The 68630-nt window shown below is 58.0% G+C and overlaps 3 protein-coding genes and 1 pseudogene across 3 annotated transcripts; 3 read left to right on the top strand and 1 right to left on the bottom strand.

Annotated features, from left to right (window-relative positions):
* Positions 1-1332: 1332 nt before the first annotated feature.
* On the top strand, positions 1333-3136 carry LOC141966675 (neuronal acetylcholine receptor subunit alpha-10-like). The gene is made up of 3 exons (XM_074919671.1): positions 1333-1429; positions 1856-2252; positions 2383-3136. Exons 2-3 carry the CDS (start codon positions 1976-1978, stop codon positions 2865-2867), a joined length of 762 nt encoding a protein of 253 aa, XP_074775772.1. The 5' UTR covers positions 1333-1429; positions 1856-1975; the 3' UTR covers positions 2868-3136.
* Positions 3137-38476: 35340 nt separating this feature from the next.
* LOC141974055 (protein canopy homolog 3 pseudogene) lies at positions 38477-40325 on the bottom strand (annotated as a pseudogene).
* Positions 40326-46989: 6664 nt separating this feature from the next.
* On the top strand, positions 46990-48332 carry LOC141974046 (uncharacterized). Its single transcript, XM_074933301.1, has 2 exons — positions 46990-47446; positions 47560-48332. Exons 1-2 carry the CDS (start codon positions 47247-47249, stop codon positions 48203-48205), a joined length of 846 nt encoding a protein of 281 aa, XP_074789402.1. The 5' UTR covers positions 46990-47246; the 3' UTR covers positions 48206-48332.
* Positions 48333-53526: 5194 nt separating this feature from the next.
* Positions 53527-55329, top strand: LOC141974036 (neuronal acetylcholine receptor subunit alpha-10-like). The gene is made up of 3 exons (XM_074933299.1): positions 53527-53623; positions 54049-54445; positions 54576-55329. The coding sequence occupies exons 2-3, from the start codon at positions 54169-54171 to the stop codon at positions 55058-55060; spliced, it is 762 nt and encodes a 253-aa protein (XP_074789400.1). The 5' UTR covers positions 53527-53623; positions 54049-54168; the 3' UTR covers positions 55061-55329.
* Positions 55330-68630: the final 13301 nt, after the last annotated feature.

Below are 68630 nucleotides of genomic sequence, written 5' to 3'. Positions count from 1 at the left end.
CCTGCGCGGGGCGGGAACGCGGCGGGATGGAGCCCGGAGCTGGCCCCCTGCTCACCCTCTGCCTCGCCGGCTGCCTCCTGGCCCCGGGTAAGCAGCGGAGGGGCAGTGAGGGGCGCTGACACCCCCCCACCCCCCCCGGCCCCGGGGAGAGGGTCCCCTGAGCCCTGCGAGCAGCGGCAGCCCCGCACGTCGGGCAGCCCTGGGTGGGGGACGGCGTCGGTGGAGTTGGGGGGCTCGGGCTGGTGGCGAGGAGGGACGGGGGTCCCCGTGTGCTCCCCCGGCCGCACTCAGCTGGTTCCTGGGGGTGCCTGGGGAGGGCTCTGGCTGCACCCCCGCCTGCAGCCCCTCCAGCCCCACTCTGGGTCCCCGCAGGCTGTTGGGGGGCTCAGGGCAGATTCGCCTACAAGTTGCTCCACGACCTCTTTGCCAACTACTCCAGCGCCCTGCGGCCCGTGGAGGACACAGAGCGGGCGCTCAGCGTCACCCTCCAGGTCACCCTCTCCCAGATCATCGACATGGTGAGTGGCACCAGCGCCGGCGGCCCGGCCCAGCCAAACCGGGACCGGCCCCGTCGCACTCCTGGCCACGGCTTAGCTGGGCTCTGCTCTTCCCCAGCGGGTCCTGCTCATCCCTCGAAACGAGCCAGGACCCCCCAAAGCCAGCCCAGCTGCCCCCGGGTCAGCTCAGACCACCTGAAGACAGCTCAGGCCCCCCAAAACCAGCACAGCCCCCGGCAGCGTGAGGTTGGATGAGGGATGGGGGGTTCAGTCTGGAGCAGAGGAGGCTGAGGGGAGACCTCCTGGCCCTCTGCAACTCCCTGCCAGGAGGGGGCAGAGAGGGGGGATGAGTCTCTGGAGCCAAGGCCCCAGCGCCAGGCCCCGAGGGAATGGCCTCAAGCTGCCCAGGGCAGGGTCAGGCTGGCTCTGAGGAAGGATTTCTGTGCAGAAGGGGCTGTTGGGCGTTGGAATGGGCTGCCCAGGGCAGGGGGGAGTCCCCGGGATCCCTGGGGGGGTTGAAGAGTCGGGCTGAGCCAGTGCTGAGGGATCTGGGGGAGTTGGGAACGGTCAGGGGGAGGGTCATGGTGGCACTGGAGATGCTGCAAGGGCTTTTCCAACCCGGATCACTCTGGGGTGCTGTGACTCAGATCGCTCCCACCCCCCCACAAGCAGCACCCTGGAAGGCAGCTCAGCTCCCCCAGAACCCTCGCAGTGTTGGGGGCTGAGGGGGGGGTGGCACCAGGGTCTGTCCCCGCACGCACCCACTGCCCTCGGCAGGACGAGAGGAACCAGGTCCTCACCACCTACCTGTGGGTGCGCCAGGCCTGGCTGGACGCCCACCTCGCCTGGGACGAGGACACCTACGGCGGCATCGACAGCATCCGCATCCCCAGCAGCTACGTCTGGCGGCCGGACGTCATCCTCTACAACAAGTGGGTTGTGCTGGACACCCCCCCCCCCCACAACGGCTCCCGGAGCTGGGGGGGCTCTGGCTGGGACTGGGGAGGGGCTGCGTGGGAGATATTTCCAACCTTGGGCCCCCGGGACGTTCCCGGTGTGGGTGACGAGGGCGGGGGGGGGCCGGCACCCCCGAGCCCACACTTTTGGGGGCAGGGTGATGCGGGGAGGGGACACGGCGTCGGGGGCAGGTGATCGGCCCTGCAAAGCCCCGGCCCACGTGGGGCTCGGGGCCACCTTGGCCCTATGGCCGTCCCGCCCCCAGCGCCGACGACCGCTTCGGCGGCTCAATGGAGACCAACGTGGTGCTGCGCTCCGACGGGCTCATCATGTGGGACTGGCCCGCCATCACCAAGAGCTCCTGCAAGGTGGACGTCTCCTACTTCCCCTTCGACCGGCAGCGCTGCCGCCTCACCTTCGGCTCCTGGACCTACAATGGGAACCAGATCGACCTCCACAACCGCCTGGACACTGCGGACCTGACGGATTTCGTGGAGAATGTGGAGTGGGAGGTGCTGGGCATGCCGGCCACGAGGAACGTCATCACCTATGGCTGCTGCTCCGAGCCCTACCCCGACGTCACCTACACCCTGCTCCTCCGCCGCCGTGCCTCCTTCTACATCTTCAACCTGCTCCTGCCCTGCATCATGGTCTCCTTCCTGGCGCCGCTCGGCTTCTACCTGCCGGCTGACTCGGGGGAGAAGGTCTCGCTGGGGGTGACGGTGCTGCTGGCCCTCACCGTCTTCCAGCTGCTGGTGGCAGAGAGCATGCCACCCTCGGAGAGCGTCCCGCTCATCGGTGAGCCTCGACGGCAGCCAGAACCCTCCCGCGGGACCCGCGGGGGGGTGGGTGGGCAGCACCCATGCCAGGGGAGGGGAGGGTGGGGCTCTCCACCCCTTCGCGGCATCACCGTCCGTTGCCCACGCAGGGAAGTATTACATCGCCACCATGACCATGATCACGGCCTCAACCGCGCTGACCATCTTCATCATGAACGTCCACCACTGTGGCCCGGGGGCCCGGCCCGTGCCCCCCTGGGCCAGGCGGCTCATCCTGCACCACATGGCCCGGCTCTGCTGCGTCTACGAGGTGGGCGAGAGCTGCAAGAGCCCCCGGCGGGCGCTGGGCGAGCGGGAGGATGGAGGGGACGCTGCAGGGCTGGGGGAGAGCCCCGGCCGGGGGGAAGTGGGTGCTGAGGCCAGAGCCTGTCCCCGAGACCGCTGCCTGTGCCACCACGATGGGCTGCTGACGAACGTTGGCTACATCGCCGGCTGCTTCCGACGCCACCGAGCTGCACAGCGCCGCACCGGCGAGTGGAAGAAGGTGGCCAAGGTGATGGACCGCTTCTTCATGTGGGTCTTCTTCCTCATGGTCTTCCTCATGAGCGTGCTGGTGCTGGGCCGAGCTGCCTGATGGCCCCCTGGACCCATCGCCCTGATGCACCCACTGCCCACAGCCCCCCGCCCGCTCCAGGGACAATGGTGGCCATGGGTGTGTCCTGAGAGCGGCTCATCCCGACACCTGGCCCCCCACAGCTGCAGGGTGGGAGCTCCAGCCGCACCAGGCAAGAGGAACCTGACAGCGGGAGCCCCACCCCAGCCAGGGCCACATCGTCCCATTCCACCCCCCGCCTGAGAAACCCAACAAAACCCAAACTAAATAAACCCTGGAGGGTGACCTGGCTCTCCTGCCTGGGGTGGGGAGGTTCTGGGGGGGTGACCCTCCTGTCCATGGGGCCGTGCCCGGCCCTTGCGGCCCCATCTGCAGCTCTGCAGCAGGGGGCGGGGGAGCAGAGCCTTTCACCTCAGATCTAATCCCCTGGGGCACACAGCTGCCTTCTCCGTCCTCCTGCACGACCCCCCCAGGGCACCCGGCCCCGCGACAAAAGCAATCCCAGCCGTGGCTTGACCTTTCCCGACGCGGGAACAGCCCAGACTCTCTGCCCCAGCACACTTTCCATGCCCACTACGGGGCCTTTATCCCCCTCTAGGGCACGTCGGGGGCTTGGTGGGGCCGGGCCAGCCTGCTTGGCAGATCCTCTGCGATCGACTCGCCAGGGGCTTTTGCTGAGCGCACCTCCCAGGGTTTGTTCCCAGTCCCTTCAAATACCCCCATGGGAGACTTGACCAAAACAGTTTTAGATGGGGATCAAACAACCTGACTTAAGTCTCATTAACAGACAAAGCCACAAGCCGTAGTCCAATGCACAAAGTCAGCAACCGTGAGCCAGTAAACAGAGCACGTAATCCAGAAACCGGAATCCAGCGCACACAGCACATCCTTCAAAATTACCAGGAGCAGCGGGTGCGACCCGCAGCCACAATTCTCCCAGAGGGGACTGAAAGCCCCGGCCCAGTTTCAGACCTCGTGGGATTCAAACCCACAGCAGCTCAGACCAGCCGACACTCGCACCCACAGCGTTTCAGACCAGGCATCCTCTGAGCTCTCCTCTGGGAGAACTTGTCCAGGAGGGACTCCAAGCCCTCGGTGCCCTTCGGGCCCAACCTGGCGAGGCTTTTGCCGCCTCTGGCAGGCAGGCAACCGGAAATCCTGACAGAATGCCTTTCACCTGACATGGGAATTTGCTCCCAGCTCTTCGGCCCAGGGATCAGAGGATCTCCCCGAGGATCCCTCGGTGTTGGCTGCAGGTCCTGTGATCCCACGGTTCCATCGAGATTCAGCAGCAGTGTCCCATCTGGGTCACCAAATCTTACCATAAATTGGACCTCAGAAGAACCCTCTGAGGCTCAGTTGGAAGTTTTGGAAGGCAGGCAGGCTGTGCTGCAGCGCTGGGTGCTCGGGGGATCATTCCACCCAACAGCCATGCCCAAAGCCAAGGGCACACTTGTTATGGACAAGAAAAGAAAGGAACTTTCCTGTCATATCCGAAAATACACACCTATTTCAAGAGGATCTACTGCCTGTGTGAATACACTGTCTGGGGGAGAGTCCCTGAGGGGCTTCCCCAGGTGTCTGCTGGTTCTCTGCCCTCCCCGGGATGGACCCACCCAAGCTGCAAACATGAGGTCCTTGGGCACAATCCTGCCCCAGGCCCCTCACAGCACTGAGCCCCAACTGCTGGCAGCCAGCAGCGAGCAGGCAGCAGCTCCCCCCTTTTCTGGAGACTTTGGGCTCACAAACGCAAGCTCTCAGTACCCAACACCCAAACCTGAGTTTCCGGCAGAGAAAGAGCCGCCGTCGCTGTGGCACAATGTAGTCCACGAACTTTCGACGAGCGGAGGAAGCAAGCAGTCGATTCAATGTGAATGACAGAGCAAGCTTCAGCTTTATTCTGTTGGCTTACATCCTTATATCCACTGAGAATTGCATATACATAGAACGCCTATACATATTTATGTTCTATCTCCGCCTATCTTCGCTTCTTATTGTAATTAGGTCTCCTCCCTTTTACGCCTGCGCAATGAGCTCTCAATGTCCTGGGCAGGGGGCGTGAAGGGAGGGTCGGTGGTCGTGGAGAGGAAGTTTCTCCCCTTCCTCACTGCTGACCTTTTCACCCTGAAGTCCTGCGCAGCCTCCGTCGCGCCCTGGGTCCGGGCCAAACCGCTGAGCCAGTCTGGGTGGGTTCTTGGAGTAATCTTTTGCTGACATACGCATTCTCGCAGGTAGGGGGGCAGCTTCAGTTCCAGGCAGGAGATAGTAGCTGAGCAACTCAAGCAATATCTATTTTGCGTAGACGTAACAAATCACCCTGTATTTAATCTCTAAACAGTTTTTCCATGCTGCCATCTCCTTGTTCTTGAAGCCATTCTCCAACAGCACAAGAGTCGGAGGCCCCTCAGCCAGAGCGGGTGCGGCCGTTCCTTCAGCCAGGGCTCGTCAGGAAAGGGCAAGTCTGGAGGCGCAGAGGGATCGGCGGGCAATGCCCTGCTAGTCGCTACCCCCCCACCGGGAAGGGGCACAAAGATGGTCCCGTGAAGGTCCCTACGTGGCTCCTGAGGCCTCGCAGGGGGAAGGGCGTGGCAGGGGGGCGCTGCCGGGTGTCGCAAAGGGGGCTCCACCTGCCTGCCCCAATATAAAAGGCCGCAGCCGCGCTGGGGCCACAGCCGTGGCGGGTGACAACAAGCCCACCCGGGAGCAGACACTTCCGATGCTGCTGCTCAGGCTGCTGCTCATCCTGAGCGAGGCCATGTCGGGGGCCAGGAGGTTCTGGGTAGGTGACGCCGCACCGCGCCGAGCTGGGGGGCGGGGTGGCATGGGGTGTTGTGGGGGGCTGTGGGGGTTGTGGTGCGGGGCTGGGAGATACTCCTGTCTCACCCAGCTCTTGGGGTCCTGCAGGGGATGAGGAGAAAGGCAAAACAACAGAAAGAGAAAACAAAGGCCCAGACGGAGAAGCCGAGCGCTGAGCGGTCCCAGCCCCGAGCACCCTGTAAACGGCTGACACCCCCCAGCAGCCCTGAGCTCACCCCGCCTCCTTCCCGGGCAACGAATCTACTGAAGCACAGAGGGATGAAGGAGCCTGTGCCGACCCTGGAGACAGGGCGAGTGCCGGGGGAGACCCCCAGATCCTGCCCCAGCCCCTCAGCCCCTGCCCTGCCCGTCCCGCCGGAGGGGCCGGGCTGCGGCAGGTTCACTTACCCCTGCTCCTCTGCAGGGCCAGGGCGAAGGCGCCGAGCACGGAGGGCCTGTGGCAGCTACCCGGGATATTATATTTCATGGGACCCCACCTTGACCTGCAGACGCGTTTCCTCCCACGACAGCTTCCTCTACATCGCAGAGCGTGAGCCTGCAGCCATGGCAAGTAAAAGCGCTTGGGACCCGCCCAGTCCCTCGAGGATGATCAGGGACTGGTCGCAACGTCGGGGTGCGGTGGGACCCTCCCCAAGGTGCTCTACCAGCCCCCCACCTGCACGGAGGTGGAGGCGAAGCTGCGGCAGCCAGGAGCCAAAGTGGGCTCAGTGGGCAGAGAGTGGAGCTGCCATGGCGGCTACTGGAGAGAGATGAGGCTGCAGATGAGGACGAGGAGAGAGCAAGAACATGACACAAGACACAAGCAGCTACAAAAAGTCAGTTGGCAGCAGACCCAGTGGGGCTGGAGAAGAGCAGCCCCATGGAGAAGGACACAAGCGGGGACCCAAGGCACCTGGGCGGCAGCAGCCCGGCACAGCCCAGTCCCCAGCAGCGGGTGCCCGCAGGCAGGACGGGTGGCCGGGCGTCCCCGGGGCCGTGCAGGCTGGGACGGTGCCTGCAGGAGGGCTGCGCCCGGCTCTGGCGGTATCTCAAGGCCTGGTGGCAACAGGGCTTGCGGTCCTGCTGCTGCTGCTTCCCCAAACCCCGAGTTGAAAACTGTGGTCCCAGGGGAGCAACGGGCACCCCAGAGACAGCAGAAGGGGGTGTAGGGCTGGGAACCTCCCTGGGGCGACCCCACTTGCTGGCTTCAAAAATTAAATTATCATCTCTCCGTCCCTGGTGCCGTGGTTCTTCCACCCAGCCCTTGATGCCCCGTCTGCACCCCTGCCTTGCACCCTGATGCACCCCAAACCCACCAGAGACCCTCGCAGGGGGAAGGGCGTGGCAGGGGACCCGTGCTGTGATGTCACAAAGGGGGCTCCGCCCACGTGCCCCAGTATAAAAGGCCGCAGCCGCGCTGGGGCCACAATCATGGCGGGTGGCAACAGGCCCAGCCTGGGCCAGAGGCTCCCGCTACTGATGCTCAACGTGCTGGTCTTCCTGACCAACGCCATGTCGAGGGTTAAGAGGTTCTGGGTAGGTGACGCTGCACCATGCCGGGGGGTGGGATGTCGAGGGGTGTTGTGGGGGACCGTGGTGTGGGCCTGAGAGCTGCTCCCATCTCACCCAGCTCTTGGGGTTTTGCAGGGGATGAGGACAGCAGTGAAACGTTCCCGAAGGAGAGCCAAGGCCCAGACGCAGAAGCCAAGTGGTGAGCGGGTCCGGCCCCAAGCACCCTGCAAACGGCGGACACCCCACGGCAGCCCTGAGAAAAGGCCTTCTCCTTACTCGGCGGCTTCTCCACCGACAGGGAGAGGGATGAAGGAGCCTGCGCCAACCCTGGAGACAGGGCAAGTGCCGGGGGAGACCCCCAGATCCTGCCCCAGCCCCTCAGCCCGTGCCCTGCCCGTCCCGCCGGAGGGGCCGGGCTGCGGCAGGTTCACTTACCTCTGCTCCTCTGCAGGGCCAGGGCGAAGGCGCCGAGCATGGAGGACCTGTGGCAGCTACCTGGGATGATGTATGCCTTGGACACCCCCTCGATAAGCAGCTCCGATTCCTTGGACAGCTTCTTCTGTGTCCCACCCATGGAGCGCCTGTACCCGCTACATCGGACACACTCTGTGGGCCCTGCCTCGACGAGGGCCTCCATTTCCTCCAGCGACAGCTTCTTCTACATCCCAGAGCGTGGGCCTGCTGCCATGAGGGAGCAGGTGGTGCAAAACCCCTCGGGACCTGCCCAGTCCTCCAAGGACGATCAGCGCCTTGTGACGACAGCAGGCAGCAATGGGACCCTCCCCAGGGTACCCTACAAGCCCCCCACCGTCACGGAGGTGGAGGCAAAGCTGCGGCAGCCGGGACACAAAATCTGGCTCTATGGGGAGAGAGTGGAGGTGCCGGGGGGGGTCCTGGAGAGAGACAAGGATATGGATGGGGACAAGACAAGCAAGAACGTGGCACAGGACACGAGCAGCTGCGCAAACAAGGGCAGCAGCAGCCCCGTGGGGCTGGAAAGTAGCAGCCCCAAGGAGATGGACATGAGGGGCCCCACAGAAACAAGAAGCAGCAGCCCCATGCACCTGGGCAGCACCAGCCCCGGGGCTCTGGGCAGCAGCAGCCCGGCACAGCCCAGTCCCCAGCAGCGGGTGCCCGCAGGCAGGACGGGTGGCCGGGCATCCCCGGGGCCGTGCAGGCTGGGACGGTGCCTGCAGGAGGGCTGCGCCCGGCTCTGGAGGTATCTCAAGGCCTGGTGGCAAGAGGGCTTGCAGTCCTGCTGCTGCTTCTGATGATCCCCCAAGACCCCGTGATAGAGAAACATTGAGAAATTAAGCACAGGATTAATAAAGTGATGATACTAGGTTTAAGAATTATCTGTTCAGTCAAAGGAATGTTGAGCTTTGGGAACACAGACCCAGGCCCACAAAAACAGAGACAGAGGCTCAAGGCCAGAGGAGGTGAAACCATGTCAACAGAAGATAATGGGCATTTTTTGACCCAACTGACTGAGCCGAGGCCAAAGGATGCACAACATTTTTTAGAAAAGGGGGTAACAAGCTGGACAGCCAAAACAAACTGTTTCTCAGGCTTGGCAATGTCGAAACTGGGGAGGAGGTGATGAGGAAGACTACTGGCCTTCCTCCTGACGACCCCCAAAGACGACCAGCAGGAGGCAATACGCAAAGATGACAGAAACATTCCAGTTCTGCTGGCACAGGCCCTTTGAACTAAACCCCACTCGGGTTATCTGTATGTATGTTTGTACTGTGCAGCCCTATGAATATGGAGAAGGTACCTGCATTTCAGATGTAAGCGAAGGGGCCTGGGTGTGCACGCTAGGCAGAGAGATCCCCCGTGCACCCAGCGCTGCAGTAAAGAATCCTGCCTTCTGATCCTCTGATTCTGGGTCCCAGAGAGTTCTTCCTCCACCGGCTTTTTCGGTATCCCCGGCGGTGGCAAGGCTGGTCCCAGGGGAGCAACGGGCACCCCAGAGACAGCAGACGGGGGGTGTAGGGCTGGGAACCTCCCTGGGGCGACCCCACTTGCTGGCTTCAAAAATTAAATTATCATCTCTCCATCCCTGGTGCCGTGGTTCTTCCACCCAGCCCTCGATGCCCCTTCTCCCCCGTCCCTTTGCCAAACCTCCCTTTGGGTCCCTTGCTGACCCCCCCTCCTCTGCCAGGTCTCCCCCAGGTGCTGGCTCCGAGCTCCCCCGGGATTTGTCCCCTCTGTGCGGCCCCGTGTCCGTAAGCACCACGACGGGGACGTTTGCTTGGCCCAGAGCCGCTCCTGCCAGAGCAGGCAGGGACTGTGCCTGCCTGCACCCTGCTCCTGCCTCCTGCCCCCTCCAGAGCCCGGGGGCTGCGGGGCACCCACTGCAGGAACAGGGGGATTGGACAGGTCAGGTCCTTGGCTCTTTCACCTCAGATCTAATCCCCTGGGGCACACAGCTGCCTTCTCCGTCCTCCTGCACGACCCCCCCAGGGCACCCGGCCCCGCGACAAAAGCAATCCCAGCCGTGGCTTGACCTTTCCCGACGCAGGAACAGCCCAGACTCTCTGCCCCAGCACACTTTTCATGCCCACTACGGGGCCTTTATCCCCCTCTAGGGCACGTCGGGGGCTTGGTGGGGCCGGGCCAGCCTGCTTGGCAGATCCTCTGCGATCGACTCGCCAGGGGCTTTTGCTGAGCGCACCTCCCAGGGTTTGTTCCCAGTCCCTTCAAATACCCCCATGGGAGACTTGACCAAAACAGTTTTAGATGGGGATCAAACAACCTGACTTAAGTCTCATTAACAGACAAAGCCACAAGCCGTAGTCCAATGCACAAAGTCAGCAACCGTGAGCCAGTAAACAGAGCACGTAATCCAGAAACCGGAATCCAGCGCACACAGCACATCCTTCAAAATTACCAGGAGCAGCGGGTGCGACCCGCAGCCACAATTCTCCCAGAGGGGACTGAAAGCCCCGGCCCAGTTTCAGACCTCGTGGGATTCAAACCCACAGCAGCTCAGACCAGCCGACACTCGCACCCACAGCGTTTCAGACCAGGCATCCTCTGAGCTCTCCTCTGGGAGAACTTGTCCAGGAGGGACTCCAAGCCCTCGGTGCCCTTCGGGCCCAACCTGGCGAGGCTTTTGCCGCCTCTGGCAGGCAGGCAACCGGAAATCCTGACAGAATGCCTTTCACCTCATGTCCTGGTTCAGCTAGGATAGGGTTAAGTTTCCCCCGCAGTGGGGAGGGGGCTCCAGCCGGGTTATTCAGTTCCACGCTGAGGTCAGGTCCAGGCGCTGAACCCGAAGCGCAGGAACAGTTTCTTTGTGGCTTTTGTCCCTGAGCGCACATGGACAGTGCTGCTGTGTCTCCTGCGGTATATCTCTGATATCTTTTGTCCTGTTGACTGTTACTGCTGTTACTGCTATTGATGATGTTTGGTTTATTATCTGTTACGCTGTTGTATTAAATTTTTCCACATCTGAACCCTGGGGTTTGGATCTCACTGCCTGCCCTGTCCAGTCCGAGGGTGGCAGAGGGACAATGGCGGCGTGGTCTCGGGTCTGGCAGGGCCTAAACCACCACTAGAGTTTTCTAAATTTATTTGAAATAGAGACAAGCAAAGCCGCTCGGGGTATGCGGGGAGTCAGCGCTCCACAGCCAATGCACACCCTTCAAACCAAACCCACTCTTTTTATAGTCTGGTTTTAATACACATTCATAAAAGGGGCGTCTCTCTTCCAAAAAGTCTCCACCTTCAGTCTGCACATGCGAGTGGAGCTTGTGGAACCTTCTCGGATTTTCTGGTGTTGTAAACAAGGGGCTGTCTGTCTGGTGCAAGGGGCTGTCTGGTGCTTTCCCATTCTCCCTCCACCCATGTGCAGTAACAACATAGTCAAAACATCCACTTTGACAAGAGCCTGGAACAGGTTTGAAGACAAAACCCTAATAACTTTTAGCATATATACACTGTAATAAAACATATATGGTGTTTGTTATTCAAACCTCAAGCTATGGTTAAATATATTATTCGGTAAATGAAATCTGAAAAGAGACTGTGTTAATGTCAGGCTGTGTTGTAACTGTCAGACAGTGTTACGATTCTCTTAGGTATAAAACCTCTGGGTGTTTTGCACGTTCCGTGTAACCTAAGGTTGAACAGCAATAAGAGATCAGGCATTATGTCTCCCGTTGCGATGTTAAAATCAGTTGTTAGAAGGGAGCTAACATGGCCGCCGTCCTCAAGGCAAGGCGTTACGGCCAGACCGCTCCGGGCCGTGGATACCAGCGCCCCCGTGCTGAGCCGTCCCCTCCTCCCCGCGGCGGAAAGCCCGCGGACATTCCCTGGCAACAGAAGCCCGGCAAGGAAAAGGTGTTTGCGACAGCGCCCACCTCATGCATCTTCATGAAGGCGGCACTACAAAAGGACTCTGTTCCCGCAGGGCGGGTGTGTCTCGGGGGAGCGGGGGCTCCCGGCGCAGCCGGCGCTGTTTTGCTCACCGGCTCATGAGTTTTGTTGGCCCCTGAAGCAAATCCAGAGGCGGTTATTTCCCCCTAAATTGCGCCTGAGCCGTGACGCCCCCAGGCAGCCATTTTGAGCTGGTCCCCTGGAGCAGCGCGGGGCGGTCAAGAACACTCCGCGGGGCTCCGGCCGCCGCCCGAGGAAACTCCTCGAGGTGCCCTGGGCCTGGGCGCTGCCCCGAGCGGGCCCTGGAGGCTGAGCGCCCTCCCTGGTGAGGTGAGTGAGAGCGTGTCGGGGGCCCTAAACCCTGGGCCGGGGCTTTGTTCTGCCTTCGGCTCGTCCTTGCGGCCCGGGGAGCTGTTGTGCTCTCCGCGGCGGCCGGCGGGAGCTGCGGTTTGCCAAGGGCTGGTTAGTTGTGTTGGTAACTTTCCGTTTCTGCGGGCGGGGTGTTTGTTTGGGGCTCCGTGACAAGCTGGCGCAGCCGGCGGGATGTGGGTAGAGGAGTTTTTAGAGCAGCCTGGTCGTGTCCCTGCTCCCCCAGACGTCCAGCGGGCGAAGGAGAAGAGGTTTGATGCGGCGCAAGTGGTGAGAAGGCGGAAGAAAGCCGGGGGGGGGTGGGAGGCAGGAGCGGAGGACAGGTGTGCGCCACCGGAGGTGCAGGATTGTTTTGTTGTGGAGCAGAAAGCGAGTTCGGTGAGCTCCGGGTGAAGTTTTGGCGTAAAGCGGGTGAAACTGAAAGCGAGTGTTTGTGGAGGATTTCTGTAACGGGGGGGGGTCGGATTCTGTGCGAGCGGTGCCGAGGCGGGAGAATCCCGCTGGCCGCTCGGTGGATCCCAGCCCCCCTAATCCTCAGGAGCCTCAGCCCCGGGGCCAGCCGGGACGTCCTGGGGGGCGCAGGGGGAGGGGGTCAGGTCGCGCCGTGTCCCCCGAGAGCGCCGGGCTCTGGGGCAGGGTCGGGGGGGGACGCAGTGAGGGGACAGTCCCGCCCCCCCCGGTCCCGGTGCGGGGGCTTGGGGAAGCGGCGACGGGGAGGGGGGGCTCGGCTGCGGGGGCTGCGTCACCCCGGGAGGGGTTTGGGGTCGGGGGGGACCCGGCGTGGCGGCCCCACGAGCCCCGCCGAGTCCTTTGGGGTTTGTTTTGGGCGAAGGCCGTCGCCGTGTTGTGCCCGGCAGAGGAGCGAGAGTCCCGGGGAGGGAGACGGCGCCCGGGGCTTTTCTCGACTCGCTCTTCTGCCGCGGGCTGAGGCCCCCCCGGCTCCTCTTTCGGCCTTCGTGCGCCGCTGGGAGGCCGGGGGGGGGCACAGAGAGCCCCTGCCCGCGTCTTTGACGTGGCGGCCCCCCCGAGCGGGGCCGGGCCGAGCTTTGGTGGGGAGCGGGACGCGGCGGAGGGGGCTGGCCAGCAGCCTCGGGCCCTCCTTGGCCGCCGGACCGCGGGGCCGGCGCTGTGGTGGCCTCGGCGTGGCGGGGGGGCCACGGCAGACGACACACAGACGGGTGGCGCTTGTTGAGGGCGAGGGGGGCGGGGGGGCTCCGCGGTAGCCCCTCTGCCAGCGCCGGCCCTCGTGGGAACTGCTGGTAGCAGGTGCCGGGACTTTTGCCGGGATTTTAGGGGCTTTTTTCCGGGCGACGTGTTGGGCCGGTGCCGGCCCCGCTGGAGCTGCCACAGGCCTGGGGGTGCGCTGCGGTGGCCCCCCCGTGCCAGGGCCGTGCCCGCGCTGGCTCCCGGCCCCGGGGCCCCGGGGGTTCCCTAGTTTGCAGCCCGATTCCGGTGGGTTCTTTCTGCCGCCTGGGTTGACTCCCTCCCCAGTCTGGCCCCGGGCTGGTTGGGGGGGCACTGCCACGGGGAGAGGGGAGAGGGCCCGAAGGGCACCGAGGGCTTGGAGTCCCTCCTGGACAAGTTCTCCCAGAGGAGAGCTCAGAGGATGCCTGGTCTGAAACGCTGTGGGTGCGAGTGTCGGCTGGTCTGAGCTGCTGTGGGTTTGAATCCCACGAGGTCTGAAACTGGGCCGGGGCTTTCAGTCCCCTCTGGGAGAATTGTGGCTGCGGGTCGCACCCGCTGCTCCTGGTAATTTTGAAGGATGTGCTGTGTGCGCTGGATTCCGGTTTCTGGATTACGTGCTCTGTTTACTGGCTCACGGTTGCTGACTTTGTGCATTGGACTACGGCTTGTGGCTTTGTCTGTTAATGAGACTTAAGTCAGGTTGTTTGATCCCCATCTAAAACTGTTTTGGTCAAGTCTCCCATGGGGGTATTTGAAGGGACTGGGAACAAACCCTGGGAGGTGCGCTCAGCAAAAGCCCCTGGCGAGTCGATCGCAGAGGATCTGCCAAGCAGGCTGGCCCGGCCCCACCAAGCCCCCGACGTGCCCTAGAGGGGGATAAAGGCCCCGTAGTGGGCATGAAAAGTGTGCTGGGGCAGAGAGTCTGGGCTGTTCCTGCGTCGGGAAAGGTCAAGCCCCGGCTGGGATTGCTTTTGTCGCGGGGCCGGGTGCCCTGGGGGGGTCGTGCAGGAGGACGGAGAAGGCAGCTGTGTGCCCCAGGGGATTAGATCTGAGGTGAAAGAGCCAAGGACCTGACCTGTCCAATCCCCCTGTTCCTGCAGTGGGTGCCCCGCAGCCCCCGGGCTCTGGAGGGGGCAGGAGGCAGGAGCAGGGTGCAGGCAGGCACAGTCCCTGCCTGCTCTGGCAGGAGCGGCTCTGGGCCAAGCAAACGTCCCCGTGGTGGTGCTTACGGACACGGGGCCGCACAGAGGGGACAAATCCCGGGGGAGCTCGGAGCCAGCACCTGGGGGAGACCTGGCAGAGGAGGGGGGGTCAGCAAGGGACCCAAAGGGGAGGTTTGGCAAAGGGACGGGGGAGAAGGGGCATCGAGGGCTGGGTGGAAGAACCACGGCACCAGGGATGGAGAAAAGATCATTTTTATTTTTAAGCTGTCAGCTGGGGTCACCCCAGGGAGGGTCCCAGCCCCACACGCCCTCTGCTGTCTCCTGGGTGCCCGTTGCTTCTCTGGAACCATCGTAGTCACCTCGGGGGCTTGGGGAAGCAGCAGCAGCAGCAGAACTTGCAGAGCCACTGCCATGAGGCCCTGAGACACCCCCAGAGCCCGGCTCTCCTGCCCCGTGCCTCGTTCTTCCGGATCTTGTCGCCGTCTGCAGCCCTGTCTGTGTCAATGAGGCCCCCCGGCACCTCCACTCTCTCCCCATAGAGCCAGATTTTGTGTCCCGGCTGCCGCAGCTTTGCCTCCACCTCCATGACGGTGGGGGGCTTGTAGGGTACCCTGGGGAGGGTCCCAGCCCGTCCCACCCTTGCAACCAGCCCCGGATCATCCGCGGTGGTCTGAGCGTATCCCAAGGGCTTTTGCTCCGGGAGGTTTTCTGTGGAACTGGGGCTGCTGGGCGAGAGAGGGCTCAGAGAGCGTAGCTTGGGCAGCTTCCACACGCCCCACGGGGTTTGGACATCACAAAAACTTTCTGGAGAAACGGAGCCTAATGACGAGGGGCGACTCACCGAGCGTAGCTCGGGCAGCTTCCACACGCCCCACGGGGTTTTGACATCGATAAATCTTTCTGGGGAAAGGGAGCCTCTTGACAAGGGCGGACCCAAGGACAATAGTTCTGGTAGCTCCCACAGGTGCTCTGCTCCCGGCGCCTTCGCCCTGGCCCTGCAGAGGAGCAGAGGTAAGTGAACCTGCCGCAGCCCGGCCCCTCCGGCGGGACGGGCAGGGCAGGGGCTGAGGGGCTGGGGCAGGATCTGGGGGTCTCTCCCGGCACTCACCGCGTCTTCCGGGTTGGGGCGGGCTTCGTCCTTCTTCCGTGCTTGGCTTGAGAAGTCGTCCGGGAACGGGACGGCGTTTTCTCAGGCCTGCGGTGGCGTGTCCGCCGTTTGCGGGATGCTCGGCGCTGGGACCGCTCAGCTCTCTGTTTCTCCACCCGGGCTTTCTCTCTCCTTCTGCATTTTTTCCCCTTTTTCCTCATCCCCTGCAGGACCGCAAGAGCTGGGTGAGATGGGAGTAGCTGTGAGGCCCAAGCCACAGCCCCCCACACCACCCCACAGCATCCCACCCCCTGGCACAGCACGGTGCGGCGTCACCTACCCAGAACCTCCCGGCCCTCGACATGGCCTCCCTCAGGCTGAGCAGCAGCCTGAGCATCAGCATCGGAAGGAGCTGGTCCAGGGTGGGCTCCTTGTCACCCGCCATGGCTGTGGCCCCAGTGCGGCTGCTGCCTTTTATATTGGGGCAGGTGGGCAGAGCCCCCTTTGTGACATCGCCGGGTTGCCAAAGCTCACTTTGTGACATCACAGGGTGGGCCAAGCCGCCTTTCTTACACCGGGCAGCCCCCCACTGCCACGCCCTTCCCCCTGCGAGGGGCTCAGGAGGAGCTGGGGTGTCCCCCTGGGAACCAGGGACCCCTGTGTCGGCCCGGCCCGGCCCGGCCCGCTTGGAGGCTCAGAGACAAACCCCACAGGGCCCCGGGGCCAACGTAGCCGAGAGACCCCGTAGCTGAGGCCAGGCCCGGCGCGGTGGGACGAGGCGCTTTCTGCCCGCCTGCGTGTAAGGCCCGAGAGCCGCGTCGGGACCTTCACGGGACCATCTTTGTGTCCAGCTTTGAGCTCGCTGGGCTGCGCACGGGGCTGGCGCTGATGCCCGCGAGCTGGGGGCGGCAGCGGGGCGCCTTGTGTCCGTCAGCATCTCTGTTGCACTGGGGCTGCTCCTGGCCACTGTCACGTTCTTCCTTCGCCCCTTGTCCCCGTCCGCAGCCTTGTCTGTGTCCGGGAGCACCAACGGCAGCTCCGCTCTGCAGCCCTGGGGCCACATTGTGACCCCTGCCAGCCCCAGCTGGGCCTGCACCTGCATTCTGGGGGCATCTGGGGGGCTCCTTGGGGAGGGCTGTACCATCGCCGCTGGGCCAGGTCCATCTGCATCCACCTGCAGAGCGCCTCAGTCACGGCCTGGCTGCTGAAGATGTGCTGGGTGAGCTCCTGGACGCGCTGCCACTTGGCCGTGGAGTTGGCCGGGGGGGTGTCAGGTGGCGTCTCCACATCTCTGAATGTCAGCCCCTTGTCTGCCTTGTCCCCAGGTCCCTGCTGACTTCTGCTGTGGGGGGTCCTTGCCCAGGGCCAGCAGCCCCTCATCATCCTTGGGGGGACCGGGGGGTCCCCAAGGCTTTTGCGCCACCAGCACCGCCATGGCACGGGGCCGGGGCTTGGGGAAGGAGGGTGTGCATGGCACTGGAGCCACTCATCGAGAGGGGGCTCTGGGCTGCCGTGGGGTGTCGGCCGTTTGCAGGGTGCTCGGGGATGGGACCGCTCAGCGCTCGGCTTCTCCGCCTGGGCTTTGCCTGTCCTTGTCCAACATTTCGCCGCCTTCCTCCTCCTGGGCAGGATCCTAAGAGCTGGGTGAGATGGGAACAGCTCGCTGGCCCACACCACAGCCCCCCCGCCCCCCAGCACCTGCCACCTCTGGCTTGTGGGGGGGGTTTGAATGCTGAGTACAGCCATGAGCGACTGCCTCCAGTATACGTGTTGGAAATGCGCTCTGAAGTCCATCCTCGGGAATGGTTTCTGTAGTTCTTTCCTAACAGAAAACTGCCGTCCTTCCGAGTGTGCCTGACGTCCCGGTTCACAAATCACAGGAGCAACAATCCTCCTCGCCGTGTCCCCATGCCCTTGCGCCAAGGCTTCTCGCCTCACTGTTACCCACGGATCATCCCCAGCTAAGGGAGGACACAGGCCAGATTCTCTTGTAGCATTTACAGGGTCAGGGTCTAAACGATTATCACCGTCCAAAGACCCAGCACATAAAGCTTGCCGCAGGGGTTCAGAACACGTGTCCTCCATGTCCTCCGATAAATCTGACAGGAAACGTCTCGGTGCTTTGGGGCGTTCCGGCCACGTGGGCGAGTCCTCATCGGCAGGCAGTGGGCATGTGGAAGGGGCTCGCGGCTTTTCTGGGGGTGTCTCAGGCACAACTGTAGACTCGGACCCACTAGGTGAGGTGGCAGCGGCTGCAGCTGCCGCGGCAGTCCCATCAGGTTTTAACTGTTTCGGGGATTCCTTTACCCGTTGCCGTGTAGTTCAAGATGACGCAGCAGGGACCCCACGCCTTTTGCACCAAATAAGCAAAGTCCGTGTCAGCTTTTCCTCAGACTTGATTCCCATCTTCTCCAGAATTCTTATCAAAGTATGTAAAACAGTCTTTTTCTCGGCAGAAGTCTTCTCCCCCCCCTTTAGTCCCCAGCTGCTCACCTTCTCTCCAGGTGCCTTCAGTTACTCAGGTAACAGGAGCCACTTGCCTGCCGGCGTGGTCTGCTGCTACTGGGCCCAGGTCAGGGCTGGACTGAAACGGGCAGGGGGGGCGAAGATGGAAACCGGAGAGTTCGGGCAGTTCCCAGCCGCTCTGCCCCGGGGTTTGCAGCGGGGGCAACGGGCAGCGCAGTGTGGCACGGCACGGGATGGCACGGCGCGGTACGGCAAAACACGGCAGGGCCTGACACGGTCCAGCGCGGCGCGGCAAAGCCTGGCACGGCACGGCGTAACACGGTGTGGCACGGCCGGGGCAGGACAGCACAGCATGGTGCGGTACGGCACGGCACGGGGAGGAGCAGCGCCGTGCGCGGGGCCCGTGCAGACGGTTGGTCTTTTCGGCAGAGAAGAGATGCCGGAGCCGGGCGTGCGGCTTCAGCGCAGGTGAGCCCAGAGCCCCTGATCAGGACACCCCCCCCCCCCCAGCTGCCCCTGACTTGGCTTCTGTGACACCCCCAGGCAGGAGCATCCCTGGGACCCCCCCGCGATTCTGGGGGCTCCTCCTGGCAGCCACGGCCCTGGCAGCCACCGGAGGCCCCTGAGCCACGAGGCCACCGAGCCACGGCGAGGACACGGGGTCGTGACCAGTCCCCACCGGCTTGACGGCGACGGCAGCGGGACGGGGGGCTGGGGACATGGGGACAGGGGGGTTGGGGACACGGGGACGGTGTGTCCCCACGGGCACCCACGGAGGCCGGACGAGGCCTTGGGCAGAGTCGGGAATGGGGGTGGGTGCCGATGGGGACACGGGGGGGGACACGCATCGGCAGGGCTGATTTTGGGGGTGTCCCTGCCCAGGTTTTTGCTGGTCCCCGAAGGAATAAAGACTTATTGTGGGTGCGGGGTGTCCCCGGGGGGTTCCTGCAGCTGCCTGGGCTGGGGGCAGCACGTGGGGGGCTGTACCCCAGGTCCTTTCGACTAGCCCCCAGCCCCCGAGGGAGCAAAGGGGCAGGCGATGTGCCCGGCTCCCCGGGGGTCCCTGCGCCCCCGGCCTGTCCCTGGCTCTGCGGGTGGGGGTCAGGGACGGATCCTGCCCTGCGCGGGCACAGGAGCCACCTCCTCTCCCTGCCCCTCACCCCCCGGTGCCCCCTGCCCCCAGGGGCGGCCCCGTCCCCAGGACACGGGTGACACCGGGCGGCCTCGATGAGCTTTAATGAACCCTGGGGTCCCACAGCCGGCTGCGGGCAGCTCCCGGGGCCGGCCCGGGCAGCGCTCCCAGCTCGGGTCAGTGACGGGGGGCCGGACCCCCAGGCACGGCGGGGCAGGGAGACGGGCCCCCACGGAGGCATCACGTCCCCGCGGCGGGCGGGCGGGCGTTCACCCGTCCCGAGTTGCTGCCCGGTCTCAGCCCAGTCCGCCGCTCTGGGCGGGGGTCAGGGTCTCCCACCGCACCTCCTGAGTGTAATAAACTATTGTAACTAATTTGCTAAGTTAAGCAAGGCGGGTATGATAGGTTTGAATGATCTGTAAATGTTAAACCACACTATCCTGCTGTCTAAAGTATTGTAAAAATAGAATATGGTACCCTGTGTGGGTTTTGAAGTGATTTGCAGTTACTATGACCCGTATTACAATGAATGTTTGAATATATATGGATAAAATATCAAGTATGGCATTCGGTTGGAAAAATGTAACTACTTCTTGGGAACCCCATCACCTAGAGCTGATAGGTAACCGCTTCTCGGAACACCCCCCCCACCTAGAGATAACCTGTGACTGCTGCTTGGAGAAAAGCCGCCAAAAGATGGGATCATGAGGCTTTTAAAAGATCCAGTAGGAGAAAAGCGTGCCAAGAGACCAAGGCTCCGAGACTTCCAAAAGACCCCACAGGGGAGGACAAAGCCCCGAGCATCTCAAAGGACCCGCTGGAGAAAAGCAGGACAATCGTCTGACGAGAGAGGGCTGGTTAAAGACGGTGGCACAGGAGTATAAAAACCTCTGTTGTTTTGAACTCGGGGTGCGTGTGGCAGAGCTGCGGCTCTCCCTGCACCCAGCGCTGCTTTGCCTATTGCTTCCCACCCTCAATCGATTGAACCCTGTATTGGGTCTGGCTGAACTGGAATCGGTTTTCCCCTCCAGCAGCCCTCACGGTGCTGTGGTTTATGCTGGGAGCTGCAGGGTGTTGATAGCACCCTGGTGTTGTGGCTGCTGCTGAGCAGGGCTCACACAGCACCAAGGTTCTTTCTGATATTTTCCCCAGTGGGACGGGATGGGCAAGATCTTGGGAGGGGACACAGCCAGGACAGCTGACCCAAACCGACCAAAGGGATATTCCAGACCATATGACGTCTGCTCAGTATAAAGCTGGGAGAAAGGAGGAAGGGGGTGGGGTCACCCTTGGTCCTCCGAGGCAACTACTACGCGTATTGGAGCCCTGATCCTGAGAAGGCCCCACAGCGCCTCTTCATGGGAAGTAGAGAATAAATCTGTTTGCTTTTGCTTCTGCGCGCGGACCTTTGCTTTGCTTTGCTTATATTAAACCTGCTTCTGTTTCACCCACAAGGGTTAGTTTATCTTCTTTCCCCTCTTTACCCTGTTGAGAAAACAAAGGGAAGGGGGGGGGGGAAGTGATAGAGCGACTTGGTGGATACCTGGCATTTAGCCAGAGTCAAACCATCACAGTCTATTCTGGCGCCCAACGTGGGGCAAAACAACGGCAGTTTTATATTAAATGTGCTGTAGCTATAGTAGTTATTAAGCAACAAGCTCTTGTGCTGGTCACGGGCTTGTTTATTGCGCTGCTTATCTTTATTTTGTTAAGCTCGGGAACATGCTGCAAGGAATCGGGAACATCATGAGCGGTTTTATTTTGCAGGCTCCCGAGGTACTTAGCCATCCTTATGTTAGTTCATTGATACTCTTTATTAATGCTGTTCGCCTGTTGTGGGTTGTGTGGAGCTCGGTATGCTCTTGGTGTAAGAGAACGCAAATTTTGAGTGAATCGGTGCCAAAATGTGCTCTGAGGCGGCCTGTTCCTGGGTGGCAGGGAGAGTGGAAGGATCTGGGCAGATTCCTAGGACGGTTATCACCTCCTGTAGCTGGGATCTCACCCCTGAACAGGCAAGCAACCCCACAAAACTGACACATCACCTGATAGAGGGGTGCCTTGCCTGTCCCAGTGAGAATCAGCAACTTCTAGCACTTTACTGGGGCCTGGCCTGTGCTTACCGAGCTGCAGTTCAGCACTCTCAAAGGACTGTGGTTGACATGGGAACTCAAACAATAACAACAACAGAGATTGCCCCAGTAGTAAAAAAGAAACAATGGACAAGGAGAACAACAGGCGCATACCCTCGATTAATAAGGGAGGAGAAAGAGGAGGAAGAAGCTGGTCCTTCAGCAAAGGCATCAGAAGAGGGAATAACAGAACTGAAACAGGAGGCAGAAACTACCCGGTCCCTGACGTCATCAGAACTGCGAGATCTGCGGCAAGACTACTGCCGCCAGCCGGGTGAGCGGATCGCTGCCTGGCTGCTGCGATGCTGGGATAACGGGGCAGATGCTCAACAGCTAGAAGGGAAGGAAGCCCAACAGCTGGGTTCCCTTGCTAGAAATCGAGGAATTGAAAGGGGAATTGGAAAGGAGACAGCAATTTGCAGTCTGTGGAGACGGCTCCTTTCAAGTGTTAAAGCAAGGTATCCTTTTAAGGAAGATCTTATGGACCACACCCCAGGGAAGTGGGCTACTGCAGATGAAGGTGTCCAGTACCTGAGAGAATTAGCAGTGATGGAAGTCATCTATGGTGATCCAGATAATGATGAAGCCCCTAAAAATCCAGAGGATGTCCCATGCACACGGGCCATGTGGAGGAAGGTGATTAAAGGTGCGCCATCCTCGTATTCTGCCGGCTTGGCCGCGATGTACTACCCAGAAATGGATGCAGGAGAAGGACTAAGATGTACGCCAACTGTGGAGGCAGTCTCTTCCTGGCTTCAGAACTTTGAAGAGAGTCTTGGTACCTCCTCATCTCTACGGGCGAGTGCCCTGGATGTTAGGAGCTCCCCAAGAAATCATTTCTCTTCTGTCCCAGTCAGGGGGAAAGGAAAGCCAAGGTGCATGACACGTGGCGAACTCTGGTTCTTCCTGCGCGACCAGGGGGAGGACATGAGGAAGTGGGATGGTCAACCCACCTTTAAGTTGGAAGCACGTGTACATGAATTGCGAGGAAAGACCCCTGCCAACAAGAAGACATCTAAGAAGGTTGCAAATGTAGCTGGTGTAAAACCACAAGGAAGTAACCAGCGATCTCCCAGATACAGAAAGACTGAGATCACCTCCCTTGATCCTGAAGAAGGAACCTCCGGCCTGGCACGGCAAGAGTCAGACAGTGAGTACTCCGACCAAGAACAGGAATAGAGGGCCCCTGCCTCCAGCCAGGAGGAGGAAAGGGATGATCGGGTGTATTGGACAGTGTGGATTCGATGGCCTGGCACATCAAATCCACAGAAGTACCAGGCTTTAATTGACACCGGGGCACAATGTACACTAATGCCGTCAAGTTATAGAGGGGCAGAACCTATCTGGATCTCAGGAGTGACAGGGGGCTGTCAAGAACTATCAGTATTGGAGGCCGAGGTTAGCTTGACTGGGGACAAGTGGGAAAAACATCCCATTGTAACTGGCCCAGAAGCCCCTTGCATCTTGGGCATTGACTATCTCAAGAGGGGATACTTCAAAGACCCAAAAGGATACCGATGGGCTTTTGGTGTGGCCAGTGTGAATACAGAAAAGGTGAAACAGTTGTCTAATCTGCCTGGCCTCTCAGAAGATCCTTTTGTTGTGGGACTGTTGCAAGTTGAAGAACAACAGGTGCCAATTGCTATGAGGACCGTGCACCGACGGCAGTATCGTACAGACCGAGACTCTCTGGCTCCCATCCAAGAATTGATTCGTCAACTGGAGAACCAAGGTGTCATCAGTAAGACACATTCGCCTTTTAATAGCCCAATATGGCCAGTGCGGAAGTCTGACGGAGGGTGGAGGTTAACAGTAGACTATCGTGGCCTGAATGAAGTGACGCCACCACTGAGTGCTGCTGTACCAGATATGTTAGAGCTCCAGAATGAACTGGAGTCAAAGGCAGCCAAGTGGTACGCCACAATTGACATTGCCAATGCATTCTTTTCAATTCCTTTGGCAGAAGAGTGCAGGCCACAGTTTGCTTTCACGTGGAGGGGTGTCCAGTATACCTGGAATCGACTGCCCCAGGGGTGGAAGCACAGCCCCACTATTTGTCATGGACTAATTCAAACTGCACTGGAAAAGGGTGATGCCCCTGAACATCTACAATACATTGATGACATCATTGTGTGGGGCAATGAGGCAGAAGAAGTGTTCAAGAAAGGACAAAGAGTAATTGAGATTCTTCTGAGAGCTGGGTTTGCCATAAAGAAAAGCAAGGTCAAGGGACCAGCACGAGAAATTCAGTTCTTGGGAATAAAATGGCAAGATGGACGCCGTCATGTGCCATTGGATGTTGTCAACAAGATAGCAACTATGTCTCCACCGACCAACAAGAAGGAAACACAAGCTTTCCTAGGATTTGTGGGATTCTGGAGGATGCATATTCCAGGTTACAGTCAGCGTGTGAGCCCTCTCTATCAAGTGACCCGAAAGAAGAACAATTTTCAGTGGGGTCCTGAGCAGCAACAAGCCTTTGAGCACATCAAGCAAGAGATAGCTCGAGCGGTAGCTCTTGGGCCTGTTCGGACAGGACCAGCTGTGCAAAATATACTTTACACATCAACTGGGGAGCACGGACTCACATGGAGCCTCTGGCAGAAGATACCAGGTGAAACTCGAGGTCGACCATTAGGATTTTGGAGCCGGGGATATCGAGGATCAGAAGCCCACTACACTCCGACTGAAAAGGAGATACTGGCAGCATATGAGGGGATTCGAGCTGCTTCAGAAGTTGTTGGTACAGAAGCACAGCTCCTCTTGGCACCACGGCTGCCTGTATTACATTGGATGTTCAAAGGAAACATCCCTTCCACACACCATGCAACCAGTGCTACCTGGAGTAAATGGGTCGCGTTAATCACGCAACGGGCTCGACTGGGGAAACCCAACCATCCAGGGATCCTGGAAGAGATCATGGACTGGCCAGAAGGTAGAGATTTTGGAGTGCGGCCTGAGGAGGTGGCTCGTGCCCAAGAGGCACCGCCATATAACGAGTTACCAGAAGATGAGAGGCGTTATGCTCTCTTTACTGATGGATCCTGTCGTGTGGTAGGAAGCCATCGGAAGTGGAAAGCTGCTGTGTGGAGTCCCACAAGACAAGTCGTTGAGGCCACTGAAGGAGAAGGAGAGTCAAGTCAGTTCGCAGAAGTAAAAGCGATCCAACTTGCCCTAAAGATTGCTGAACGGGAAAAGTGGCCAGTATTATATCTCTACACGGACTCCTGGATGGTGGCTAACGCCCTGTGGGGGTGGCTACAGGAGTGGAAGAAGACCAATTGGCAGCGCAGAGGTAAACCCATCTGGGCTGCTGCATTGTGGCAGGACATCGCTGCCCGAGTGGAAAACGTGGCTCTAAAGGTGCGTCATGTAGATGCTCATGTGCCCAAAAGGCGTGCCACTGAAGAACACCAAAACAATGAGCAAGCAGACAAAGCTGCCAAAATTGAAGTAGCTCGGCTGGACCTGGACTGGGAGCGTAAGGGTGAGCTGTTTTTAGCTCGATGGGCCCATGAAACATCAGGGCATCTTGGCAGAGATGCAACGTACAGATGGGCTCGTGATCGAGGGGTGGACCTGACCATGGAGGCCATCTCACAGGTCACTCACGAATGTGAAACATGTGCTGCAATCAAGCGAGCCACACGAGTAAAGTCTCCCTGGAACAGAGGGCGATGGCTGAGTTTTCAATACGGTGAGGCCTGGCAGATTGACTATATTGGACCACTGCCACGAACACGCCAAGGCAAGCGCTACATACTCACCATGGTAGAAGCAACTACGGGTTGGCTAGAAACGTACCCTGTAAATCATGGCACTGCCCGAAATACCATCTTGGGTCTTGAAAGGCAAATTTTATGGCGACATGGTACTCCTGAAAGAATCGAGTCAGACAACGGGACCCATTTTCAAAATAATCTTATAAACTCCTGGGCAAAGAAACACGGCATTGAGTGGGTGTATCACATCCCTTATTACCCACAAGCGTCTGGAAAGATTGAAAGATATAACGGACTGTTGAAGACTATGTTGAAAGCATTGGACAATGGGGGATGGAAGCATTGGGATATAAATTTAGCAGAAGCCACTTGGCTAATTAATACCAGAGGATCTGTTAACCGTCCTGGGCCTGCCCAAACAAACCCCCTTCATCCTGTGGGAGGAGATAAGGTCCCTGTAGTACACACAGGGAGGTGGCTGGGGAAGGCAGTGTGGATTGCTCCTCCCTTGGGAAAAGGCAAGCCCACTCGTGGGATTGTCTTTGCCCAGGGACCTGGATGTACTTGGTGGGTAATGCGGGAGGATGGGACTACTCAGTGTGTGCCTCAAGGACATTTAACCTTGGGGGGAAAGTAATCTGTGGGATGAGTTGTATGTTGCAGGAAGTGATGGAGGAAGTAGGAACGATGAAGAGTGAACCAGACACGTGCAATGACGACCCAAACCCAGCCGGTGCTGGAGTCCAACGGTCAAGCATACTTCTGTCCTGAGCATCTGTCTTGACAGATGGAAGCCAAGACACTGAACATCTGAAGAAGTGAAGAAAGCTTATGGAATAGATAAATGAATATTATGTGGGCCCTGGGCATAACGTAAATGGTATGGAATAAGGGGTGGAGACTGTATTGGGTCTGGCTGAACTGGAATCGGTTTTCCCCTATAGCAGCCCTCACGGTGCTGTGGTTTATGCTGGGAGCTGCAGGGTGTTGGCAGCACCCTGGTGTTGTGGCTGCTGCTGAGCAGGGCTCACACAGCACCAAGGCTCTTTCTGATATTTTCCCCAGTGGGACGGGGTGGGCAAGATCTTGGGAGGGGACACAGCTAGGACAGCTGACCCAAACCGACCAAAGGGATATTCCATACCATATGACGTCTGCTCAGTATAAAGCTGGGAGAAAGGAGGAAGGGGGTGGGGTCACCCTTGGTCCTCCGAGGCAACTACTACGCGTATTGGAGCCCTGCTTCCTGAGAAGGCCCGACATCGCCTCTTCATGGGAAGTAGAGAATAAATCTGTTTGCTTTTGCTTCCGCGCGCGGACTTTTGCTTCGCTTTGCTTATATTAAAACTGCTTTTGTTTCACCCACAAGGGTTAGTTTATCTTCTTTCCCCTCTTTACCCTGTTGAGAAAACAAAGGGAAGGGGGGGGGGAAGTGATAGAGCGACTTGGTGGATACCTGGCATTTAGCCAGAGTCAAACCATCACAAACCCAAATAAAATTATATGGTTTTATAAAAATTGGCTTTGTCCGATTATAACAATTTGAGATCACGTTGGCGTCACCAGTGTGCTTTCCTGGACTGCGGCTTCTCGAGGGGCGCCCCACAGATTGTGGCTCGAAAGTAGCAGTGTGGGTCAGTCTCCAGAGATCAACGGACAAAAGAGAAGCAATAGTCAAAGGAATTGGAGCTCCAAAGGAAAAACTGCAGTATAAAATACCCGGAATTCTGGTGCACGAAGACCCGAACGAAGCCGACGGAGCGGTGAGTATAAGGCACACCGTTCGGTTGTGTGGGATTCGGTTGCTTGTGTGTGAGAGTGTGATTGAGACGGAACCTCATTCTGGAAACGAAAGTAGTTTTGGAGCCAGGATTTGAGTTCCGAATCGAGTGCGGAGGTCTTCTAACCGCGGTTCCAAACTCCCGCGAGGGATTTGGCCGGAGAAGGACCGAAGCGGATCCTATAGGACTCGTGGGTGGGTGCACGGGTTCTAGGGGTACGTGGGTGGGTAAAGGGTTCAGCCCTCCCGCAAGACACTCTTACTGGTAACCAAGGGCGAGAGGAATTGCCGTAGAAAATTCCTAAGGCGAGAGGAATTGCCGTAGAAAATTCCCAAAGGATACGTGGATGGGTAAGAGGCCCAACTCCCTGGGTCCAACCCCCTACAAGGGCTGTAGAAGTTTCCACAGTAAAAGCCCTAGATGGGTCAAAAGGAATCAAAAACCCGGGAGCAAGAAAGAAAAAAAAAAAAAAAAAGAGTAAATTACCGGATATACCACCAGATAGTCCATTAGGCATAATGGTTAGAAACTGGAATGAAAGTGGTCCTAGAAAAGGAAAAAGTAAATTAAAATGAGTCCAATATTGTATGGTTGAATGGCCGAAGAAACCTTTAAACCCACCTGTCTTCTGGCCTACTTTTGGATTTTTTTGAAGACTGGATTTGCCAGGCTTTAGTACATCTGTTTACTCAAGAAAACCTTTTAGTCGAGAAGAAAGCGATTATGCAAAATTGTGGATCAGGACTTCACGTCCTTATCCAGCTTCAATACTTACACTAAAAAAGGATGAAAAGTCTGAAGAAAAAAGGGGATAAGAACAAGGAAGGGATAGAGGAAGATGATGAATGGGCATCACTAGATAACTGGCCGCCTCCATACTTTAACAGCCCCGGCCCCGGCGGCCTTAACTCCGGCTGCTTCAACTGCCCCCGAGGCCTCAACTGCCCCGGCGGCTCTGACACCCCCGGCGGTTCCCTTCTGCCTCCGGCTGCATGTGCAAGAGGTAAAACTGCCGTAACTGAGGGACCTTCTTTACCCCTCACGGGAGGTGCCCCTCGGAGGCGATCAAGGAGGCATCGGATTTGGGGCAGTCCCGTTCAACACCTCCGATGGACCAAATTTAAAAACAAGAAAAAAAAATGGGGACTCTATTAGATGATCCTCTGGGAGCAGCTGAGAGGTTGGATCAATGTTTAGGTCCCAGTACTTGCACCTGGGAAGAAGCACAGTCCCTTTTAAGCGTTTTATTTACGACCAAGGAAAGGCAAATGATTAGACCAGCCGGAATGTGTTTGTGGGAACCGCAAAACCAAGCGGGGCCGCCGGCGGGTCGGAACTGGCCCAGTGTCCGCCCTCACTGGGGTCATAAGAACAGGGCCGACAGAATATGAGGGACCTCAGAAATTGAACAGTGGCCGGCATTAGAGAAGCAGTTCCTCGGGGGCAAAACATTAATAAAGCCTTTAGCGAACATCAGGGGAGAGATGAACCACCCACTGGTCGGCTGGAAAGATCAAGAGAGAATTTACAAATGTGTTCGGGGGTAGAGCCCACACGCCCCGTGGGAGCGGCTTTATTAAAAAACAAAACCAAACCAAAAAACCAAACCCACTCAATTCGTAGCCAATTCATGAGGTGCCATCAGGGCAAAGTTAGAGGAAGTATACAATTGGCAAGACCGGAGTCTGCAGGAGCTATTAAAAGAAACACAGAAAGTGTAAAAGCAGAAAGCAAAGGCGAAAATATTTGCAGCAGTCAGAGAAACCTCTGAGATCTCATTCTAACGGATTTACCTGCAGCTTTGGGTGGTGAAGAGAAAGGGGCAGTAATTAGAGGAAACGAATTAGCATGCTATTATTGTGGAAAGAAGGGACGTTTACAGCAGAACTGCAGAAAACAGGAGCAGGATAAAAGGATGTTTAAAGAAGAATAACAGAGTCGGGAGTTCTATTTTCTGGGGATAAAGACGTCAAAGGAGTGCTTGATAAAAATAAAATGAAGCCCCAGAGAGAAGAGTTTGGATTTTTAGCAAATAGGGGTGCGGGGGGAAAAAAAAAAAATCAACTGTAAAAAAATATTCCGAGGGGATTTATTATTGCTACCAGAAGCTGAAATTAAAAAAATAAATAATAGTACAAGAAAAAATAAAAAAAATAATTATACATTAATGGGAAAAGACGAGCGACAGATAAATCCTAAAGTCTGGTATACAAAAGGAGAGATTGGAAAGCTTAAAATAAAGCCTATTTAAATTGTTAGAATTGATCCGGAGACACCAATTCAGACAAAACAATACCCCGTTCCCCTAAAGGGTCGAGAGGGGCTGGAACCAATTACAGACGAATTATTAAGTAAAGGCACATTGGGACCTTGTATGTCTCCACATAATACACCTATTTTACCGGTTTTAAAATCAGACGGATCTTACAGATGGGTGCAAGATTTCAGGGCTGTGAATCAGCGAACTGTGGCTCGTTTCCCTGTGGTAGCAAACCCCCATGTGCTGCTTAACCAACCACCCCTGACTATTCGCTGCAGTGTAACTGACTTAAAGGATGCATTTTGGTCCTGCCCCTGGACAAGGGGAACAGAGACTATTTTGCATTTGAATGGGAAGATCCATCTAATAATAGAAAACAACAACTCAGAGGGACAGGGCTTCCCCAAGGGTTTACAGAATCGCCTAACCTTTTTGGGCAGGCATTAAAAAAAAAAAAAAAAAGGTACTGCAGATGTTCAAGCCATCCTCAAAAATAAAGCTTTTACAATATGGAGATGATTTATTAATAGCTGGACAAACTGAGAATGGTGTCAGGATGGGGACTATAGAACTGCTGAACTTTGTAAAAAAAAAAAAAAAAAAAAAAAAAAGATTCAAGGTTTCAAAATCTAAATTACAAATTGTAGAAAATGAAGTCCTGGGGGCAGTAGGGCTTTGAGTGATCATTTCTTGAGATATTTTGGCTGCATTGGAATATATGAAATTGCAAAACAAACTACATACAGTTGTTTATCCTGTTAAAGGATTAATAAAAGAACTATGAGACAGACCGCAGCTGGTGGAAGGAAAACAGCTTATCAACCTTTTGAGAGGGTCCAGGTAGATTTCACAGAACCACCAAAAGTTGGGAGATACAAATATTTGCTGGTAGTGGCAGATCAATTAACTCACCGGGTAGAAGCCTTTCCTACCACCAGAGCGACTGCTCAGTCAGTAACTAAATAGTACTGGAACAAATTCTACCACGGTTTGGAATTATAAAAGCATTTAATTCGGATCATATTAGCCCAGACACCTCCTTTAGGATTTGCAGTACACAAAACACAGGGAGGAGATGAAGTAATGATTAAAACCTGGAAGGAGGAAAGCTTATCTCATGGATAAGAAGGACCATTCCGAGTACTGTTAACCACAAAAACTGCTGTAAGAACTGCTGAGAGAGGGTGGACTCGAGTTTCAGGGTGAAAGGACCGGTTACAGAAAAGCCTCAGTGGAAGATTGAATCAACGCCGGGAGACCTAAAGCTTCGAATGCAGCGGAATCAACAAAGGGATGGACTCATTAAGACTAATTGAATAATTAGAAGGACTCTGTATTGGTAACAAGAAAATGTAAGGTATTTGCTATGAAGCTTTGTAAAATCCTGAATGTTTGTTATAATAAGTTGTGGTGTCTGCTTTATAAATAAGTGTATAAGCCGCTGTATATAGTTGAACAAGAAGTTGAATAAGAGTAACAAAAAGGAGAAGAAGACTAAAAATAAATTCGAAGTGAGGGCAAGACCGGGTTGGCCTCCATTTTTGCTGTTGAGAAGATAAACACCCGACCGTTGGCAGCAACCCAATGGGTCTAGGGACAAACAGAAAAATGTGCCATACCGGACCTCACTATAGGGGTTTCCTTTTTCTCCTAATTATATGTGTCGGCCCTGTCCTGGATACAGAAAGCCGAAGTGCTCCATGTGATCCCCTTGAAGATAACAAGTTTGTTTTATTAGCCAAGACAATGAGCAGAACTTTCAATCGAAGCCACTGTTGGGTCTGTGGAGGACCTGTAGGACTGTCCAGCTGGCCGTGGGTCTCTGTACCCCTTACTCCATCGCAGATTGTGAGTAATTACAGTGATGTTAACAACACTACCAGGGAAGAAAACGGAGCATGGCCAATCCAGTTTCCAAATCAGGGCAGATCTGTGTGAACCGAACTCGGACAGGAGGAACTGATGTAGGGGAGAGTAAATGCCAGTGGACACTTACACATAAATCGATCAACAAAGACAGAGGTATTTATATATGGTTATGGCTTAATGAACAGGGACATAGCAAAGGGGTCAAGGGATTCTGGTCAGATAAAAATAAAACTGAATATGCTAAGTTATACAGAAACAGCGTTTATAGTCGAACCTGTGTATGGAGAAATGATACGGGATCCTGGTGTTGCCATGTACAGATAAATGATAATTTGAACGAAGTTTTCAGTCCTTTAGGAGATAAAAACAACCTTAATTGGATCCCTGATTATTTTGTTAATAATTCTCACTTTTGGACCTTGTATCTTAAATTAATTAACCTTGTTAAGAACAGGATTAAAACTGTCCAACTCATGATATTAAGGCAACAATATACTGACTTAACAAGAAGATGGCACCTTTTTAGGGGCTGCTAGGGAAGCTATTTTTAAGCTTAACCAGCAAGTTGAGGTATAAAAAGAAATGGGGGGACTGTAATAAACTATTGTAACTAATTTGCTAAGTTAAGCAAGGCGGGTATGATAGGTTTGAATGATCTGTAAATGTTAAACCACACTATCCTGCTGTCTAAAGTATTGTAAAAATAGAATATGGTACCCTGTGTGGGTTTTGAAGTGATTTGCAGTTACTATGACCCGTATTACAATGAATGTTTGAATATATATGGATAAAATATCAAGTATGGCATTCGGTTGGAAAAATGTAACTACTTCTTGGGAACCCCATCACCTAGAGCTGATAGGTAACCGCTTCTCGGGAACCCCATCACCTAGAGCTGATAGGTAACCGCTTCTCGGAACACCCCCCCCACCTAGAGCTAACCTGTGACTGCTGCTTGGAGAAAAGCCGCCAAAAGATGGGATCATGAGGCTTTTAAAAGATCCAGGAGGAGAAAAGCGCGCCAAGAGACCAAGGCTCCGAGACTTCCAAAAGACCCCGCAGGGGAGGACAAAGCCCCGAGCATCTCAAAGGACCCGCTGGAGAAAAGCAGGACAATCGTCTGACGAGAGAGGGCTGGTTAAAGACGGTGGCACAGGAGTATAAAAACCTCTGTTGTTTTGAACTCGGGGTGCGTGTGGCAGAGCTGCGGCTCTCCCTGCACCCAGCGCTGCTTTGCCTATTGCTTCCCACCCTCACTCGATGGAACCCAATAAAATGATATATTTTTATAAAAATCGGCTTTGCCCGGCCATAACGCGGGTGCCGGCGCCGAGGGGGCTCAGCACCTCGCGGGTGGCGTTGGTGCCGGGCGCCGAGGGGGCTGAAGCTCAGGTCGCGGCGCGGCCCCCCCCGGCCTCCGGGGGGCGCCCCCCTCCTGGCCGCCCCGGTCCCCGCGGAAAGGCCCTGCCCGCCCCCCGCTGCGGAGCCGCCCCGGGCTCGGCCGGGAGAGGGGGCGGGCCTCGGGCCGGGCGGGAGGGGAGCTGGGCTCCGGGCCCGCAGTGGCCGGGGCGGCTGCCCATCGCGTGGGACGGGAGCGCGGCTCGTTCGCGCGGGGCCGGGACCGGCCCGGCGCCGCTTCTCCGCTCCGCCGGCGGCTCCCGCCGCCGCGTCCCTCCCGCGTGTTACCGGGGGGCGGGAGGGGAGCGGCCGGCCGCGTGGGGAGCGGCCACCGGCCGGGCTCAGACCCCGCCCGGCCTCGGGGCTGAGCCGGGACAGACGGCGCCTCCCGGCGGTCCCTTGGCCCCCGCAGGTTTGGTCGCCGCGGCTGCCGAGCGGCGTGCCGGCGCTGCCGCCGCCCCGTGGCGCCGCGGGCAGGTCCCGGCGCTGCTGTCGGGCGGGAGGCGGCCCGGGGGCTGTGTGCGGCTGTGCTGGAGAGTTCCGGGCGTGCCGAGGGTCCCGGGGCTGCTGGCGTTCCCTGCCGGCGCCTCGCTGCTGGGAGCCGGCGTGTTCCTGCCCGCGGCTCGGGCTGGGTTGGGGGCGAAGCAGCTGTTGGAGAGAATCCCCCGGAGCTCGGCCCCGGGGCTGGAGTGTTGCGAGCGGCTGGGGGTGCGGGGTCGCCCGGGCAAGTGCCTGGGCCCGCGGGCGCCTGCGGGGCACTGGAACTTGGCTGCCCTATTCCTCCCTCGTTGGAGCTTCGGGGATTTTCTGGAGAAAGTGTAATTGCAGAGGAGCGCGGGTCGCGGCGACGTGCTGGGGCCTGGCCCACGCCTACCGGGTGCTGCTGAAGGAAGGCTTCTCCGTGCCCTCCGAGGGGAGAGAAGGGCTCTGGGGCTGGGAACAGACCCCAGAGGCTGCGGCCCCTGCCAGGTCCTCAACGGAAACTGCAGCCGCTCCAAGGCCGAGGGCGGGCGCTGCCGCCGAAGCAGAGGCCCAGCCCACGCCGGTGTCGGGCGCTCCCGGCGAGAAGACAAACACCCCGAGCAATGCCCTGGCAGTGTACGCGGTGAGGACGGAGCAGGGCCATCGCCAGAAGAGGAGGAGGCGGAGGCAGAGCCAGGGCCAGTCACCCCATCCTGAGCCCTGCGGGAGCTGCCAGAGAGGCGGAAGGATTTCAGCCGCCCCCCAGGTGAGCACCTCGTTCCCCGGCTGCCCCGGTGCCGGGGTCGCGGGGCCGGGAGTGGGGAAGCAGAGGGGAGGGAGGCCGGGCAGCGGGGAGCCCCGTCTCGGGAAGGGGCGCCGACAAGGAATTGGGAGAAGGAAATCGCTGGGCTGCGGACGGGATCCTGGTCTGGGGGGTGGGTGCTGTGCCGAGGGAGCCTCCCCCCGTCCCTCCGCTGCCTCGGAGGTGGGGGATCCCTGCAGGCCCCCCCCAGCACGGCGGGGTTCAACCCCTGCCCGCCGCCCACCCGCACACCCACCCGCACTGCCCAAAGCCGGAGCGAGGGTCTCTGAGCCCCGGCAGACTCACCGTTCTGCTCCCAGTACCCCCAGTGCTCCCACTGGGCAGCCCCTGGGGGATTCCGCGGCCGCTCTGCCTGAGCAGGGTGACGGGTGGGGCCCCACAGGGGCACTGTGGGTACTGGGGGACACTGGGAGCACTGGGGACACTAATGGTACTGGCGGGCCCCGGGAGCCCTGGGGGCCCTGGGTGCGGCTCCTGCTCCCCCCCGCCGCTCTCCCGTGGCTGGGGGGGTCGGGCCCCTCCCGGAGCCCGCAGCGGCCCCGCGCCCGGCCGGGCCCCCCTGCGCCTCGCCAGGGGCTGCGGCTGCGAGGCCGAGGCCTCCGAGCAGGTGCGCGGGGAGGGGACCGGGGCCTGCCGGGGGGCGTCGGCCTGTCCCTTCAGGCTGCCGGGGCGGGGGGCACGGCCCCGGGTGGGGGCAGCGAGCAGCAGGGCCGCCAGGCCGCGGGTCATCGCGGTTACTCGGCTTCTGACCAATCTCAAACTGTCAGGATTGTTCCCAGAGCGCCTGGGCGCTGGTAATTAAACCTGTCAAACGATAGCCACTTATTAATTTTTCCTGCTGTTAACAATATCCTGAGAGAAAGGAGTTTTTCTAAAGCTTCTTCCTTTTACGAGTTCCCTCCTTTGGTTTTTCCATTGCACTCCTGCGATCCTTCTTATTTATCATTCCACATCTCTCTATTTTCTGCTTTATAAAAGAACCACAACCAGGGCAGCACTGAAACCGGTCAGTCACACAGACTAGTATGACTAGAGTTGTTAGAACAGCGACAATTACTTTCTTTAACCAGGTCCTTAAGTTCGGAAACCAGGATGTCATGAACTTCAATCTCGGGGTAAGTGCCTGATACCCATCAGCAGGATTGTGTGTTTTTTAAAAAAAAGCATTTTGCAGATATTACAGATATTGTGTAACCAGTTCATCTCCATCCAAAAGACTGTACCAGGCACAGCAAGTATTCTCCCAAATAAAATTTCAGCTGGGGAAATCCCAATTGGCTTCTTGGGGTATTCCTTATATCCCGGAACACTACATGTAAAGCATCAGGCCACTTTAGGCAAGCCTGTTTACAAGCCTTAACTAATTTTTCTTCTAAGGTTCTGTTCATTCGTTCTACTTGACCAGATGATTCTGAATACCAGATGAGTATGAAACAAAAAATGCCAAAGGAATTACAAATCTGAATTCAAACCGCAGCTCTGAAATGACCCCCTCGATCAGAATCGGTGACTTCAGGAACTCCGTATCTGGGAATTGTTTCCTTCAGTAAAATTTCTACTACTGCTTTTGCCTCCTTTTTCCTAGTAGGAAAAGCTTCTATCGCTAACATGGCAGAGTAGCCCATTGTTTCTGGCATGGCAGCGCTGTCAGTTGGGAGCTTTTGAAAAGGAAAGGTGGCTGGAGGTCTTTTTCCGCTGGGTGCCTTAATTCATACAGAAGCATATTGTTTACAAAGTTTACACCCTTCACAGATTCTTTTGGCTGCTGCACTAATTCCCGGGGCAGCCCCAAGTCTTTGAATCGGGAGTGCTAAGCTCTCTGGCCCCCCATGAGTGTTTTTGTGATGCCATCGCGTCACCGGTAACAAATACCTTTGTGGAAGAAGAGGCTTGAGACTGAGCACCCGTTGTTCTCCTTGTGGCTGGGCTCCAGGCCGGATCCACTGCTCCTTTTCTTCGCCAGGGAGGTCTTCAGGTAACTTCTTTATCTCCGGGAGTTCGATATCGCCTCACGATGTGATAATGACACGATAGACACCACCTGTCGTGCTGCGGCTCTGGCTGCTTGGTCAGCTCAAGCATCTCCTTCTGAAATCCTATCTTGCCTCTGGGTAGGTGCTGTTATACAGGTGGCAGAAATCTCAGAGGGTGGTTGTAGCGCCTCCAGTAATGCCTTGAGCTGCTTGCCATGAGCCATAGTCTTCCCAGCTGATGGTAAGCAGCCCCATTCTTGCCATAAAGTCCCAGTCGCGTGGCAGATACCAAAAGCGTATTTAGAGTCCGTATAAATGTTACCTCTTGTCCTCTTGCGTAATTTGCAGCTTCTGCGAGAGCAATTATTCCCGCTCCCTGTGCCCCCAAAGGTGCAGGCAAAGGTCCCGCCGAGAGTACCCGCGTTTCCGTAGCCCCTGCGAAACCGGGGACATCTGCGACCTCCTGCATAACAGGAGGAGCCGTCCGTGAAGAGGTTCAAGTCAGGGTTATCTAAAGGCTGATCCTGTAAACCGTCTCGCAGTGTGCTGCTTTGGCTTCATAACTGAACACGGTTCTGGTTATCTTTCTCTCCATGGGAGGGTGAAGGCATTAGGGTGGCAGGGTTCAATGTATTGCACCTTTCCAACTTCAAACGATTAGCCAAGGATAGGACTGTCTCTGTGCGCCCCTTGAGGAGAGAAAGCTTTCTCTGCATATTGTTTTAACGGTATCTCTACGTAATGGGGCACACAGACCGTCAGTGGATGTCCTCGGACAATTGTCCTGGGGTTTCTTCTGTCGTTCCAGCTGCTGCTGCTATTGCTCTAATGCAAAAAGGAGTTCCTTCAGTCACTGGGTCTAATTTGGGAGAAAAATAGGTAACAGGTCGTTCGTGTGGTCCTAAAGTTTGTACTAACACCCCTCTTGCAATTCTTTTCATCACAACAGAATGTAAAAGGCTTTGAATAATCAGGAAGTCCTGGCTTTAATATGAACCCAAGATATTTCGCCCGCTGTTTGCGCATAGCGGTCACTTGGACAGAGATGCACGGTGTCCCTTGTTAACCAGCTGGATACACAGATACTCAGAATGCCTGATACAGTCATCCTTAGTTTTGCTTGCCAGTAACAAATCACCAACATATTGTATCCAGGCAGACTTACCTGGAAAAAACAAATTTTGTAAATAATTTTTCAAAATTTGAGAAAATACTGTTGGAGAACTGGTAAAATCCTAGTGGTAACCTAGCCCAGGGGAACTGCTTCCCGTGCCACGTGAAGGCAAAGACTGATTGGCTTTCTTCTGCAATTGGAACGCCAAAGAAAGCTCCTGTAAGATTAAGCCCCGTGAAATACTGTGCCCGGACTGGAATCTGTGTTAAAATCAGCCTAGGATCTGGTACCACAGGGTGTGAAGCCGTGACCTGCTCATGTACAGCTCGTAAATCTCGAACAAATCTATATTCAGCATCTCCATCGTTATCTGCTTTATGTTTACTAACTGGTAACATTGGAGTGTTACAAGGACTACGACACTCCTTCAAAACTTAAAAAAACCGCACAGTTTGTTTTTCTATACTGGGAATGGCCTCATTTATAATTGGATATTGCCAAGCTGAAGGAGTCGTCCCTCCTTCTGTTTTTATCACAACTGGCTCAGCTGATTTTAACCATCCCACTGCATCTCCTGTTGGACTTCAAAGTTCTCTGGGAGCCGCAGCCAATTCAAAGCGTACATCGTTCAAATCATTTGGGTTTTGACCTCCCAATTCAATTATTTTTGAGCCCATTCAAATCGACCGAATCCCTGTTAGAGCCAAGGAGATAAACGTACCAGGTTCCTGCAAAAGGTCTCGTCAAAGGGGTAGATCCATGTTTTATCGCTTCCCCTACTGCTCTCTGTACGATCATTTGGAATGTGAGGAACTTCAAAATTCAGTAGAGGCCCAGAAGGCCAGTAGGGGAATTGGGAGAGATCACAAAGTTACCCCAAACCAAGTCCTTACCCAAAACGATTCTGTTTACCTTTGCAGAAATCTGACCGTGCTCGTGTACCTTGGTTCCAAGGGGTCCCGTTGTTCTTTCGGTTCCCAGAGAAGATGAGTGAGGTCGAGGAGGTCTGGCAGGTGGAGATCCTCCTTGTGCAGACACGGGTCTCAGCGGGCTCTCTCTCTGCCTGCGGCCCAGATTCCCACAGCAGAAGCACTCTAGAGAACTGGCATATTGAGAGATGGGAGGAATTCTGCCTCACGTCCGCCTTCCCCTCATTCTGCCTCGGGGAAATCCCCGACCTCTCCCTCTTGGGTTATAGGTTTGGGCAATCGCTGCAGCCAGCAACCTAATTTCGCTTTCTTTCTTTCCTTGCTCTTGCTTCTTCTCAAGTTTTAACCTTTCGCCACCTCTCCGGTCAAAAGCAAAACCAGCAACGTTCAAGATTTGACTGTTTCACCTTGCCAGCCTGGCGTGAGTTTCTCCAAAACCCCTAAATAGCTAGTGGCTCTTGGAAATTTTCAGGGGTCATGCCCCATAATGAGTAAAGTAGCCTTCAATCGGCCCTAATAATCACTTCGGTGCTCGTCTGATCTTTGTCTCCATTCCAAAACTTTTGACAAATCAGTTACTCTCTCACTTTTGTTGGAAAATCTTTTCCCTTTCCTCTGTTTGAAATAGTTCTTGTAATAGTTTTCCTATCATTCCAGTCAGGGGTGACAATTCCCGGCTGAGCACATTTTTCAGCAGCAGCCCGTAAGCGAGGCGCTTCTGCCTGCCAAGCGACTAAATCCCCTTGTTTCCAAGGCTCGTGTCCCCTGGCTGCTGTTACTGGAGAGACGCCGGCGCCTGCCCCAGGGCCCGCTCCAGGCTTTGGGCTGGAATCCAGAGGCGCTGGATACACGCCAGCACTCTGAAAGGCGGTTCAGATTCTTCAGCTGCAGGAGCTGGAGGAAGTCAACTCCCTTCACTTTTTATCCAGGAGGTTTTCTGTCTTGGTTGACCCCCATTCTACTAGACATGCCGAGAATCAATATCTTGACTCTCAGAATCCTCCAAAATGATTCCGAGCAATTTCTGCTGATGGGGTGTAACTGTTCCTTTCGGAGGCCGTACACCCATTGGCCCTCCTCCTCTGTTTCTTGTCAGGAATGGCCATTCCTCTTGGCACCATATTATCAGTTTCCTTTTCTGTTATGATTGTGCCAAAGGTATCTTTCCCTAATTTTGGAAAACCTCAGCGAGGGGCGTCCCTCCCCCTTTCAACGCTGAGTGCTGTCCCCATCTTCTGTATATTTCTTTTATCTCTCTCTTTGCAGATTTAAACACCAAGAGTTCCCCAATATAATTTTTAAAAAATCCCCCAAACCCAAAATAATGAACGTGGCCAGGCTGTTAACACAGAGCATGAGAACACAGAGTGCGAGGATGCAGGTTTTGAACCCCGGGAGCAAGATTTATATGCTGGGTCTTTTGGCTGTGATAAGCTTTCAGACCCTGACGCTGTAAATCCTGAAAAAACCTGGGCTGTGCTCTCCTTAGCTGGGGATGATCCGTGGGTAACAGTGAGGTGAGAAGCCTTGGCGCAAGGGCATGGGGACACGGCGAGAAAGATTCTTGCTCCTGTAAGCTATGAGCTGGGACATCAGCCACGTTGGGAAGGACGGCATTTGTCTGTTATTAAAGAACTACAGAAGAGCATTAATGAGGACGGGCTGCAAAAGTCATTTACAACACGTACGCCGGAGGCAGTCGCTCCTGGATATCAGTCAGTCCCATGGAACTGGCTGGCGCTTTTACAAACGGCACTGACGCCAGCACAGAACTCTATCTGGAAAACCCAGCGCGTGGATCTCTGTGCTCAGCGTTCGCGCCCCCCCGCCTGCAGGCGCGGAGCTGGCGGCTCCGTGAACGGCCCCCCTCACCCCGCTGCTCGCAGGACCGCACCCGGGCGGGCAAGGCTGGGCCGGGCCCTCCGGCCACCCGGACATCGGTCCAGCCTCCCCGCAGTCGCTCCCGCTGCGATGCCAGTCCCCCTTCCTTTGTCACCCACAGGATGCGGCAGGGCAGCCCCCACGCCCACAGCTCATCGGCCGGGCTGTGGGCAAGCCGAGCCTCCTCCTGGGGCCCGCTCTCCTCCAGGGCCTCCCCCGCTGCCGGGAGGCCGGCAGCTCCCTCGCTCTCGTCCTTCCAGCCCTTCTCCGTCCTGCTCTTTTTCTTGCTCTGCTTCTCCCGCACGCTCGCCAAGTCACCCTTCTTGCCACGCCACTTCTCTGCCAGGCAGCTTGTGTCCTCCCTTCCCGCACGTGGTCAGCGCAGAGAAGCTGGGAGAGATCCTCCGTCTGGTGGTGCCCGTGCCAGTCCTCGATCACGTCTGCGTACTCCTCCGCCAGCACATTTGAGGTCAGCCGCCTCAGCAGAGGTCTCGTTCCACAGCTCACGGGGGATGTCCGTCACCACCTCGACGGCCTTGTGCACCAGGTTGTGCAGGGCCTCGAACGTCTCCGACATGCCCTTGGCGAGTCTGTTCCTGCCGCTCCTCTCCTCACGCAGGTTGTAATCCCGCAGCCGCTTACAGATGTTTTCCGATATCCGACTGCGTGTACTTGACGGCAGAGCCCTTCCCATCCAGGAAGCTGCACTTGGTGTCGGTCACCTCCTTGGCGTTGCCAGTCTCCTCAAAAGCAGATTTCGGCTCCGCTGCCACGCGCTTGCACACCTCGCGCTTGCTGGGCGGACGCACCCGGTCCATTTCGCCGCCAGCAGCAGCGGCGGCGCTGCCGCCGCCACGGCTCCGGTTCCGGGGCCGCCCGACCCCCGGGCGCAGAGCCCGGCACCACGCTCTCGGCCCGCGCCCGCCTACCCCCCCCCGCCAAAGCGACAGTTTTTCACAGAGAAGGTGCTGACGCTGTCGTGCAGCAATGGCTTTCAGTATCCCGAATGATGTTTTGATGTTGGTAGTATTTGTCATTCTATGTCGTGTCGGCAGTAAGTGTAAGGGGCCCTGTTGTGCGGTTGTTTTGCGTGTGGGAGACGCAGCCCAGGTGATGCTGCGCAGCGCGGAGCTCTCCCACCCGCCAGGGAAGCGCCCGGGGAGGAAGGACAGGGCCCAGTGCCCGCCCGCTGGGTCATCACTGCTGCTGTGTGTTCGGGCTCAGGGTTTTAAGTGTCACAGGTGAAATACCTCCTCTAGCGGGAGGCGGTAATTCTGTGTTCATTGTTGTTGTCTTGAATTTAGGTGCGTACCTTGTGGGGAGAGTGCACCTCTGGACCATCTGCCTGACGGAAATATTGTCAGAAGATCATCTACAACCTTAGGGATGTTGTTTGTTTTTGTCCCCTCTGTGCGGCCCCGTGTCCGTAAGCACCACGACGGGGACGTTTGCTTGGCCCAGAGCCGCTCCTGCCAGAGCAGGCAGGGACTGTGCCTGCCTGCACCCTGCTCCTGCCTCCTGCCCCCTCCAGAGCCCGGGGGCTGCGGGGCACCCACTGCAGGAACAGGGGGATGGGACAGGTCAGGTCCTTGGCTCTTTCACCTCAGATCTAATCCCCTGGGGCACACAGCTGCCTTCTCCGTCCTCCTGCACGACCCCCCCAGGGCACCCGGCCCCGCGACAAAAGCAATCCCAGCCGTGGCTTGACCTTTCCCGACGCAGGAACAGCCCAGACTCTCTGCCCCAGCACACTTTTCATGCCCACTACGGGGCCTTTATCCCCCTCTAGGGCACGTCGGGGGCTTGGTGGGGCCGGGCCAGCCTGCTTGGCAGATCCTCTGCGATCGACTCGCCAGGGGCTTTTGCTGAGCGCACCTCCCAGGGTTTGTTCCCAGTCCCTTCAAATACCCCCATGGGAGACTTTATTCTCCGTTAGAACACAGTGACTCAGGGACGCCGGTAGCCCCCGGGGACACCGGTTTTACGCCCCACCCCTGCTGGAGAGCTGAGCACGCACACGACCGATGTGATCAAGCAATGCCCGTTTATTACAGCTAAGAAAGCCCTTTCATAATGTTTTCCCGCACACGTGAGTAACATGCAGTACAAGTCCTCAAGACTGTAGAGTTAACTTAGCCCGCGCTTTAAACCTTCTCATGACGGGATAAAAAGTGCCCCATCAGCCTTGCCAGGCTTCCCGCCTTGTGGAACTGCCTCTTCCGTCCCAACCCCTGCCGGGGGTTGTTTGTCTCGTCGAGTTTCTCCCCCCTCACTCAGGGTCACATCCTTATCGCATTCTTGCTCGGCTGAGGCTCCTATCAGTCTTGTTCTCACGCAGGATTGCTCACATGGCCATTCTCTTGCCGAAAGTCCTCCAGATCCCAACATATCCCTCTTCTTGGTTTTGAGCAATCCAAATTTCTTGCAGGCCCTTCTGTACTGAATGTGTGACACAAAAAACTAACCACAGCAAAATAACAGCAAGCATGATAACTACAAGAATTACAACAATTCCCCCTTGTAACAACTCCTTCCCCCACAGATCAAGAAAGTGTGGGCAGGTAAACATAATCCCACTGTGTTATTACCCCAAACATAGGAATACGACATTTTGGGGGACAGCAATTGCCAGGTTGGTTCCCAGTATATGAAGCGTTGCTTGGTGTCACTGTTTGTCAGGGGTACGTTAGAATTAACTAATAAGGCAGCTTTTTTCCCACTCCCTACTGCCCCAAAGCTGGGTGGCATAGAGCCTAACAAATCTAACTCTCGTGGTTCAGTCATGGTTTTGTTAAGACTCATAATGAGCTGACCTTGCCAAAAAGCTGTGGTCTTGATGCCACGATGAGTAGCTTGGACAGGGGCATTGGCCTGTGAAAAGGTCATCTTTGCCCAACTGTTGTTTGACACCAGCCCAATAAACTCTTGTGGGTTAAAGTATGGAACTCCTAATAGACATGTTCAGAATGGGTCTGAAGGAGTAGCCATTGAAAGGCAAAAGGATTCTTGGCCTGTCTCATTAGCTATCATTACCCATATATTTGGTTGAGGAGAAACTGCTCCTACTGGACGAGCATTAAGCACTGTCAGAACCATCACAAGGTTTAGGATTGCGAGCTTGGCCTTCTCTCCAGGGCCGCACCCAGCGAGATGGAACCCACTGCAAGCCATGATCTGTAAGCAAACACATATCACCTCTGCCGGTTAATTGCACTTTAACAGGCCCTTCCCGTTGCCCAGTATTTGAATTTTTGAACACACCCAACGGTTGCTGTATACCCCGAGATCGTTCAGCATCACCTTTTATTGCTAAACTGTGAATCATCATTGGTGGTTCTTGACGTTCTCCTGTAAGCCTCAAGAAATTAAAAACATATAAAACCTTGCTTAATCGTTCAGCTGGCATCATACCCGTGGTTCCCTCTTTTTGTTTTTGAAGCATTTGGTTCAGAGTTTGATGAGCTCGTTCAACGATTGCTTGTCCAGTGGGAGAGTGTGGAATTCCTGTGCAGCGTTCGATTCCCCACAAGATACAGAAATGCTGGAAGCGCCCAGAAATATATGCTGGACCACTATCTGTTTTGATCCTTTTTGGCACCCCAAATACTGCAAAAGAACTATATAAATGTTTTCCAACATGTTTAGCTGTCTCTCCAGTTTGGGCTGTAGCCCAGACGGCCATGGAGAAGGTGTCAATAACAACGTGCACATATTTTAGCCTACCAAATTCTGCTATGTGAGTAACATCCATTTGCCACGATTATAGAGGAGATAGGCCCCGTGGGTTGACTCCTGTTCCCAGGCCAAACCCTATCGGCAACATATTGCCCTATGGGCAAGAGGCAACAATGCCTTTTGCATCTGCCAAAGGAATTTTAAATTGTTCATGCAACAATTTTGCTGACTGATGCGAAAAATTGTGAGATTCTCTAGCTTGTGCAAACAAATTTGGAGAAGGCCGGAGCAACTAATTGATCCGCTAATTCATTCCCATATCCGAGTCCCTCCTTGGATTGATGACTTCTGAAAAGTAGACAACACTTCTCTGATCCAGAGTGTGAAATAATTGTTGCCACAGTTTTCCTAAGCGTTCATTTTTTACTTCTTTTATTTGTCCCCGTTCAATCCTTTTTACTACTCCTACTACATAGCGTGAATCAGACACTACATTTAATCCGAAATGTGGCCAGGACAGAAATGCCCACAAAACTGCTTGGAGTTCTAAAGTCTGTAAGGAATCTTCTCTTTGGCCTTGAATGAGGTGATAGTTCCATTCATTTCCTTCTAACCAGGTGCACGCAGCTTGCTTCGATTTTTTCCCTGCATCTGTAGAAACTGGTAACCCTTGAACTGGCACTTCTGATTGCACGGGAAAATTTTCGATTACTTGGTTCATTAACAATAGTAGTAATCGACGTGCTGGGTAAACATTAGACAGCTGACCAGTATAATCTTCAAGAGCAACTTGTGATGCCTCAGAATGTCTGCGCAACCAGTCTAAATAATCCTGTATTAATGGAACAATAATAGTTTGAGGATCAGTACCTGTAATTTCAATAATTTGATGTCTGCCTTTCACGATTAATTGTGATAGTAATTCTGCTCTTGTAGTTATGGTTTTCTTAGGGGTATGCGCAGTGAAAACCCACTCTAAAATTCGTAGAGGTCGTTTGTTCTGAGTCCCATTGCATAATGATGGCCAATGGATATTGTCTCTTTCCTCCACTATTGATAATCATATATTCCTCCTCTTTCTCCTCCCTTAGCAGTCGAGGGTATGGGCCTGTTGTTCTCCTTGTCCCTGTTTCTTTTTACTACTGGGGCAATCTCTGCTGCTGGTGTTACTGTTTGAGTTCCCACCTCCACACCAGTGCTTTGAGAGTGCTGAACTGCAGCTCGGTAAGCACAGGCCAGGCCCCAGTACAGCGCTAGAAGTTGCTGGTTCTCACTGGGATAGGCAAGACACCCTTCTCCCAGGTCTTGTGTCGATTTTGTGGGCTTGCTTGCCTGTTCAGGGGTGAGATCCCAGCTACAGGAGGGGATAACCGGCCTAGGAATCTGCCCAGATCCTTCCACTCCCCCCACCACCCAGGGACAGGCGCCTCAGGGCACATTTTAGTATTGGCTTATCCAAAATTTGCCTTCTCTTACACCAAAATCATACCGAGCTCCACACAACCCACAACAGGCGAACGGCATTCATGAGGAGTATCAGCGACCTAACGTAAGGGTGAATAAGCACCTCGGGAGCCTGCAGAATAAAACCACCCATGTTCCCGCTGGAATGCCTTGCAGCGTGTTCCCGAGCTTAGCTAAAGAAACATAAGCAGAGAAATCAACAAACCTGTGACCAGCACAGGAGCTTGTCGCTTAATAACTGCTATAGCTACAGCACACTTAAACCTGCCGCTGTGTGCCCCACGCTGGGCGCCAAGAAAGGCTGCGATGGCTTGACCTTGGCTAAATGCCAGGTACCCACCAAGTCGCTCTATCACTTCCCCCCCCCCTTTCCTCTTTTTTCTCAGCAGAGCAAAGAGGGAAAAGAAAATAAGATAGACCAACCTTTGTGGGTAAAACAAAAGCAGGTTTAATATAAGCACAGCGAAGCAAAGGTCTGCGTCTGGGAGCAAAATAAAACCCCAGATTTACTCTCTCCTTGCCACGGAGAGGCGCTGTGGGGCCTTCTCAGGATCAGGGCTCCCATACCGTAGTGGGTGCCTCAGAGGACCAAGGGTGACCCCACCTTCCTCCTTTCTCCCAGCTTTACACTGAGCAGACGTCACAGGGTCTGGAATGTCCCTTGGGTCGGTTCGGGTCAGCTGTCCTGGCTGTGTCCCCTCCCGAGATCTCGCCCACCCCGTCCCACCGTGGGGGGAAATGTCGGAAAGAGCCTTGGTGCTGTGTGAGCCCTGCTCAGCAGCAGCCACCACCCCAGGGTGCTGCCAACACCCTGCAGCTCCCAGCACAAACCACAGCACCGTGGGGCTGCTGGAGGGGAAAACCGATTCCAGCTCAGCCAGACCCAGTACAACCCCCAGTACTCCCAGTGCCCCCAGTGCTCCCACTGGGCAGCCCTTTGGGGGTTTCATGGCCATTCTGGCTGAGCAGGGTCATGGGTGGCGTCTCACGGAGGGCACTGGAGGGGGGCAAGGGGAGCCCACCTGCCCCCCCATCACTGCAGGGAGTTTGTTGGGGCTCAACCCCTCACTCTGGCTTTGGGGGGGGGGGGTGTCAAGGAGAGCGGTTGAGCCCTGCTGTGCTGGAGGGGGCTGCAGGGATCCCCCAGCACAGAGCCTGGGACAGGCTGGGAACAGGAGAGGGCTCTCTACGGCCAGCACGCACCCCCCAGCACAGCACCCACCTCCCAGTCCAGGATCCTCCCCCCCAGTCCAGCACCCAGCACACCCCAAAATCGACACCCCCACCCCCAAATCCAGCCCCTCAATGCAGCTGCCACCCCCTGGCTCTGGTGGGTGCTCCCCAGCCCCAGGATCAAGCCGCACCCCAGTATCAAGTCCCCAGCCCCAGTGACAGGACCCATCCGAGATTTGGCCACGTCTGGCAGGCAGGCAACCGGAAATCCTGACAGAATGCCTTTCACCTGACATGGGAATTTGCTCCCAGCTCTTCGGCCCAGGGATCAGAGGATCTCCCCGAGGATCCCTCGGTGTTGGCTGCAGGTCCTGTGATCCCACGGGTCCATCGAGATTCAGCAGCAGTGTCCCATCTGGGTCACCAAATCTTACCATAAATTGGACCTCAGAAGAACCCTCTGAGGCTCAGTTGGAAGTTTTGGAAGGCAGGCAGGCTGTGCTGCAGCGCTGGGTGCTCGGGGGATCATTCCACCCAACAGCCATGCCCAAAGCCAAGGGCACACTTGTTATGGACAAGAAAAGAAAGGAACTTTCCTGTCATATCCGAAAATACACACCTATTTCAAGAGGATCTACTGCCTGTGTGAATACACTGTCTGGGGGAGAGTCCCTGAGGGGCTTCCCCAGGTGTCTGCTGGTTCTCTGCCCTCCCCGGGATGGACCCACCCAAGCTGCAAACATGAGGTCCTTGGGCACAATCCTGCCCCAGGCCCCTCACAGCACTGAGCCCCAACTGCTGGCAGCCAGCAGCGAGCAGGCAGCAGCTCCCCCCTTTTCTGGAGACTTTGGGCTCACAAACGCAAGCTCTCAGTACCCAACACCCAAACCTGAGTTTCCGGCAGAGAAAGAGCCGCCGTCGCTGTGGCACAAGAGTCGGAGGCCCCTCAGCCAGAGCGGGTGCGGCCGTTCCTTCAGCCAGTGCTCGTCAGGAAAGGGCAAGTCTGGAGGCGCAGAGGGATCGGCGGGCAACGTCCCGAAGATGGTCCCATGAAGGTCCCGACGCGGCTCTCGGGCCTTACACGCAGGCGGGCAGAAAGCGCCTCGTCCCACCGCGCCAGGCCTGGCCTCAGCTACGGGGTCTCTCGGCTACGTTGGCCCCGGGGCCCTGTGGGGTTTGTCTCTGAGCCTCCAAGCGGGCCGGGCCGGGCCGACACAGGGGTCCCTGGTTCCCAGGGGGACACCCCAGCTCCTCCTGAGCCCCTCGCAGGGGGAAGGGCGTGGCAGTGGGGGGCTGCCCGGTTTAAGAAAGGCGTCTTGGCCCACCCTGTGATGTCACAAAGTGAGCTTTGGCAACCCGGCGATGTCACAAAGGGGGCTCTGCCCACCTGCCCCAATATAAAAGGCAGCAGCCGCACTGGGGCCACAGCCATGGCGGGTGACAAGGAGCCCACCCTGGACCAGCTCCTTCCGATGCTGATGCTCAGGCTGCTGCTCAGCCTGAGGGAGGCCATGTCGAGGGCCGGGAGGTTCTGGGTAGGTGACGCCGCACCGTGCTGTGCCAGGGGGTGGGATGCTGTGGGGTGGTGTGGGGGGCTGTGGCTTGGGCCTCACAGCTACTCCCATCTCACCCAGCTCTTGCGGTCCTGCAGGGGATGAGGAAAAAGGGGAAAAAATGCAGAAGGAGAGAGAAAGCCCGGGTGGAGAAACAGAGAGCTGAGCGGTCCCAGCGCCGAGCATCCCGCAAACGGCGGACACGCCACCGCAGGCCTGAGCAAACGCCGTCCCGTTCCCGGACGACTTCTCAAGCCAAGCACGGAAGAAGGACGAAGCCCGCCCCGACCCGGAAGACGCGGTGAGTGCCGGGAGAGACCCCCAGATCCTGCCCCAGCCCCTCAGCCCGTGCCCTGCCCGTCCCGCCGGAGGGGCCGGGCTGCGGCAGGTTCACTGACCTCTGCTCCTCTGCAGGGCCAGGGCGAAGGCGCCGGGAGCAGAGCACCTGTGGGAGCTACCAGAACTATTGTCCTTGGGTCCGCCCTTGTCAAGAGGCTCCCTTTCCCCAGAAAGATTTATCGATGTCAAAACCCCGTGGGGCGTGTGGAAGCTGCCCGAGCTACGCTCGGTGAGTCGCCCCTCGTCATTAGGCTCCGTTTCTCCAGAAAGTTTTTGTGATGTCCAAACCCCGTGGGGCGTGTGGAAGCTGCCCAAGCTACGCTCTCTGAGCCCTCTCTCGCCCAGCAGCCCCAGTTCCACGGAAAACCTCCCGGAGCAAAAGCCCTTGGGATACGCTCAGACCACCGCGGATGATCCGGGGCTGGTTGCAAGGGTGGGACGGGCTGGGACCCTCCCCAGGGTACCCTACAAGCCCCCCACCGTCATGGAGGTGGAGGCAAAGCTGCGGCAGCCGGGACACAAAATCTGGCTCTATGGGGAGAGAGTGGAGGTGCCGGGGGGCCTCATTGACACAGACAGGGCTGCAGACGGCGACAAGATCCGGAAGAACGAGGCACGGGGCAGGAGAGCCGGGCTCTGGGGGTGTCTCAGGGCCTCATGGCAGTGGCTCTGCAAGTTCTGCTGCTGCTGCTGCTGCTGCTTCCCCAAGCCCCCGAGGTGACTACGATGGTTCCAGAGAAGCAACGGGCACCCAGGAGACAGCAGAGGGGGTGTGGGGCTGGGACCCTCCCTGGGGTGACCCCAGCTGACAGCTTAAAAATAAAAATGATCTTTTCTCCATCCCTGGTGCCGTGGTTCTTCCACCCAGCCCTCGATGCCCCTTCTCCCCCGTCCCTTTGCCAAACCTCCCCTTTGGGTCCCTTGCTGACCCCCCCTCCTCTGCCAGGTCTCCCCCAGGTGCTGGCTCCGAGCTCCCCCGGGATTTGTCCCCTCTGTGCGGCCCCGTGTCCGTAAGCACCACGACGGGGACGTTTGCTTGGCCCAGAGCCGCTCCTGCCAGAGCAGGCAGGGACTGTGCCTGCCTGCACCCTGCTCCTGCCTCCTGCCCCCTCCAGAGCCCGGGGGCTGCGGGGCACCCACTGCAGGAACAGGGGGATGGGACAGGTCAGGTCCTTGGCTCTTTCACCTCAGATCTAATCCCCTGGGGCACACAGCTGCCTTCTCCGTCCTCCTGCACGACCCCCCCAGGGCACCCGGCCCCGCGACAAAAGCAATCCCAGCCGTGGCTTGACCTTTCCCGACGCGGGAACAGCCCAGACTCTCTGCCCCAGCACACTTTTCATGCCCACTACGGGGCCTTTATCCCCCTCTAGGGCACGTCGGGGGCTTGGTGGGGCCGGGCCAGCCTGCTTGGCAGATCCTCTGCGATCGACTCGCCAGGGGCTTTTGCTGAGCGCACCTCCCAGGGTTTGTTCCCAGTCCCTTCAAATACCCCCATGGGAGACTTTATTCTCCGTTAGAACACAGTGACTCAGGGACGCCGGTAGCCCCCGGGGACACTGGTTTTACGCCCCACCGCTGCGGGCTGTCGGTGTGGCTGTTCCTCCGCCTGTGGGATGGGGAGGCTGCGGGTGGGGAGGGGAGCCGGGGCTTGCTCCAGCACTTGCCCTGCATGCAGCTCTGCCAGGAAAGCTCCTGTCCTGGCTCCCGAGGAATTTCCCCTTGCATCGCTGCTAAATTCACCCCAAATTCTGCAAAAAGCAAAAATACTCTTCCAGGTGAGCTCTCGTCCTCGCTCATGAGCAATCCCACCTCGAATTACTGCTGAATTCACCCCAAATTCTGCAAAAAAAGAACAACACCCTGCCACACCCACTCCTGTGCTGGCTCCTGCAGACTTTCCCCTCGAATCGCTGCTGAGTGCACCCCAAACCCTGCGGTACCCCAAACCGAGCTGTGCCACGCCGCCGACGCTCCCTTTTTCTCCCTTTTCTCCCCGCAGACATGGCCAAACGCGTGGCCAACCTGCTGCGCGTGGTGCTGAGCCTGCAGCCCCTGGCCGAGGCCGCCCCGGACCCCCAGCGCGTGCCCCTGCGCCTGCTGGCCCCCCACATCGGGCGCTTGCCCATGCCCGAGGACTACGCCTTGGAGGAGCTGCGCGGCCTCACCCAGTCCTACCTGCGCGAGCTGACCACGCGCTGAGGGCCCGTCCTTCCGCCGTCCTTCCTCCGAGGGACAGGGTGTGGGGCTTTCACCTTGTCCGCAGGACGAACCACCGAGTCTCTGCCCGCACAGGTTTTTCTGTTGAAGTTTTCAAAAAAAAAAAGTTGATTCCGTGGGCTGACACAGGAGTTCATTATTATTTTGTGTGTCACCTGGGGGAGCGGTGAGAGGCGTTGGACCTTCCTGCCCGGCGCCGTGCCCCCCCCTTCTAGAACCAACAAAGCCCGTTTTGCCCATCCTGCCTGCCCCGAGCTGCTACCTGGGGAGGGGCAGGTCCTTCCCCTCCCGCCGTCGCGGCGCCGAGGACGTTTCGATGAATTCTGGGATGGTTCCGAGGGCAGGTGGCCCCGCGCCCTGCACCCCACCTGGCTCTAAGCGGGGCGTTAAGCGGGGCTTTGTGGTGAAAATGCGCTGGGGGGTGGGGGGGAGCGTGCCGAGGGAGTAAAAATCCCCTTCAGCAGCGTCTTTTCCTCTTGGTAAGTGAGGAACGTGCAACCGCCTTTCGCTTCTCCGTCTCCCAAAGCGAAGCGACACCCCCCCGGCCCTGCCGCGCTCTGGGGCTCCGGGTTTCTGCTGGGAGGGGGCAAACTGTGCGCCCAAAGTGGGGAAAAAACCCCACACCAAAACCGATCACACCCCCCCAGCCCCCCAACTCCCTCGGCACTGAGCGGAGCCCCCGTCCCCCCCACGACCCCCCGGCTCCCTCCCCGAGCTCCGCTGGGTCCAGCCTCTACTCTTGCTCTGTTTAGAAACTGAATGTTTTTGGAAGAAGGAGAAGAGGAAGAAAAAAAAGAAAGAAACCAAACGTGTCTCGGTCTGCTCTGACTTCAGGGTTACTGCGGCGGCCCCTCCTGCCACGGCTCGCAGTAGCCAGCGGCTTCCAGCCCGCCTGCTGCTGCTTTGCGTTGGCTCACCGAAGGTCTCGATGCATGGGGGTTATGTAAAGGTTTTTATTAAAAAAAAATTATTAATAAATGATCTAGATTATTTTCCTGTCTTTTTGAAAACAATAAATAAAATGTTTATAGTATTCCCACTGTTTCCTTTGCTTTTTACGTAGGTTTTCTGGTTGGGAGCCCCGGGGCTGCGTCTCGTCGTGGCTCTTACTGGTTAGACTGGGCTTAAGCAGACTTAAGGGAGGGCCTGAGCCTGGAAGACCCTTCGGGAAGGCTGCAGCGCTGTGGAAGACCAGCGGGAAGAAAAGCGGAGGAGGACGGGGGGAGCCGGTGGGGAGCTGCAGCCGGGTGCTGGGCACCTCCTGCGGCGTGAGGGAGAGGAGGGTGGGGTGAAGGCCGAGGGGGTGCGGAGAGGGGAAGGCCCTGGCTTGGAACAGGGATTTCTGGAGAGGGGAGGGATGAGCGGGGGGCCGGCGTCGTGGCAAAGGGCGGGAAGCGCTTCTCTGTGCAAGGCCGAAGGGCTTCGCCAAGGCTGGAAGCGGCGTGTCCAAAGCCGGGTTACACAAACCACAGACGATTATCCTCGGCTGGGCACAGATCCGCACCCCAGGGTGGGGGGATAGCGGGTGCCCGCCCCTGGCTTCTGCAGAGGGGGCTGGGGGGCTCCTGCTCCCCAGTGAGGGGCACGAGCAGCCGTAAAACCAGCAGCAGTTGGTGCCCCCTGGGCGCTGCACGTGCCCCCGGCGCGGTGCGGGGAGCCGGGGCAGCCGGCTGCGCCTCTTGCGTTACCCTCATCGCGTCCCTGCAACCCCAGCTGCCGCCCTGGGCAGAGGCCGGGACCCGGCGCTGGGGATGAATAATTCACCGGCGGGAAACAAAACCTCCAGCCTTAAAACCGATCGGCGCCCTGCTTGGCGTCTGCTGCCGGGGACCGGTGTGGGAAAGGTGCCAGGGAGGGGCCGGGGGCAGCGGGAGCCGGCGGCCTCCCGCAGGGCCGGAGCTGGGGCGACGCTCCGGCACCTCTGCGGCAGGGACCTCTGCCACTTGCTGCTGCGTCTCCTTGGGCGCGTCCCTTAACCTCCCGGGATTTTGCTCTCAATGGGAACACTCTTCCCTTTCCTCGCTCTTTAACCAAGGCCGGAGACCGGGATGTCCGGCACCGCGGGCCCCCCGCCCCGGGCCCCCCAGCGCCCACCCTGGGCTCTTCCCACCAGCCCTGCCCCGGCCTCGGTGGGCTTCAGTGCCCCCACGTCTCCCTGAGTTCCGCCCTGAGGTTTCCTTTCCCAGCTCGCTCTGAGCCAGGGTCGTGGGGAGCGACCCCCAAAGCCCGCAGCCCCCCAGGCCCCGAGGCCCCTGGAGACGGTGCTTTCCAGAGCACGGAGCCGCGGCCCTTGTCACCCCCCAAACCCCGTCCCGGCCCCCTGCCAGGGCCCGGCTGGGGACCCTCCGTCCCGCCCCCCCCCCCCGCACAGGGCTCGCTGCACGGAGATCGTCGCTCCGGGGGGGGGGCCGTGCCCCCCCGCGCTGTCCCAGCCCTGGCGTCACCCCGGCGCTCGCAGGCAGCACGGGCACCCCCCCGTGTCCCCCGAGACCTGCGCGGGGCGGGAACGCGGCGGGATGGAGCCCGGAGCTGGCCCCCTGCTCACCCTCTGCCTCGCCGGCTGCCTCCTGGCCCCGGGTAAGCAGCGGAGGGGCAGTGAGGGGCGCTGACACCCCCCCACCCCCCCCGGCCCCGGGGAGAGGGTCCCCTGAGCCCTGCGAGCAGCGGCAGCCCCGCACGTCGGGCAGCCCTGGGTGGGGGACGGCGTCGGTGGAGTTGGGGGGCTCGGGCTGGTGGCGAGGAGGGACGGGGGTCCCCGTGTGCTCCCCCGGCCGCACTCAGCTGGTTCCTGGGGGTGCCTGGGGAGGGCTCTGGCTGCACCCCCGCCTGCAGCCCCTCCAGCCCCACTCTGGGTCCCCGCAGGCTGTTGGGGGGCTCAGGGCAGATTCGCCTACAAGTTGCTCCACGACCTCTTTGCCAACTACTCCAGCGCCCTGCGGCCCGTGGAGGACACAGAGCGGGCGCTCAGCGTCACCCTCCAGGTCACCCTCTCCCAGATCATCGACATGGTGAGTGGCACCAGCGCCGGCGGCCCGGCCCAGCCAAACCGGGACCGGCCCCGTCGCACTCCTGGCCACGGCTTAGCTGGGCTCTGCTCTTCCCCAGCGGGTCCTGCTCATCCCTCGAAACGAGCCAGGACCCCCCAAAGCCAGCCCAGCTGCCCCCGGGTCAGCTCAGACCACCTGAAGACAGCTCAGGCCCCCCAAAACCAGCACAGCCCCCGGCAGCGTGAGGTTGGATGAGGGATGGGGGGTTCAGTCTGGAGCAGAGGAGGCTGAGGGGAGACCTCCTGGCCCTCTGCAACTCCCTGCCAGGAGGGGGCAGAGAGGGGGGATGAGTCTCTGGAGCCAAGGCCCCAGCGCCAGGCCCCGAGGGAATGGCCTCAAGCTGCCCAGGGCAGGGTCAGGCTGGCTCTGAGGAAGGATTTCTGTGCAGAAGGGGCTGTTGGGCGTTGGAATGGGCTGCCCAGGGCAGGGGGGAGTCCCCGGGATCCCCGGGGGGGTTGAAGAGTCGGGCTGAGCCAGCGCTGAGGGATCTGGGGGAGTTGGGAACGGTCAGGGGGAGGGTCATGGTGGCACTGGAGGAGCTGCAGGGGCTTTTCCAACCCGGATCACTCTGGGGTGCTGTGACTCAGATCGCTCCCACCCCCCCACAAGCAGCACCCTGGAAGGCAGCTCAGCTCCCCCAGAACCCTCGCAGTGTTGGGGGCTGAGGGGGGGGTGGCACCAGGGTCTGTCCCCGCACGCACCCACTGCCCTCGGCAGGACGAGAGGAACCAGGTCCTCACCACCTACCTGTGGGTGCGCCAGGCCTGGCTGGACGCCCACCTCGCCTGGGACGAGGACACCTACGGCGGCATCGACAGCATCCGCATCCCCAGCAGCTACGTCTGGCGGCCGGACGTCATCCTCTACAACAAGTGGGTTGTGCTGGACACCCCCCCACACACAACGGCTCCCGGAGCTGGGGGGGCTCTGGCTGGGACTGGGGAGGGGCTGCGTGGGAGATATTTCCAACCTTGGGCCCCCGGGGCGTTCCCGGTGTGGGTGACGAGGGCGGGGGGGGGCCGGCACCCCCGAGCCCACACTTTTGGGGGCAGGGTGATGCGGGGAGGGGACACGGCGTCGGGGGCAGGTGATCGGCCCTGCAAAGCCCCGGCCCACGTGGGGCTCGGGGCCACCTCGGCCCTATGGCCGTCCCGCCCCCAGCGCCGACGACCGCTTCGGCGGCTCAATGGAGACCAACGTGGTGCTGCGCTCCGACGGGCTCATCATGTGGGACTGGCCCGCCATCACCAAGAGCTCCTGCAAGGTGGACGTCTCCTACTTCCCCTTCGACCGGCAGCGCTGCCGCCTCACCTTCGGCTCCTGGACCTACAATGGGAACCAGATCGACCTCCACAACCGCCTGGACACTGCGGACCTGACGGATTTCGTGGAGAATGTGGAGTGGGAGGTGCTGGGCATGCCGGCCACGAGGAACGTCATCACCTATGGCTGCTGCTCCGAGCCCTACCCCGACGTCACCTACACCCTGCTCCTCCGCCGCCGTGCCTCCTTCTACATCTTCAACCTGCTCCTGCCCTGCATCATGGTCTCCTTCCTGGCGCCGCTCGGCTTCTACCTGCCGGCTGACTCGGGGGAGAAGGTCTCGCTGGGGGTGACGGTGCTGCTGGCCCTCACCGTCTTCCAGCTGCTGGTGGCAGAGAGCATGCCACCCTCGGAGAGCGTCCCGCTCATCGGTGAGCCTCGACGGCAGCCAGAACCCTCCCGCGGGACCCGCGGGGGGGTGGGTGGGCAGCACCCATGCCAGGGGAGGGGAGGGTGGGGCTCTCCACCCCTTCGCGGCATCACCGTCCGTTGCCCACGCAGGGAAGTATTACATCGCCACCATGACCATGATCACGGCCTCAACCGCGCTGACCATCTTCATCATGAACGTCCACCACTGTGGCCCGGGGGCCCGGCCCGTGCCCCCCTGGGCCAGGCGGCTCATCCTGCACCACATGGCCCGGCTCTGCTGCGTCTACGAGGTGGGCGAGAGCTGCAAGAGCCCCCGGCGGGCGCTGGGCGAGCGGGAGGATGGAGGGGACGCTGCAGGGCTGGGGGAGAGCCCCGGCCGGGGGGAAGTGGGTGCTGAGGCCAGAGCCTGTCCCCGAGACCGCTGCCTGTGCCACCACGATGGGCTGCTGACGAACGTTGGCTACATCGCCGGCTGCTTCCGACGCCACCGAGCTGCACAGCGCCGCACCGGCGAGTGGAAGAAGGTGGCCAAGGTGATGGACCGCTTCTTCATGTGGGTCTTCTTCCTCATGGTCTTCCTCATGAGCGTGCTGGTGCTGGGCCGAGCTGCCTGATGGCCCCCTGGACCCATCGCCCTGATGCACCCACTGCCCACAGCCCCCCGCCCGCTCCAGGGACAATGGTGGCCATGGGTGTGTCCTGAGAGCGGCTCATCCCGACACCTGGCCCCCCACAGCTGCAGGGTGGGAGCTCCAGCCGCACCAGGCAAGAGGAACCTGACAGCGGGAGCCCCACCCCAGCCAGGGCCACATCGTCCCATTCCACCCCCCGCCTGAGAAACCCAACAAAACCCAAACTAAATAAACCCTGGAGGGTGACCTGGCTCTCCTGCCTGGGGTGGGGAGGTTCTGGGGGGGTGACCCTCCTGTCCATGGGGCCGTGCCCGGCCCTTGCGGCCCCATCTGCAGCTCTGCAGCAGGGGGCGGGGGAGCAGAGCCTTTCACCTCAGATCTAATCCCCTGGGGCACACAGCTGCCTTCTCCGTCCTCCTGCACGACCCCCCCAGGGCACCCGGCCCCGCGACAAAAGCAATCCCAGCCGTGGCTTGACCTTTCCCGACGCAGGAACAGCCCAGACTCTCTGCCCCAGCACACTTTTCATGCCCACTACGGGGCCTTTATCCCCCTCTAGGGCACGTCGGGGGCTTGGTGGGGCCGGGCCAGCCTGCTTGGCAGATCCTCTGCGATCGACTCGCCAGGGGCTTTTGCTGAGCGCACCTCCCAGGGTTTGTTCCCAGTCCCTTCAAATACCCCCATGGGAGACTTTATTCTCCGTTAGAACACAGTGACTCAGGGACGCCGGTAGCCCCCGGGGACACCGGTTTTACGCCCCACCCCTGCTGGAGAGCTGAGCACGCACACGACCGATGTGATCAAGCAATGCCCGTTTATTACACCTAAGAAAGCCCTTTCATAATGTTTTCCCGCACACGTGAGTAACATGCAGTACAAGTCCTCAAGACTGTAGAGTTAACTTAGCCCGCGCTTTAAACCTTCTCATGACGGGATAAAAAGTGCCCCATCAGCCTTGCCAGGCTTCCCGCCTTGTGGAACTGCCTCTTCCGTCCCAACCCCTGCCGGGGGTTGTTTGTCTCGTCGAGTTTCTCCCCCCTCACTCAGGGTCACATCCTTATCGCATTCTTGCTCGGCTGAGGCTCCTATCAGTCTTGTTCTCACGCAGGATTGCTCACATGGCCATTCTCTTGCCGAAAGTCCTCCAGATCCCAACATATCCCTCTTCTTGGTTTTGAGCAATCCAAATTTCTTGCAGGCCCTTCTGTACTGAATGTGTGACACAAAAAACTAACCACAGCAAAATAACAGCAAGCATGATAACTACAAGAATTACAACAATTCCCCCTTGTAACAACTCCTTCCCCCACAGATCAAGAAAGTGTGGGCAGGTAAACATAATCCCACTGTGTTATTACCCCAAACATAGGAATACGACATTTTGGGGGACAGCAATTGCCAGGTTGGTTCCCAGTATATGAAGCGTTGCTTGGTGTCACTGTTTGTCAGGGGTACGTTAGAATTAACTAATAAGGCAGCTTTTTTCCCACTCCCTACTGCCCCAAAGCTGGGTGGCATAGAGCCTAACAAATCTAACTCTCGTGGTTCAGTCATGGTTTTGTTAAGACTCATAATGAGCTGACCTTGCCAAAAAGCTGTGGTCTTGATGCCACGATGAGTAGCTTGGACAGGGGCATTGGCCTGTGAAAAGGTCATCTTTGCCCAACTGTTGTTTGACACCAGCCCAATAAACTCTTGTGGGTTAAAGTATGGAACTCCTAATAGACATGTTCAGAATGGGTCTGAAGGAGTAGCCATTGAAAGGCAAAAGGATTCTTGGCCTGTCTCATTAGCTATCATTACCCATATATTTGGTCGAGGAGAAACTGCTCCTACTGGACGAGCATTAAGCACTGTCAGAACCATCACAAGGTTTAGGATTGCGAGCTTGGCCTTCTCTCCAGGGCCGCACCCAGCGAGATGGAACCCACTGCAAGCCATGATCTGTAAGCAAACACATATCACCTCTGCCGGTTAATTGCACTTTAACAGGCCCTTCCCGTTGCCCAGTATTTGAATTTTTGAACACACCCAACGGTTGCTGTATACCCCGAGATCGTTCAGCATCACCTTTTATTGCTAAACTGTGAATCATCATTGGTGGTTCTTGACGTTCTCCTGTAAGCCTCAAGAAATTAAAAACATATAAAACCTTGCTTAATCGTTCAGCTGGCATCATACCCGTGGTTCCCTCTTTTTGTTTTTGAAGCATTTGGTTCAGAGTTTGATGAGCTCGTTCAACGATTGCTTGTCCAGTGGGAGAGTGTGGAATTCCTGTGCAGCGTTCGATTCCCCACAAGATACAGAAATGCTGGAAGCGCCCAGAAATATATGCTGGACCACTATCTGTTTTGATCCTTTTTGGCACCCCGAATACTGCAAAAGAACTATATAAATGTTTTCCAACATGTTTAGCTGTCTCTCCAGTTTGGGCTGTAGCCCAGACGGCCATGGAGAAGGTGTCAATAACAACGTGCACATATTTTAGCCTACCAAATTCTGCTATGTGAGTAACATCCATTTGCCACGATTATAGAGGAGATAGGCCCCGTGGGTTGACTCCTGTTCCCAGGCCAAACCCTATTGGCAACATATTGCCCTATGGGCAAGAGGCAACAATGCCTTTTGCATCTGCCAAAGGAATTTTAAATTGTTCATGCAACAATTTTGCTGACTGATGCGAAAAATTGTGAGATTCTCTAGCTTGTGCAAATAAATTTGGAGAAGGCCGGAGCAACTAATTGATCCGCTAATTCATTCCCATATCCGAGTCCCTCCTTGGATTGATGACTTCTGAAAAGTAGACAACACTTCTCTGATCCAGAGTGTGAAATAATTGTTGCCACAGTTTTCCTAAGCGTTCATTTTTTACTTCTTTTATTTGTCCCCGTTCAATCCTTTTTACTACTCCTACTACATAGCGTGAATCAGACACTACATTTAATCCGAAATGTGGCCAGGACAGAAATGCCCACAAAACTGCTTGGAGTTCTAAAGTCTGTAAGGAATCTTCTCTTTGGCCTTGAATGAGGTGATAGTTCCATTCATTTCCTTCTAACCAGGTGCACGCAGCTTGCTTCGATTTTTTCCCTGCATCTGTAGAAACTGGTAACCCTTGAACTGGCACTTCTGATTGCACGGGAAAATTTTCGATTACTTGGTTCATTAACAATAGTAGTAATCGACGTGCTGGGTAAACATTAGACAGCTGACCAGTATAATCTTCAAGAGCAACTTGTGATGCCTCAGAATGTCTGCGCAACCAGTCTAAATAATCCTGTATTAATGGAACAATAATCGTTTGAGGATCAGTACCTGTAATTTCAATAATTTGATGTCTGCCTTTCACGATTAATTGTGATAGTAATTCTGCTCTTGTAGTTACGGTTTTCTTAGGGGTATGCGCAGTGAAAACCCACTCTAAAATTCGTAGAGGTCGTTTGTTCTGAGTCCCATTGCATAATGATGGCCAATGGATATTGTCTCTTTCCTCCACTATTGATAATCATATATTCCTCCTCTTTCTCCTCCCTTAGCAGTCGAGGGTATGGGCCTGTTGTTCTCCTTGTCCCTGTTTCTTTTTACTACTGGGGCAATCTCTGCTGCTGGTGTTACTGTTTGAGTTCCCACCTCCACACCAGTGCTTTGAGAGTGCTGAACTGCAGCTCGGTAAGCACAGGCCAGGCCCCAGTACAGCGCTAGAAGTTGCTGGTTCTCACTGGGATAGGCAAGACACCCTTCTCCCAGGTCTTGTGTCGATTTTGTGGGCTTGCTTGCCTGTTCAGGGGTGAGATCCCAGCTACAGGAGGGGATAACCGGCCTAGGAATCTGCCCAGATCCTTCCACTCCCCCCACCACCCAGGGACAGGCGCCTCAGGGCACATTTTAGTATTGGCTTATCCAAAATTTGCCTTCTCTTACACCAAAATCATACCGAGCTCCACACAACCCACAACAGGCGAACGGCATTCATGAGGAGTATCAGCGACCTAACGTAAGGGTGAATAAGCACCTCGGGAGCCTGCAGAATAAAACCACCCATGTTCCCGCTGGAATGCCTTGCAGCGTGTTCCCGAGCTTAGCTAAAGAAACATAAGCAGAGAAATCAACAAACCTGTGACCAGCACAGGAGCTTGTCGCTTAATAACTGCTATAGCTACAGCACACTTAAACCTGCCGCTGTGTGCCCCACGCTGGGCGCCAAGAAAGGCTGCGATGGCTTGACCTTGGCTAAATGCCAGGTACCCACCAAGTCGCTCTATCACTTCCCCCCCCCCTTTCCTCTTTTTTCTCAGCAGAGCAAAGAGGGAAAAGAAAATAAGATAGACCAACCTTTGTGGGTAAAACAAAAGCAGGTTTAATATAAGCACAGCGAAGCAAAGGTCTGCGTGTGGAAGCAAAATAAAAGCCCAGATTTACTCTCTCCTTGCCACGGAGAGGCGCTGTGGGGCCTTCTCAGGATCAGGGCTCCAATACCGTAGTGGGTGCCTCCGAGGACCAAGGGTGACCCCCCCCTTCCTCCTTTCTCCCAGCTTCACACTGAGCAGACGTCACAGGGTCTGGAATGTCCCTTGGGTCGGTTCGGGTCAGCTGTCCTGGCTGTGTCCCCTCCCGAGATCTCGCCCACCCCGTCCCACTGCGGGGGGAAATGTCGGAAAGAGCCTTGGTGCTGTGTGAGCCCTGCTCAGCAGCAGCCACCACCCCAGGGTGCTGCCAACACCCTGCAGCTCCCAGCACAAACCACAGCACCGTGGGGCTGCTGGAGGGGAAAACCGATTCCAGCTCAGCCAGACCCAGTACCACCCCCAGTACTCCCAGTGCCCCCAGTGCTCCCACTGGGCAGCCCTTTGGGGGTTTCATGGCCATTCTGGCTGAGCAGGGTCATGGGTGGCGTCTCACGGAGGGCACTGGAGGGGGGCAAGGGGAGCCCACCTGCCCCCCCATCACTGCAGGGAGTTTGTTGGGGCTCAACCCCTCACTCTGGCTTTGGGGGGGGGGGGTGTCAAGGAGAGCGGTTGAGCCCTGCTGTGCTGGAGGGGGCTGCAGGGATCCCCCAGCACAGAGCCTGGGACAGGCTGGGAACAGGAGAGGGCTCTCTACGGCCAGCACGCACCCCCCAGCACAGCACCCACCTCCCAGTCCAGGATCCTCCCCCCCAGTCCAGCACCCAGCACACCCCAAAATCGACACCCCCACCCCCAAATCCAGCCCCTCAATGCAGCTGCCACCCCCTGGCTCTGGTGGGTGCTCCCCAGCCCCAGGATCAAGCCGCACCCCAGTATCAAGTCCCCAGCCCCAGTGACAGGACCCATCAGAGATTTGGCCACGTCTGGCAGGCAGGCAACCGGAAATCCTGACAGAATGCCTTTCACCTGACATGGGAATTTGCTCCCAGCTCTTCGGCCCAGGGATCAGAGGATCTCCCCGAGGATCCCTCGGTGTTGGCTGCAGGTCCTGTGATCCCACGGGTCCATCGAGATTCAGCAGCAGTGTCCCATCTGGGTCACCAAATCTTACCATAAATTGGACCTCAGAAGAACCCTCTGAGGCTCAGTTGGAAGTTTTGGAAGGCAGGCAGGCTGTGCTGCAGCGCTGGGTGCTCGGGGGATCATTCCACCCAACAGCCATGCCCAAAGCCAAGGGCACACTTGTTATGGACAAGAAAAGAAAGGAACTTTCCTGTCATATCCGAAAATACACACCTATTTCAAGAGGATCTACTGCCTGTGTGAATACACTGTCTGGGGGAGAGTCCCTGAGGGGCTTCCCCAGGTGTCTGCTGGTTCTCTGCCCTCCCCGGGATGGACCCACCCAAGCTGCAAACATGAGGTCCTTGGGCACAATCCTGCCCCAGGCCCCTCACAGCACTGAGCCCCAACTGCTGGCAGCCAGCAGCGAGCAGGCAGCAGCTCCCCCCTTTTCTGGAGACTTTGGGCTCACAAACGCAAGCTCTCAGTACCCAACACCCAAACCTGAGTTTCCGGCAGAGAAAGAGCCGCCGTCGCTGTGGCACAATGTAGTCCACGAACTTTCGACGAGCGGAGGAAGCAAGCAGTCGATTCAATGTGAATGACAGAGCAAGCTTCAGCTTTATTCTGTTGGCTTACACCCTTATATCCACTGAGAATTGCATATAAATAGAACGCCTATACATATTTATGTTCTATCTCCGCCTGTCTTCGCTTCTTATTGTAATTAGGTCTCCTCCCTTTTACGCCTGCGCAATGAGCTCTCAATGTCCTGGGCAGGGGGCGTGAAGGGCTGGTCGGTGGTCGTGGAGAGGAAGTTTCTCCCCTTCCTCACTGCTGACCTTTTCACCCTGAAGTCCTGCGCAGCCTCCGTCGCGCCCTGGGTCCGGGCCAAACCGCTGAGCCAGTCTGGGTGGGTTCTTGGAGTAATCTTTTGCTGACATACGCATTCTCGCAGGTAGGGGGGCAGCTTCAGTTCCAGGCAGGAGATAGTAGCTGAGCAACTCAAGCAATATCTATTTTGCGTAGACGTAACAAATCACCCTGTATTTAATCTCTAAACAGTTTTTCCATGCTGCCATCTCCTTGTTCTTGAAGCCATTCTCCAACAGCACAAGAGTCGGAGGCCCCTCAGCCAGAGCGGGTGCGGCCGTTTGTCACGTCCCGCTCCGACGAGGGGGACAAGTGACTCAGATTCGCAAATCCCCAATTGGAGCGGACAACAAGTCTCCAAGTTCAAGCATTTATTAACTACCGACAATGCACTAATTGAACACATGATAATTGGCTAAGTACAGAGCAAGTTGTGGCGAGCAATATAATATGCTTTGCATTTCTTAATAGAAAAACGAAAAGAGGGAGATAGAGGGAATGGGGGAATACAGATCACCGGTCTGGGTTCCTGCGCTGATCCCGCCGGCGAGGGTTCCAGGAGGCGGCCGTCTTCTTCGCTGGCATTCGTCTTCTTCCCTTCACTGCTTTCTCCAGACGGTCGGGGGGGGGGGGGGGGCAGAGAGAGAGAGAGCCCTTTCTTCCCCCCTTTGATTTATACCCATTTTCCTTGGGTCCGTCCCCTAGGTCGACCCACATAGCTACGTATCCCACGTACGGGGAGGGGTAAGGTGTTTCATGGGATGATGTCATTAGCATGATCATGACAGCCCTCGTTAGCATATTGAGGGGTGTCAACTTTAATATTCATTTTGTGGATAATGAAGCAAAGTTCATTCACCGGACACATGGCCCTTGAAATTTGCCCAGGTGCCCCAGGGCAGAGCTGTCCTGTCTCCACAGGGCTCTCTCCCCCAGCTACATCGGGCAGCGTTATCAGCTTTGGCCTCCACAGCATGCACCCTGTGACTCAGAGTTTTGTCTTGCGAGTGTTTGAGGCATTTCTTCAATCAGCCTCAACTTTTGCTTTCCCAGGTTGTTTGTCGTAGTTTCTCACAGGCCTGGTTTCTCATCTCTCACACCGTTCCTTCAGCCAGGGCTCGTCAGGAAAGGGCAAGTCTGGAGGCGCAGAGGGATCGGCGGGCAATGCCCTGCTAGTCGCTACCCCCCCACCGGGAAGGGGCACAAAGATGGTCCCGTGAAGGTCCCTACGTGGCTCCTGAGGCCTCGCAGGGGGAAGGGCGTGGCAGGGGGGCGCTGCCGGGTGTCGCAAAGGGGGCTCCACCTGCCTGCCCCAATATAAAAGGCCGCAGCCGCGCTGGGGCCACAGCCGTGGCGGGTGACAACAAGCCCACCCGGGAGCAGACACTTCCGATGCTGCTGCTCAGGCTGCTGCTCATCCTGAGCGAGGCCATGTCGGGGGCCAGGAGGTTCTGGGTAGGTGACGCCGCACCGCGCCGAGCTGGGGGGCGGGGTGGCATGGGGTGTTGTGGGGGGCTGTGGGGGTTGTGGTGCGGGGCTGGGAGATACTCCTGTCTCACCCAGCTCTTGGGGTCCTGCAGGGGATGAGGAGAAAGGCAAAACAACAGAAAGAGAAAACAAAGGCCCAGACGGAGAAGCCGAGCGCTGAGCGGTCCCAGCCCCGAGCACCCTGTAAACGGCTGACACCCCCCAGCAGCCCTGAGCTCACCCCGCCTCCTTCCCGGGCAACGAATCTACTGAAGCACAGAGGGATGAAGGAGCCTGTGCCGACCCTGGAGACAGGGCGAGTGCCGGGGGAGACCCCCAGCTCCTGCCCCAGCCCCTCAGCCCCTGCCCTGCCCGTCCCGCCGGAGGGGCCGGGCTGCGGCAGGTTCACTTACCCCTGCTCCTCTGCAGGGCCAGGGCGAAGGCGCCGAGCACGGAGGGCCTGTGGCAGCTACCCGGGATATTATATTTCATGGGACCCCACCTTGACCTGCAGACGCGTTTCCTCCCACGACAGCTTCCTCTACATCGCAGAGCGTGAGCCTGCAGCCATGGCAAGTAAAAGCGCTTGGGACCCGCCCAGTCCCTCGAGGATGATCAGGGACTGGTCGCAACGTCGGGGTGCGGTGGGACCCTCCCCAAGGTGCTCTACCAGACCCCCACCTGCACGGAGGTGGAGGCGAAGCTGCGGCAGCCAGGAGCCAAAGTGGGCTCAGTGGGCAGAGAGTGGAGCTGCCATGGGGGCTACTGGAGAGAGATGAGGCTGCAGATGAGGACGAGGAGAGAGCAAGAACATGACACAAGACACAAGCAGCTACAAAAAGTCAGTTGGCAGCAGACCCAGTGGGGCTGGAGAAGAGCAGCCCCATGGAGAAGGACACAAGCGGGGACCCAAGGCACCTGGGCGGCAGCAGCCCGGCACAGCCCAGTCCCCAGCAGCGGGTGCCCGCAGGCAGGACGGGTGGCCGGGCGTCCCCGGGGCCGTGCAGGCTGGGACGGTGCCTGCAGGAGGGCTGCGCCCGGCTCTGGAGGTATCTCAAGGCCTGGTGGCAAGAGGGCTTGCAGTCCTGCTGCTGCTTCTGATGATCCCCCAAGACCCCGTGATAGAGAAACATTGAGAAATTAAGCACAGGATTAATAAAGTGATGATACTAGGTTTAAGAATTATCTGTTCAGTCAAAGGAATGTTGAGCTTTGGGAACACAGACCCAGGCCCACAAAAACAGACAGAGGCTCAAGGCCAGAGGAGGTGAAACCATGTCAACAGAAGATAATGGGCATTTTTTGACCCAACTGACTGAGCCGAGGCCAAAGGATGCACAACATTTTTTAGAAAAGGGGGTAACAAGCTGGACAGCCAAAACAAACTGTTTCTCAGGCTTGGCAATGTCGAAACTGGGGAGGAGGTGATGAGGAAGACTACTGGCCTTCCTCCTGACGACCCCCAAAGACGACCAGCAGGAGGCAATACGCAAAGATGACAGAAACATTCCAGTTCTGCTGGCACAGGCCCTTTGAACTAAACCCCACTCGGGTTATCTGTATGTATGTTTGTACTGTGCAGCCCTATGAATATGGAGAAGGTACCTGCATTTCAGATGTAAGCGAAGGGGCCTGGGTGTGCACGCTAGGCAGAGAGATCCCCCGTGCACCCAGCGCTGCAGTAAAGAATCCTGCCTTCTGATCCTCTGATTCTGGGTCCCAGAGAGTTCTTCCTCCACCGGCTTTTTCGGTATCCCCGGCGGTGGCAAGGCTGGTCCCAGGGGAGCAACGGGCACCCCAGAGACAGCAGAAGGGGGTGTAGGGCTGGGAACCTCCCTGGGGCGACCCCACTTGCTGGCTTCAAAAATTAAATTATCATCTCTCCATCCCTGGTGCCGTGGTTCTTCCACCCAGCCCTTGATGCCCCGTCTGCACCCCTGCCTTGCACCCTGATGCACCCCAAACCCACCAGAGACCCTCGCAGGGGGAAGGGCGTGGCAGGGGACCCGTGCTGTGATGTCACAAAGGGGGCTCCGCCCACGTGCCCCAGTATAAAAGGCCGCAGCCGCGCTGGGGCCACAATCATGGCGGGTGGCAACAGGCCCAGCCTGGGCCAGAGGCTCCCGCTACTGATGCTCAACGTGCTGGTCTTCCTGACCAACGCCATGTCGAGGGTTAAGAGGTTCTGGGTAGGTGACACTGCACCATGCCGGGGGGTGGGATGTCGAGGGGTGTTGTGGGGGACCGTGGTGTGGGCCTGAGAGCTGCTCCCATCTCACCCAGCTCTTGGGGTTTTGCAGGGGATGAGGACAGCAGTGAAACGTTCCCGAAGGAGAGCCAAGGCCCAGACGCAGAAGCCAAGTGGTGAGCGGGTCCGGCCCCAAGCACCCTGCAAACGGCGGACACCCCACGGCAGCCCTGAGAAAAGGCCTTCTCCTTACTCGGCGGCTTCTCCACCGACAGGGAGAGGGATGAAGGAGCCTGCACCGACCCTGGAGACAGGGCAAGTGCCGGGGGAGACCCCCAGCTCCTGCCCCAGCCCCTCAGCCCGTGCCCTGCCCGTCCCGCCGGAGGGGCCGGGCTGCGGCAGGTTCACTGACCTCTGCTCCTCTGCAGGGCCAGGGCGAAGGCGCCGGGAGCAGAGCACCTGTGGGAGCTACCAGAACTATTGTCCTTGGGTCCGCCCTTGTCAAGAGGCTCCCTTTCCCCAGAAAGATTTATCGATGTCAAAACCCCGTGGGGCGTGTGGAAGCTGCCCGAGCTACGCTCGGTGAGTCGCCCCTCGTCATTAGGCTCCGTTTCTCCAGAAAGTTTTTGTGATGTCCAAACCCCGTGGGGCGTGTGGAAGCTGCCCAAGCTACGCTCTCTGAGCCCTCTCTCGCCCAGCAGCCCCAGTTCCACGGAAAACCTCCCGGAGCAAAAGCCCTTGGGGTACGCTCAGACCACCGCGGATGATCCGGGGCTGGTTGCAAGGGTGGGACGGGCTGGGACCCTCCCCAGGGTACCCTACAAGCCCCCCACCGTCATGGAGGTGGAGGCAAAGCTGCGGCAGCCGGGACACAAAATCTGGCTCTATGGGGAGAGAGTGGAGGTGCCGGGGGGCCTCATTGACACAGACAGGGCTGCAGACGGCGACAAGATCCGGAAGAACGAGGCACGGGGCAGGAGAGCCGGGCTCTGGGGGTGTCTCAGGGCCTCATGGCAGTGGCTCTGCAAGTTCTGCTGCTGCTGCTGCTGCTGCTTCCCCAAGCCCCCGAGGTGACTACGATGGTTCCAGAGAAGCAACGGGCACCCAGGAGACAGCAGAGGGGGTGTGGGGCTGGGACCCTCCCTGGGGTGACCCCAGCTGACAGCTTAAAAATAAAAATGATCTTTTCTCCATCCCTGGTGCCGTGGTTCTTCCACCCAGCCCTCGATGCCCCTTCTCCCCCGTCCCTTTGCCAAACCTCCCCTTTGGGTCCCTTGCTGACCCCCCCTCCTCTGCCAGGTCTCCCCCAGGTGCTGGCTCCGAGCTCCCCCGGGATTTGTCCCCTCTGTGCGGCCCCGTGTCCGTAAGCACCACGACGGGGACGTTTGCTTGGCCCAAAGCCGCTCCTGCCAGAGCAGGCAGGGACTGTGCCTGCCTGCACCCTGCTCCTGCCTCCTGCCCCCTCCAGAGCCCGGGGGCTGCGGGGCACCCACTGCAGGAACAGGGGGATTGGACAGGTCAGGTCCTTGGCTCTTTCACCTCAGATCTAATCCCCTGGGGCACACAGCTGCCTTCTCCGTCCTCCTGCACGACCCCCCCAGGGCACCCGGCCCCGCCACAAAAGCAATCCCAGCCGTGGCTTGACCTTTCCCGACGCAGGAACAGCCCAGACTCTCTGCCCCAGCACACTTTTCATGCCCACTACGGGGCCTTTATCCCCCTCTAGGGCACGTCGGGGGCTTGGTGGGGCCGGGCCAGCCTGCTTGGCAGATCCTCTGCGATCGACTCGCCAGGGGCTTTTGCTGAGCGCACCTCCCAGGGTTTGTTCCCAGTCCCTTCAAATACCCCCATGGGAGACTTGACCAAAACAGTTTTAGATGGGGATCAAACAACCTGACTTAAGTCTCATTAACAGACAAAGCCACAAGCCGTAGTCCAATGCACAAAGTCAGCAACCGTGAGCCAGTAAACAGAGCACGTAATCCAGAAACCGGAATCCAGCGCACACAGCACATCCTTCAAAATTACCAGGAGCAGCGGGTGCGACCCGCAGCCACAATTCTCCCAGAGGGGACTGAAAGCCCCGGCCCAGTTTCAGACCTCGTGGGATTCAAACCCACAGCAGCTCAGACCAGCCGACACTCGCACCCACAGCGTTTCAGACCAGGCATCCTCTGAGCTCTCCTCTGGGAGAACTTGTCCAGGAGGGACTCCAAGCCCTCGGTGCCCTTCGGGCCCTCTCCCCTCTCCCCGTGGCAGTGCCCCCCCAACCAGCCCGGGGCCAGACTGGGGAGGGAGTCAACCCAGGCGGCAGAAAGAACCCACCGGAATCGGGCTGCAAACCAGGGAACCCCCGGGGCCCCGGGGCCGGGAGCCAGCGCGGGCACGGCCCTGGCACGGGGGGGCCACCGCAGCGCACCCCCAGGCCTGTGGCAGCTCCAGCGGGGCCGGCACCGGCCCAACACGTCGCCCGGAAAAAAGCCCCTAAAATCCCGGCAAAAGTCCCGGCACCTGCTACCAGCAGTTCCCACGAGGGCCGGCGCTGGCAGAGGGGCTACCGCGGAGCCCCCCCGCCCCCCTCGCCCTCAACAAGCGCCACCCGTCTGTGTGTCGTCTGCCGTGGCCCCCCCGCCACGCCGAGGCCACCACAGCGCCGGCCCCGCGGTCCGGCGGCCAAGGAGGGCCCGAGGCTGCTGGCCAGCCCCCTCCGCCGCGTCCCGCTCCCCACCAAAGCTCGGCCCGGCCCCGCTCGGGGGGGCCGCCACGTCAAAGACGCGGGCAGGGGCTCTCTGTGCCCCCCCCCGGCCTCCCAGCGGCGCACGAAGGCCGAAAGAGGAGCCGGGGGGGCCTCAGCCCGCGGCAGAAGAGCGAGTCGAGAAAAGCCCCGGGCGCCGTCTCCCTCCCCGGGACTCTCGCTCCTCTGCCGGGCACAACACGGCGACGGCCTTCGCCCAAAACAAACCCCAAAGGACTCGGCGGGGCTCGTGGGGCCGCCACGCCGGGTCCCCCCCGACCCCAAACCCCTCCCGGGGTGACGCAGCCCCCGCAGCCGAGCCCCCCCTCCCCGTCGCCGCTTCCCCAAGCCCCCGCACCGGGACCGGGGGGGGCGGGACTGTCCCCTCACTGCGTCCCCCCCCGACCCTGCCCCAGAGCCCGGCGCTCTCGGGGGACACGGCGCGACCTGACCCCCTCCCCCTGCGCCCCCCAGGACGTCCCGGCTGGCCCCGGCGCTGAGGCTCCTGAGGATGAGGGGGGCTGGGATCCACCGAGCGGCCAGCGGGATTCCCCCCCCTCGCCCACCCCTGCGTGCCGCCGCCCTCTGTCCTCCCCCCGCCGGCAGCCCCTTCCCTTTTCCCTTCCCGCGGGCTTCTGTTCACAAACCTAGCAAGGGGTAACGGGAAGGACCGTATCTTGTAATGCCCTGGGGAAGAGGTGATGCTCTGTCGCCACAGGTCTCAGTCCCCGGTGATTCCCGGCAAGGTGTGAGCAACCCCCCCTGAGGGCGAGAGGCAGCCAGCGCTCAGGAGCCAGCTGTGGGGGCTGTGGGTGCCCCTGT

Source organism: Athene noctua, chromosome 1 (assembly GCF_965140245.1).
Source record: "Athene noctua chromosome 1, bAthNoc1.hap1.1, whole genome shotgun sequence".
Classification (NCBI taxonomy): Eukaryota; Metazoa; Chordata; class Aves; order Strigiformes; family Strigidae; genus Athene; species Athene noctua.
This window is presented reverse-complemented; position numbering and strand designations above follow the sequence as displayed.

What these genes read in the sequence shown, in the direction of transcription:
- LOC141966675 (XM_074919671.1), top strand. Translation starts at nt 1,976, where the DNA reads ATGCCGGCCACGAGGAACGTCATCACCTATGGCTGCTGCTCCGAGCCC. An exon ending in GGAGAGCGTCCCGCTCATCG is followed by an intron (nt 2,253 to 2,382) that starts GTGAGCCTCGAC and finishes TTGCCCACGCAG; the next exon opens with GGAAGTATTACATCGCCACC.
- LOC141974046 (XM_074933301.1), top strand. Translation starts at nt 47,247, where the DNA reads ATGAGGAAAAAGGGGAAAAAATGCAGAAGGAGAGAGAAAGCCCGGGTG. An exon ending in GCCCCGACCCGGAAGACGCG is followed by an intron (nt 47,447 to 47,559) that starts GTGAGTGCCGGG and finishes GCTCCTCTGCAG; the next exon opens with GGCCAGGGCGAAGGCGCCGG.
- LOC141974036 (XM_074933299.1), top strand. Translation starts at nt 54,169, where the DNA reads ATGCCGGCCACGAGGAACGTCATCACCTATGGCTGCTGCTCCGAGCCC. An exon ending in GGAGAGCGTCCCGCTCATCG is followed by an intron (nt 54,446 to 54,575) that starts GTGAGCCTCGAC and finishes TTGCCCACGCAG; the next exon opens with GGAAGTATTACATCGCCACC.